This window comes from Spinacia oleracea, chromosome 2 (assembly GCF_020520425.1).
Source record: "Spinacia oleracea cultivar Varoflay chromosome 2, BTI_SOV_V1, whole genome shotgun sequence".
Lineage (NCBI taxonomy): Eukaryota > Viridiplantae > Streptophyta > Magnoliopsida > Caryophyllales > Amaranthaceae > Spinacia > Spinacia oleracea.
This window is the reverse complement of record NC_079488.1, coordinates 74,170,991-74,243,079: the sequence shown is the minus strand read 5'-3', so window position 1 is coordinate 74,243,079 and position 72,089 is coordinate 74,170,991. Positions and strand designations below refer to the sequence as shown.

The 72,089-nt window shown below is 37.2% G+C and overlaps 3 protein-coding genes across 3 annotated transcripts; 2 read left to right on the top strand and 1 right to left on the bottom strand.

The window, feature by feature from the left end:
• Window positions 1–32,694: 32,694 nt before the first annotated feature.
• Window positions 32,695–37,579, top strand: LOC110800540 (heat stress transcription factor C-1). Its single transcript, XM_022005855.2, has 2 exons — window positions 32,695–33,047; window positions 36,542–37,579. Exons 1-2 carry the CDS (start codon window positions 32,829–32,831, stop codon window positions 37,301–37,303), a joined length of 981 nt encoding a protein of 326 aa, XP_021861547.2. The 5' UTR covers window positions 32,695–32,828; the 3' UTR covers window positions 37,304–37,579.
• A 1,026-nt stretch (window positions 37,580–38,605) lies between these two features.
• Window positions 38,606–45,904, bottom strand: LOC110800543 (mechanosensitive ion channel protein 5-like). The gene is made up of 6 exons (XM_056837028.1): window positions 44,797–45,904; window positions 42,928–43,060; window positions 42,432–42,725; window positions 41,971–42,173; window positions 40,735–40,961; window positions 38,606–39,059 (listed from the first exon to the last, which is right to left on the bottom strand). Exons 2-6 carry the CDS (start codon window positions 42,928–42,930, stop codon window positions 39,052–39,054), a joined length of 735 nt encoding a protein of 244 aa, XP_056693006.1. The 5' UTR covers window positions 42,931–43,060; window positions 44,797–45,904; the 3' UTR covers window positions 38,606–39,051.
• Window positions 45,905–45,945: 41 nt separating this feature from the next.
• Window positions 45,946–50,094, top strand: LOC130467532 (uncharacterized). Its single transcript, XM_056836065.1, has 4 exons — window positions 45,946–46,087; window positions 46,154–48,228; window positions 48,369–49,327; window positions 49,423–50,094. Exons 2-4 carry the CDS (start codon window positions 46,875–46,877, stop codon window positions 50,092–50,094), a joined length of 2,985 nt encoding a protein of 994 aa, XP_056692043.1. The 5' UTR covers window positions 45,946–46,087; window positions 46,154–46,874.
• Window positions 50,095–72,089: the final 21,995 nt, after the last annotated feature.

Genomic DNA, 72,089 nt, shown 5'->3' with positions numbered 1-72,089 from the left:
CAAAGTGTTGCAGATGTAGAGTTAAATGCTATTCAAGAGTATAAAGAGAAGCATAAGGCCTATCTGGCTTTTCTAAGTCATAAAGCTCAATTGGCATGGCTTAAAGATGGAGATGAGATTACTGCTCTTTTTCATCAGAGTATTAGGAGCAGAAAGGTGCAAAATCAAGTCGATCTACAGTATCTATGATATGAAAGGGGAGTGGAAAGATACAGCCGATGAGGTTTCAAAAGCTTTTTTAGCTTGTTACAAATTGCTCTTAGGAAGTACTCATGAACATAGAACTCTTGTTCTTAAGCAAGTAGTTCAGCAAGGCCCAGTTTGTCAGGATCATCACAAATCCATTTTAAATGCACCTTATACAGCAAAAGTAAAGAATGCTCTCTTTTCTATTCCAGGTGTTAAAGCTCCTGACCAGATGGTTTTGGCTCCTATTTTTACAAAGATGCATGTCATATTGTTGGGGATGAAGTAATTGAAGCCATCCTTGATGGTGGTTCAGGACTTGGTGAAACACTATGGGAGGAAGGGAGTTAAGCCTAGCTGTCTTATAAAGATTGGTCTTCAAAAAGCTTATGATGTTGTTGACTGGCATTTTCTTCAAGAAATGTTAGAATATCTGGAGTTTCCCAAGCACTTTGTGGATATAGTCATGCAATGTGTTACTACTCATATGTTTTCATTGATGCTGAATGGGTATATGCATGGTTTCTTTAAATCTCATAGAGGTTTGAGGCATGGAGATCCTATCTCTCCTCTCTTGTTTGTCATATGTATGGAATATCTGTCTAGGATTCTGAATAGGATGAGTTTTATGTCTCAATTTAAGTTTTATCCAAGGTGTGAGGGGGTTAGGCTTACTCATCTATGCTTTGCCGATGATCTGATTTTATGCACTAAGGGAGACTAGTATAGTACCCGTGTGATGCACAATTTATAATCTAAATATAAATTTATATGAAATATGGTAGACAATTATCATCAAAATAGAGTTTATGTATATTTTCCAAATTAAAATTAATGATGGGTAAATTTGTTATTGCTTATCTTATTAAAATAACTAAAAGAAATAAGAGTACATAGATAAAATTAATTTCATTCTCATTCACCACTTGTGTCAAGCATAAAGTTATTTTATCCACCATTAACTTTAATAGTAATACTCACTTAATACTCGCACAATCGCCCCATCAATCTCATTACCCGATCACTTAACACATACGTACACCATTTACTTTACTCCCTCCGTTCTTAAATATTGTTCCCCTTTTGACTTTTCAACCCGCTCCAACTCGAAATTTAAACGTAATTATCTCCAAATACGTATGTTAAAAAAAATTGATGTTATTAAACTACACATTGAGAAGAACAAAGCAAGATCTCACATGAATATGTTTTGAAATACGTATTGGAAAGAAATTAGAAGATTCTCTTGAATTGTAAATAGCGTCAACATTTCAAATAAGACCAATATTAAAGAACGGAGGGAGTATTCAGTTAGAGATGACTTTGAGGCAGAGCAGAGCCTCCATACCCATATCTAGGGATGACAATTACATCCGAGTTCGATCCGATCTGAAGAAAAAAGTCCGATCCGAGTCCGAAAAAATAAAGTGCGACTCTGAATCCGAAAAATAAAGTCTGAGTCCGAATAGGAGATGGGTCGGATTCGGATCCTAGGATGCATCCGACCAGAATCCGATAGAGTTCGACACGCATAATATCCAGCCTTATTTCTCCATGATATAAATGATAAACCTACTATTTTCACCCTAAACCTTTCCGCCGCTCCCTTACTCCCTCTTCTTTACTTTCTCTCTCCTCTTGTTCAAGCTGGAAAATCTTATTGTAGCCACTTCCTTCCTCTCTTAAGCAAACTCATCCAATAAACCCACTTCCTTAAACCTCCTCCAATCATCCAAATTTCCCCCGTTAAATCCAATATTCTCCGTCACCGCAAGCGAACTCGTCGGTGGAGGCATCGGTGGGGCATCCAAGAACGCCGCAGTCTTCCCTTTTGCTGAAGGGGTTTTGTGTTGATTTTGGGCTCAGTTCTTGGTGTCGATGAGTCGCTAACATCCTTCATATCTTCGGTCTGTTATAGTTGTCAAATATCTTGTGTTGATCTATTAAAGTTATAAGTCCTTTAAACGTTATAAAGGATAAATGTATCCAATAATTAGATTTTCTTAACTTTCAATCTAATTACTCAAATTATTCAATATTCATATTATAATCATAATCAAAGATCAATAATGCAACATTATTCGTTATTTCTTTAAAGATAATTTTTTTTGATAGTTTAATCAAATATATAACAAACTTATGCTTTTTTTTTTTGCTTAATTCTTCAATCTTTTTTACTTTTATGATTAAATGAGTTTGTAAATTAACGAGGGATTTCTTACACCATTAACGGGATATAAGATAGTAAACTGGATTTTGTCGGAGGTCCGTTGGATCGGATCGGATTCGGACTTCCTATAATAGTAGTCGGATCGGACTCGGGTTTTGAAGGTTCGGAGTCGGATTCGGGTTTGGATTCAATTCTGGGGTCCGATTAGTAAATGGATCGGATTCAGATCTTGCTACATCCGACCCGAGTCCGATCCATTGCCATTCCTACCCATATCCGCCTACAGTTCTCATCCCCATCCTCTCCATCCGCGATAGGGATGATACTCCCCCTTCTTAATCCTTGTCTCGAGAGGTACAAAATACATTTCTTCCCTTTTTCATTACCCCCCGTATCCACACTCGCCTCAATCCACCCCTAGACTCAACTTCTTTTTTGTTAAAGGGTTTTGATTTTAAAACTCTTTTCTAGAGTCTTTGACAATCCGTTTGTCTGATTAGAGTAATTGAGTAAATAAAAAAAAATATTATAGTATGTAATTTAGTAGTAATTGTTTATATATATATATATATATATATATATATATATATATATATATATATATATATATATATATATATATATATATATATATATATATATATATAATCAATTAGATGTAGAATTCGTGACGCGGATCGATCCATCCTTGCCCTGTCACCCACAAAAAATAGATTTTTTAAAGCTATCACCTACAAAACTTTCCTTCATCCCAGTCCACTTAGGGCGGATGTACTGGGGGGGGGGTCTCCCGCAAAACCCTCCCCACTGACAATCAGCCATTCCTATATTCGATAAATAACCCACTTTTTCGTTCAAGTAACTTTTAAATATCTTAACATAAGTTCATTATGAAATATTAAATTTGATTTATTAGCTTAATATTGATAAAAAATAATAATTAAAAGTGACATACATCAGTAGGATTAGGTGAGTATTCTCAAATCCAATCAATTCAAACCCGCCTCATCACCAAAGTGGGTATATGTTAGCATTATACTCGTACACCAGCATCAAATTTCTATTTGTTAGTCAACATTAGTCATTCATCTACGTTTATCCTTGTTGGCAGCCCACTCTAAAATCAAACTAGCCGCATCATCAATAGTGATGCACCATTTACATATATAAATTTAATTTTGTACAAAATTTTGAAGTGGTATTGCTATCATTTACATTAACATACAAAAATAATTTGTTGTTGCAATCATATTAATAATAAATAAATAAAAATTAATCATCTAGATCTTATGATTTTGGAAATAGTTAGTTACGACGATATATTAATCAAAATTTCAATCCACGTGCCTTTAAACTTCAAGAATATGAGAGAATAAATTATTATTCGTGCTCCGTATAAAAATATTACAGTAATAAGAATGTAGGAAAAGCTGTTTTTGATATTTAAGATTAAGTATAGGCTACTGGCTAGGGCCCGTCATAAAAAAAAGCACATGGCTAGGGGTCCCATTTTGTTAGTTAACATTGGGCTTATAGTAATTGTTATTATACACTCTTATTTATAATTGATTTATTTTCTAATTTATTTATATTCTAATTATGTAAGTACAATTCAGTAGACTACTCTTAACTTTTTTTTTGGTCAACATTAGCCATCAACTACGTTTATCTTTGTAGCGCGCTAACCCAATCTAAAATCCAAACTCACTCCGTCAGCAAGTGTTATGCACCATTTACGTATATAAATAAAATTTTGTATGAAATTTTAAAGTGATATTGCAATCATTTACATTAACATGTTAAAAAAAATTGTTACAAACATATTAATAATAAGAAAATTTAATCATCTAGATCTTATGATTTTGAATATAGTAAATTATGATCTCCGCATTATAGCCTACGCCAATGTTGTTAGAATCGCGATCCGGATCGTAGGATCATAAATTTTGCAAAACGATCCAGATCGCAAGCAGAATCGCAGGGATGGTGGGATCGTAGCAGGATCGGTAAGGGTCGTAGCAGTATCGGTAGGATCGTATAGCATTGGTGGGATCGTAATAGGATCGTAAGATCCTACTTTTCACTTAGATTGGTGCAGGATCGGTCAAGATCGGTTAGGATTGGAGCAGGATCGTACAAGATCGTGCAGGATCGTACAGGATCGTGCATGATCGGTCGATACTACTTTTTACTTATTAAAATGATTCCTAAAGCAACCAACTTTCACTTTAAGCCTAAAAGTTGATAAGCCAACTTCATGAACGAAAACATTTCTCTTTTCTAATCTATATAACTATTACAAAGCCATATTGACTTTAAAATATCAATATTATGTGAGAAAAAAATATGTATTTAGCATCCATGTTGTTTGAAAGATATGTATTTATTCATTTAGCAACATTTTTCTTACTCCTTTTTACAATTTTGTAGGATCTTACGATCCTACGATCCGATTCTACCAATTCGATCCTACCCCCCCTCACCGATCCAAGGTGGGATCCCGATCCTAACAACCTTGGCCTACGCTATACTATAACCTGAAATCTACATTTTTATTGCTTTCACCACCCTATAAATCTGTTCACTTAATCTGCTTATTTAATCACGCCTGATAAGATAATCTTTGGACAAACCGGTTTATTGCTAAACACCTTGAATTAACCTAAATCAACGTTTTGACATCTGTTTAGTAATATTTGTGCATTAAAATCAATCCATAGTAGTAATGTAGCATAATGCATGTCCCATCGTCGTCACAATTGAACAATTAAGGACAGCGCCGCGTGGGCTAATGCTGGGCACTCCCCGTTGTAATACCCTATATTTTATAATTTTGTAAAATATATTTTATGGTCAAAACATAATTATTTCCGTTTTTAGTTAGTCTCTTTTAATATTTTCAGAAAGTTTAAAAACGCTATTTTAAAATTAGTAGGACTCTTATTACGAGCACCTATATATATTCCGTTAACCCTAATTATTTTTGAAGAAAAATGGAATTGTCTATATTGTGTAAATTTTCATATTTAAATAGTTTATTTCATAGTTTTGAAAAATATATTAAAACCCTATTTTATTTTAAATAGGACTATTTTATGAGCACTTATAAATAGTCTTTTTACCCAAATTATTTTCAAATAAAAACCTTACTGTTGTTCTATTTGTTTTTCTCCTCCGCCGTTTTGGTTTTCATCCTTTCATGTGCATAGTTTGTGCACCATTATCATCATGTGCTAATTAAATCATCAATAAAAGTCAACCAAGATCATGTTCTTTCATCTCAAATCCTTGGGAATCATCATTCTTTCATCCCAGTACCTTGCGCATCGTACCAGCAAATGAGCAGCAATTTCACGACTTACGCCTTATTGTACTATTGTTATTTGGGAAGGTAATCACACTTAGTCCCTTCTAATTGTTCTTGTATATTATTAGTTGTAATTACGCGCACTAAGCTCTTCAAATAACTCGTGTATAGCCGGTTTGTCTTCCTACTGCTGTTTGATTGTACTAGAGTAGTTATTATATGAAATCATGTTTTACCAATTTGATTTGTTGTGTTTTCTTTATATGTATGCGTGTATAGTAATCCAACATTTTTAGAGTTGTTGGCCTGGTTGTTGCTAATCTCTACGTGCGTCATCAAAAATATTGTTAGAGCTTTTATTTGGCTTATTATTGTTATTATAGTTTACGCGCGTAGATTAGTTAGCTTAGTTCAAGGCATAATGAATTTTTAAGGATTAGTGTATTGTATTAATGTCTATACTTTGGGATTGATTAACAAATTACTACTGGTATTAGTTTTACTGACCTAGTTGAGTTGGAGAGCTAACATGCATATATATACTTATGTATTATATGATTTTGGGATTATGTGCCATAAATGGGGAACATATATACTTTAACCCTAAATGGGTATTGAGCAGATTATGAGATAACGAGAAAAACGTTGAGACATTATATATTCTTGGTTCGAGGCTCGACGTTATAAACCTTAGTCCTTGGCATGTTGGTAAGGAGATAATAACCATTAGTAGAGGAACAAGATACAAAATTTATTCTTTTCTTAATATCTCCAAAAGTGGGATTTGGTCCAAAAGTGGCCTTGACTCAGAGAGTCTTTCTAGTAGCTATTGAGAGTTTCAAGTTTTTATACTTATTGGTTTATTTATTCGAATTACCCATGTCCAAGGCTAGGTATAGAACAAAGGGCGCATATGGCACCTATTGGTTTGAGTATATTTAGTAGAGGAAAAAAATCATATCAATATTTTGAGGTTTATATGAAGAGGAGATTTATAGTTTCCATAGAATATGGAGTTAGTTTTATCTTTGGGATCGTACTTGAAATGTAGTTTCATACTACATTATTTACATGAGACTTTATTATTCTACATTAGTATGTTTCTGTTATTACAGGTGATTACTCAGCTTTTTGCTGACGTGTGTGTTTATTTGCTATGTGTGTTTGCGGCCATGTCTTTTTCTTATGGTGGCCCTGCGACGATCCTTTTGGAATTTGTCCTCTATGGTGAGCAGTCAAGATGACTGGAACAGATTGATCGTGAAGGATTGCATGCAGTTAGAAGTTAAAGGAGCTCAAGTGTTACCGTTTAGTCATTTATAACAGTTGTATGGTTGTAAATAGATCACCTAGAAATTGAGTTGTAATAGTTTGAGTTTCGTAAGCCTTAACACTTGATAATGTGGTCAAGTGTGGCGGTGATACCTCCGATTTAGGTGTAAGCTTCCGCAAAATTTTTATAAAGTCTATATTATTCTTATTTATTTAAAGTTAGTAAATTGGGGGTGTTACACCCGTATTAGTAAACGTACCCCGAATTCACAATCTCTGCACCGCTGGATGTACGTTGAGGGATCTCTGAAGGAAATAATGCCCTTGGTCCAAGTATGCATTTAATATTAAGTCTAATAAATGCGGCTCAGTATTAATTGACAAGTTAATAATTCAGTGAGATCAAGTGAGCTGAATGCCTAGCTAGAGGCCGCTTCAGTTCAAGTGGAATTAATGATATTAATCCACAGCTTACTCTTGACTGAACCCGTAGGGTCACACAAATAGTACGTAAACGGATCAAGTATTTAATGGCATTAAATACTCCATCTATGGATATTCGGAATCGACGGATCTTGGTTTCAGTGGGAGCTGAGATCGTCATAAGCAAGAAATGAATACTCCGGAAACGATGATATTGCCGAAAACGGAAATATGGATCGTATCGGAAATATGAATATTATCCAAGTCGTAGATGTTGCCGGAAACGAAAACATGGTACGTATCGGAAAATATTAATGGAAATGGAAATATTGTCGGAATCGGAAATATTGCCGGAAACGGAAATATTGTCAGAATCGGAAATATTATCGGAATCGGAAAATAATTCCGGAAACGGAAATATTAAATATTTGTTCGAAACGGAAATTAATTCCGGAATCGGAAATATTAAATATTGGTAGTATCGGAAATGAATTCCGGAACAGGGAATTTAATCGGAAGCGCATCGTACGAATTAGCATCGGACGAGGCTTGCCAGACGAAGGCCTAGCACGAAGCCAGGCCCGCGCCCAGCAAGCCAAGGGTCCAACACGAAGGCCACAGCCTCGCCAGGCCCAGCGCAAGGCTAGGCCCATCAAGGTTGTAGGCGCGCGCGCTGGAGCGTATGCTCGTGGGCTGCGAGGCAGCGCCCACTCGTGTGGGCCGCAAGGCCTGCGCGGGTGCGTGCGTCCCTCGTGGTCGTGCGACACTCGTGTTCGTAACGAATCTTAATCCTATCGGAATTCGTGTAATGATTAAAATCCTAATCCTAATATATTAAATTTATTATTTAGAGTTCAAATAGGATTCTAATTAATAAATCCATATCCTAGTAGGATTATAATTCCTTTCCATAAACTCTATAAATATAAGCCTAGGGTCACATATTTAACAGACGATTATTGAAGTATTCAAGGTAAGTTTTTTAAACAAAAATCAGCCAAACACTTTCACCCAAATAGCCGAAAATCCTAGTAACCTTAAGGGCGATTCTAGTTGGTCAAGCTTAAGGCGGATCCGGACGTGCTGTGGACTATCTACGGAGGGACGACACTTGGAGTCCTAAAGACTTGTTCTTGTTCGGTTCGGGCGCAGCTAGGGAGGGCACGCTACAAAGTGTATGCATCCGAATTATGCTAAATGATTATGTGTTAATAATATGTTTCCTGACTTTATGGTTTTTCCGCATGATTTATGTTTATTCATATGTATAATAACCTAACAGTGGTATCACGAGCCTCTTATTATTTTCATAATCTGAATTGCATGAACATGGTTAAATTTTACAAATTTGCAAAGAATTAAAGGGGTGCTTTTTTCGTAATTAATTGCAAATTGCGTTTATTTAATTATATGTACGCAGTTTTTTGGCAATTTCTTCGTTACTCATCCAAATCGAGTGATTTTTGTGTCAATTCCGCATGTAAAAGGCATTCTAAAATTTTGACAAAAATAGTATTGTTTTTCGGCCGAACCCAGAATTCCCAAATTCGAAGTCTAACTATGACTTTTCGGAGGTTTTAGTTTTTCGAACGCAAAAGTTTGTAAATTTAAGATGTTAAATTGAATATTTGCGATTCTTGTTGATAAATCTTGAGTTTTTGATTGACCTACAGTATATGTTTAACAATCATGAATGCCTAGACTTGTTAATTATACAACCTAATTTGTAATTATGACTAATTTTTGAAATTCGAATAATTTAGAATTGATTTGATTTTCATGATTAATTAATAATTTAATTAGGTACCAATGATTAAAATCCACCATAAAAATTGTTAATTTATGTTAAATTTTTAATTTTTATGACCTAGATTTGAATCCATGTTAATCGGAAATTAATTGATTAATAAATTTTCGATTTTTCGCCCTAAAATTATGAAATTAATATGATTTATTAATTTGTCATTAATTTTAACTTAAATTTTTTTAAATTTTTTATGCAATTCGCTCATAAAACTTGCACGCACAAAGCAATGGACGCTACGTGTTACCCTTAAGGATGTTGTATAGTGCGGGCATGCGATGACGAGCAAGGGAGCTCGTCGCCCATGCGGTACAATGCAACGAGCAAGAGCCATGGCACACAAGCACAAGGCAGCACGCTGCCCTGTGTAGAGTGCTGTACGCATATGGGCGAGTGGGCAAGGGCGAAGGGCCAAGGCGCAAGCCATCGGGCAGACGCGTGTGGGCAGCAAGCGTGCTGAGCCACAGCGCGTGCTGCCACGCCCAGAAAGCAAGCAGACGCGAGGCAAGCAGGCGCGACGAGCGAGCGGGCGCGCGCAGCGTGGCCTGCACGGTTGCGTTGCGTGTGGCCTGCTTGCGTGTTGTTATACGAACAGTCGAGGGGCACTAAGCCTCGTGCACTCGATGGGGCTTGGGCGCAAGCCCAAGTGCCTCGTCGTGTTACGATTGAGTCGTTCTTAAATTTAATATTGAATTTTCAGTTCGGAAACTTTTTAATTAATTTTAAAATTAATAATTTAAATTGTTTTCTCGGGTTTTAATTTTGAATATTATAATTATTATAAATTATATTTAAACTAATTATTTTACTAAAATTAAACCTTGAATTGATTTAAATTCATTTAATTCAACTGAAAATAAATTAAATAAAATGGATTCAATTATAAATTTATATGAGCTTTAAATTTTAATTAAATTTTTATGTTTCCAGTTAGACTAGAAATACATTTTTATGTTTAAAATTAGTAAAGCATATGAATTTATTGGTTTAAGTGGGAGCATATTTAGTCATAAACTCTTGCTTAGGTCTACAAATCCTTTAAGGTTAAACAACTTGATTAGAATTAATAAGGATTGAATAATTGGTAGATTATTGGTGCCCTTGGTTAATTGCTGCAAATATTTATGTGATGCATAACGTGTTTTACTAACCAGCTATGTGGGCCATTCATGATAATGAATGGGTGAATGGTATATATTGTATATGTACTGTTTTGCAGGTTATGAAGTGACTAGTATGGCCCAAATAGGATAGAAAATATGGTCTGCGTACTATTAATTTGAATGTAATTCGTCTAAAGCACCAAATTTGTTTTTCAATTCAAATATGGTATGCGTACCATCAAATAGTTGTAATTAGTTTAATTATAGCTTAACCTATTTGAAGAAAATGGCGCCTCCCACGGAGATTTTCAAGACGGGCTTTGAAGTTGAAGCTTCAAGATGAAGTCGGGCCATACTAGATCACATTTATCTTATGCATGTTTTAAGTTATTTATTGCTTTTAAATATGTCTTAAATATGCATGAGATCGAAGCTTGATTATGTTGCATGATTAAGGATTTTAGTTCACTTAAAATCTAACCAACGTAATAAGAGCCTTAAGTTCCAAACTTAAAAATTGAGTTAAAAGGTGCCATGCCAAAATAACACTTACTTGGATATCCTTTTTTCATCGATCTTAGTAATAGTTTTCCGCCATAGCGAGGTGTTACATATCAATACTAAAGGGGTAAGGTACACAAATAATTGTGAGTACATGTTAGTTTTGGTGAAACTCAACGATATAAGTAAGGAGTCCTTTTATGTCGTGGCAAAATCGATAGGTTTACCTAATAAGTTCTTAGACGTACCTATCAACCAAGAGTAGTTTCTAGACTATTAGCAAAAGGCTTTTGATTACCTAAAATGTTTTAGAATTGAGTCAAAATACATAATGTGCTTAATTCTTCAATGGTTTTAGGGTCTTGGAATCATTTTATTCACACCTGCCGGAACACATAACTCGAATAAAATGCTAATGACTTGTTTAAATTGCATGATTGCTTTAATTTTCTAGTTATTACTCATGATAAATGTTTAGACTTTGAATGCTTCAATGTATGTTTTAATTATTGTTTATAATTAAATATCTTGCACTGCAGTAAATCCTTTTAGAAAGATAACAGTAAATTTCCTCGATTGGTAATGAATCCAAGAACGATTCATGGAAATGAGAGAAAATGAGCAATTCAAAATGTACGTTTCTTATAGCGACTTTTATGGTTGTTTTCGAGTATCAAAATCGAATGGAAAACCAATTGGTGCTTGTGAATTCAAAATACACTGTAGTTTTGAGATCATAAAGCATTGAGTTTAAACACTCAGCTTTACCAATGGTTAACAACCTAATATCTTTGTCCATTTAATTCTCGAATGAGGTCTAGTCCCTAGACATTCGAATAGATCGATGCTTAGAGAACTTTAGAAGCTTCTGGTAAGATCATCTAGTTGAAACAAAATATTCAACATAAATTAAATGGTAAGAACCTTGTTGGAGTTACATTGGACATGTCTAACAAAGTATAAAAGTCAACACTAAAGAATTCAATTCTTAAGACTATAAGAAAGGGTACAAGAAATAGGAAAACAAAGGAACAAATGAAAGGAATTTACGATTCCGTTTCTACCTATAAGTTTATGTTTAAAGAGAAGTGACCTAGCAATCAAACTTCCTTGGTATCATATACCGCTTGAGGTTCTTACTTCGGTAATAACTCAAACAATGGAAGCTAGGCTACACTAATGGCCTACAAGTGGGAAATGAAGCATGGCAATGCTACATTAGTTGTAGGGTCATCTAGTTTGTTTTAAGTCCTTTCAAAGGCTGGAACTTAATGGCTATTTTGTTTCATAATCAGCATACCTAAATTTCTGTTTTCAAACATAGAAAGACTCACATTCAAGAAAAACAAAAACAATGTTTGTTTGTTTATTTGAATGAAATGGTCAATTACGGATTGAGTCAATATGCTTGATTAAAACAAACAACTCTTTAACAATAAGATCTTTACTAGGTTCAAATCAGCCCTTTGATTTGAGGTTCACTAATCTTTGGCATTGTTGCTTAGACCATATCAACAAGTTAACATTCATAATCTCTATTTCGATGGACTTTGAAAGTTGATTGATTTCTAGATCAATTCAAGACAAGCTAGTCTTACTTGTTGAAAGTAACAAAAGATATGAACTATTGTTAGAACACCTAGACAATAGAGGTCAAAGCTAAAAAGAGATTTTATGACTTTATTATTTCACCTAAATTTGAGTGAATATTGGTTTATTTACTCAATGTGATATAAGTTTGAATTTGTTTAGCTAGTTCAAAGATTCAGAAGTATAAAATCCACTTGGCAAGAAATAAAAAAGATCTAGGTTAGATCATGTTGATGATTACTTAAGACCAAGAATGATCATCAAAGATTGTGTGTTGTAATTTCACGATCTAGCTCCATAAGATATTGCATATCTAAGTTGGAATGATCGAAGTCAATTAGTACTTGATTCGATCAATGATGAATCATAAAGACTTTTCCTATAATTTCTAAAACAAAATGCTCAACTACCACCAAACTAAACCAAATTCGTCAAATCTGTTGAAAAGTAATTTCAGAATATCTTTTCATAATTATATATCTAAAGAGTTGCTAAACTCAGTGGGAGCTTAGTGTTTGTTATTCAACAAACTAAGGCCCAAGTATAGATATATGTTTCATTGTGATTTATTCAAATGAGACACAAGGGTATTGTTTCTACCACGAATTTTGAGAACATAATGTTTGTTTGCTCGAAATAATGTCCTTTTGGAGATTCGTTTCCAAAATGACAAGTGGGAGAAAATAGACCTCGAAAGTGTTCGAGGCGAACAACAAACATAAACGGACATTCCGGAGGCTTTTCGAAGTTCTTTAGAAAATCCGAACACGTATTCTTTAAGGACTTTAGAAGTGGCTTTTAAAGAATAGACATCTCTTAGAAGACTTTACAAGTGCTTCAAGGAGAACGGAATATTCAAAGGACTTTCAAGTGGCTGTTAATATTCTATTGTTTGATCGATGTTCTATACCCAAGTAGGCATAGAGTTCAAGTCACTGGAACTATGATATTCTTCTATTGGATAGTGAAGAAACATGGAGTTCAGGTCACTAAAGCTATGCGATTCTTCTATTAGATAGTGAAGAAACCTACAACTTGCAGCCAAACTATTATCATGTAGATCAATGAGTTTATAACCTGTGAGAAAGCTATGACGAAACCCAGATTCCCTAAAATGGTTAGAGGCCATATATAGACTCAAATGTTTTAAATGGTTAGAGGCCATAAAACATACTCAATGTTCTGATGGCAAAATTGAAATTTTGTTGATTTGCAAGAATGATTTATATCTATTGGTTGCAAATTGGTTTTAAGGATAAAAACCATCAAATATGGAATTGTGTTCACACACAAAGCTAGATTAGTTGCTAAAGGTTACAAGCAAATTCACGGTGTGGATTGTGTTGAAACCTCATGCAAAATCGTAATGCTCAAGTCTATAATTCAAGCAATAATTACATATTGGTACATATGGCAATTGGATGACAAAACATCTTCCTCAGTCAAATGTTGGAAGAAACTATGTACATGGCATGTTATAGGATTTGTGGATCCAAATAATGCTTGAAATGAATGCTAGATTATAAAATCTAAGTACAGATTTAAGCAAGCAATTGGGAATTGGAATTGTATTTTAGTGAAGCTAATAAGTATTTTAGTTTTATAAAATGAACATGATTCTTATAGATATATAAGAAGTTTAGTGGGAGTACGCAAAACTTAATTGGTCCTATGTGTATCACACACATATCTCTCTATTGTGAAATAACATTCAAATGCTAATGACTAGATTTGAGATTATTCATCAATGATGGACCATGGAGAAACTTAGTACATACTAGGTATTAAGATCTATTTACAAAGATCTTATGATATTGTTTTAGATTAAGTAATGGCATTTACTAAATCAGACACGAAAGACTCCATTGGAGATATTCGACCCATATGAATAAATCTAAGTAAAGAATGTTTGAACTATGTATAAGCATTTACTAAGTTAAACATCAAAGGATCTAGATTAGATTCTTCACCTATATTATATGTCAAAGAATTTAGCTGGATTCAGTATCTACTGAAATTGAATGAGCTAAAGTTACATGAATAGAATTCAATTGAGAATTATTCTACAAAAGAATTTAACATGTATGATATAATATGAGGATCGCCAAAAATGTATCGTATGGCTTTAGGCATAACGAACATATACCAATCTCTATTGATCTAAGTGAAGATCAACTAGATTGAGATCAAGAAAAAATTATGGTACTTGAAAAGGTGCATAGGAATAGTTCTTGATTCAAGGAAATAAAGATATGCTAAATATTTATGCTACACGCATAAACACTGGCAAAGGATCAAGCAAGATTCCCTTGGAGTTAACCATTGGCAAGGACGAGCTATAGAGCATCGTGTTTTGAAAATGGATACATGGATTGGAGACCATGAGTTGTTGCGTGGGAAATTAAATATTAATTTCTATGTTCTAAGATACAGCTAGAAAGTCTTCCACGTATCTGTGAACTGCTTGGATAAGTAAATCCAACCAAAGCATCACTAGCAACCTAAACAATTGAAGTAGAAGTACTTATTGCCTAAGAAGCAATAAAACAGAGTTGTTTGTATTAATGAGTTCTTCATTGAACTTAGGTAGATCACATGTCTGCTGACTTGATGATTCTTCATTGAAAAATGCGTAGAACCACTCTTGTAGCTGGACAGACTAGATCACAAAATAAACATACTCAGAAGATCTTATCATCATATCTCGAGAACATTCGAGAAAAGGAGATTAAGATTGGCAAAGCATGATAACTAAACCTATGCAACAAGTGATAAGCAACACTCACGTTGTAGCACTGGAAATCAAGCATAGCTTTGAATTCCATGAACTGTTTTAAAGATGGGTTTGAGGCCCATGGTTGTAAAACAATGGGGTTGAACATTTATCATATATGAAATGTATTTTCATATTCCATTTAATCTTGGTTTAGTATTAAATGATGAGTCCCTTCAATTTGACAAAATATTCAAGATAGACTGTCAGGACCAGTCCTATGACTAGGAAATGTCTATCAAGTGAACTTGAATGTCAAAAGTTGGAAATGGTCCCTGGTCGGAGTTTTCTATAAAGATGGACGCATAGAAAACGTTAGACGACTAGAATGCAAGATGACTAGTAGTTCTGTTTCTTGAACTATGTGGACATGGCAATGTCGTAATCATTTGCATAGATACTTACTTTGGGAAGACTAGTATCGGACATACCTATGAAACTTTACTGTAAGAGATGAAAATCTGTCATAAGTAAATTTCATTAAAATTATTAGACACTAAATCCTCAATACCTGAGTGATTTGAGATTACTTGTTTGAGAACTGGTTACTTTGACGTTGACCAACCGTCGCACCGTAAAAAGAGGCCATAAAGGCAACGCTCAGGTAATCACCTATCAAACGAAGTGTAATCTCAAGATCGCAAGATTGGGATTGTCCTCCCATAAATCGGGATGAGATGCTTAAAAGTTGTACAAGGCCACTCGGAGAGCTCGGATGAATCATAGGCTATGATTATCTGTTTATTTGATCAGTTGAACTCTGAAACCGAGAAACACCTCTGGACATAATAAGGATGACAACTCTTACCTTATGTTCAAGAGCAAGCATCGAGCGACAAAGGAATTAGGAAATGCACACTTGTCCCTAAGGACAAGTGGGAGACTGAAGGAAATAATGCCCTTGGTCCAAGTATGCATTTAATATTAAATCTAATAAATGCGGTTCAGTATTAATTGACAAGTTAATAATTCAGTGAGATCAAGTGAGCTGAATGCCTAGCTAGAGGTTGCTTCAGTTCAAGTGGAATTAATGATATTAATCCACAGCTTACTCTTGACTGAACCCGTAGGGTCACACAAATAGTACGTAAACGGATCAAGTATTTAATGGCATTAAATACTCCATCTATGGATATTCGGAATCGACGGATCTTGGTTTCAGTGGGAGCTGAGATCGTCATAAGCAAGAAATGAATACTCCGGAAACGATGATATTGCCGGAAACGGAAATATGGATCGTATCGAAATATGAATATTATCCAAGTCGTAGATGTTGCCGGAAACGGAAACATGGTACGTATCGGAAAATATTAATGGAAATGGAAATATTGCCGGAATCGGAAATATTGCCGGAAACGGAAATATTGTCAGAATCGGAAATATTATCGGAATCGGAAAATAATTCCGGAAAAGGAAATATTAAATATTTGTTCGAAACGGAAATTAATTCCGGAATCGGAAATATTAAATGTTGGTCGTATCGGAAATGAATTCCGGAACAGGGAATTTAATCGGAAGCGCATCGTACGAATTAACATCGGACGAGGCTTGCCAGACGAAGGCCCAACACGAAGCCAGGCCCGCGCCCAGCAAGCCAAGCGCCCAACACGAAGGCCACAGCCTCGCCAGGCCCAGCGCAAGGCCAGGCTCATGAAGGTCGTAGGCGCGCGCGCTGGAGCGTATGCACGTGGGCTGTGAGGCAGCGCCCACTCGTGTGGGCCGCAAGGCCTGCGCGGGTGCGTGCGTCCCTCGTGGTCGTGCGACACTCGTGTTCGTAATGAAACCTAATCCTATTGGAATTCGTGCAATGATTAAAATCCTAATCCTAATAGATTAAATTTATTATTTAGAGTTCTAATAGGATTCTAATTAATAAATTCATATCCTAGTAGGATTATAATTCCTTTCCATAAACTCTATAAATATAGGCCTAGGGTCACATATTTAACAGACGATTATTGAAGTATTCAAGGTGTGAGGGGGTCGAAAAAGCGCGAGGCTAATGCGTGACCTTGTCCCTCGTGGGTGTGACATTTCTTTTTGTCAAATCAAGTGTAATTGGATTTCCTGTGAGTTTACACCCAATTGACTAGTAATATAGGAGTCGCCATTCAGTTTTTAACGACAATGAGAAAAACTGACAAAACCCGGTTATCGTGACATAAAGGGAGTGCAATTATGTTTGACCACAACGGCCGTAGGTTCCCTTGTGATCCCTGGTGTGGGGATCTCTCAACATACACCCGCAAGGTAGAGATTGAGGGTTCGGGGGACTGTAACTACCGAGAGGAGTACTCGCTCTTCGATAACTCCAGAGGCAGGATATCCTTACTAGCTCAGCATAAATAATTGAAGGGATATGCGTTAACTATTAAACTAATCTGAGTTGATTTTAACAACATGCAACATATAATACTAGATCGAGCTCGATTATCTGATTTAGATTGTATTAAGGGACCTAGCATGATAATCCAATTTCCCAACATATTATCTTTATTAGGCATGATAGAACAATCAGATTTGATTAGTTTAACAGTTTATAAAAAGGGCGAGGAAAGCAATTAAACCATGGAAAAGGGACACATTACGACGCACCCTTGAGAGGTGCGTCACGGTTCTCAGAAAACTAACCACTTTGACTTTGCTATTTCTCCTTTTATTTAACGAATCTCAAATTACGGGACAGGATACGTTCTGTTCGTTTTTGGATCGATTGCGACAGAACGCGTGATTAACTTCGCAGCGTGAGGCTTAGGCTTAGGGGTTTAGAGTCAATACTCAGAATAATAATTGTGTGTTGTGTCACGTCGAACTTGGGGCTATATTTATAGAAAAGAGTTCGTGGAAAGATAGAATTGTAGAACTCTAATCCACGAGGAATTAGGAAAGAACACGTCCCAGGTATTTTCAGCGCCCAGGGCTGGGCGTCAAAGATTTCGGCGCCCAGATCTGGGCGTTGATAATAGGATCCAGGCAATTTCAGCGCCCAGGGCTGGGCGTTGAAAATGATGTTTGGGCCGAGTTCTTTGTCAGGTTTAGACTCTTAGAATCCGGAGTGTTTGAGACTTATCCGAGTCGTTTAGCGCGTATTAACTTTATGACGGAATGCGTCTGGGCCCGTTACGAACTTTAGGCTCGTTAGGATTTTAATTAATACGTAACTCTTATTTTCGAATCATATTAGGAATAGGATTCCTCTTGTAATTTCTATCTCATTTAGGATTTATGTTGGAGTACAACACCTAATTCTGACAGGTTTCTATCTTTTATGACTTGCCACTTTTAACAACTACCCATTACGGCAGTTACTATTTTTAGCAGGTTTCCATAAATGGCAGGTTTCTATAAATAGCAGGTTTCGGATGAAATGAAAATGGGATTGAGATTCGTTATTTTATAGGAGATGCGTTGTCAAGTGGAGATTTATGTTCTCATCATCGAACCTTCCCTTTCGGGAATGGGGACAAAAGTAGTGCACTATGTGTTGCGATGATTGCTTTCACATAATTTATTTTAGTTTTACACAGTTCGTTTCATAGGCATGTAGAGAAATATGTTAGCAAATAGAATACCTTTAGGACACATGAACTGATAGGCAGTATGTTGGTTGTACATTTTACCAGTTTATAGGCAACTAGAATTCACTGAATGCAAGAGCATCTAATAGAGTGGATCCGTTTACTAATATTCCGTAGTTCATGTGGCTTGCTTATACTACAGGAATACATAATACTTTAGGATTCATAGACTAGTTTATGAAAATATGTAGTTCATAAACTTTCTCTGTAATTTACTCCTTATGAATGTAAATATTTCTCATTTTCAAATGCTGGCGTACCAAATAACAAACAACTTGAAAACCATTTGTTCATTCATAGTCCAATATTCTTTCTTTAGTGTTGGTAAGTTGGGATCACGAGTTCTTCATTCTGAATTATGTGTTCATATTTTTTTTGTTCATGTATGGTTTTAGACATCACCAAGATCTGTTTTTTCGAATTAATCATATTATTTCATTTTAATTACATTCATTTATTTTCCTATTATATTGACTATTATTTTTCTGTTTACAGGATGGTGGATAGAAGAAGAATGGTAGATAAAAGGATGGCAGAAGAGCATATATTGAAGTTATTTTGGACAGATAAATTAAATACTAGATAGGTTCTAGATTGCTTGAACTATTAGTGCTTTTTGGAGATTCATTAGTTTTCTTAATTGGTGTATTTAATGATTTTTGTTATTAGACTGATTGTTATGGATATTTTATTTTAATGAAGTAAAACAAGAATTTGAAATAAATGTTTTCTTTTTGTAGTAGTTAGATATTTTGGTATTATATTTTCATTTTAATAATCTACTAAATAAGCGCGCATGAAACTGTTGCTATATGCTCACATTGAAGTGCCGCAATAGTTATAGCAAGAAAAGTTGCTATATACTCACATTAAAATGTCGCAATAGTGTAGTAAGAAACGTTGCTATAGACTCATGTAAAAGTGTTGCAATAGTGGTATCAAGAAACGTTGCTTTAGACTCATCTAAAAGTGTCGCAATAGCGGTATCAAGAAATGTTGTTGTAGACCACAAAAGTGTTGCAATATTAGAGCAATAAAAGTTGTCATAAACCGGTGATAGTGCTGCTATAGATAATAAAAGTGTTAGCCTAAAGACTAAAATTGTTGCTAGAAATCCAAAATAATTGTTACTAAAACTTAATAATTGTCGCCTTAGATATAATAAAACTGTTGGAAAAAGTTTAAAATTGTTGCCTAAGAAAAGCGTTGCTAATGATAACTATGGCAGCAGTTTTATAAAGTTGTTGCCTAAGGCATCACAACTGTTGCCATAGAGTTATAGCAGCGCCACCTATTGGCAATGCCATATAAACTGTTGCTATAGGTCTATGGCAACATTTAATAGATCTTTGCCAACATATTTAGGCCGTTGCTATAGCCCTGTTTTGTAGTAGTGGATTATGTTCGAAGAAGTCTTTGAAAATTATTTGAAATCCGAGTCCTACTGTTGTACAATCCGAAGTGTCCTAAGTAAGTTGACTTATAGAAGGGTTCGTACAGGATTACATGAGTGAATCAAAATACTGTTACGATTTTTGGAATGTTGTCTAAGGATTTGCTGGAAGCCAGGGTGCAGGCGTCGAGATATACTTGTGCCCGTTTGGCATATGCTTTAGGCTTTTAGGGCCATCTTTTCCAGAATTGCGGGAATATAAACCGTTTTCAAATTGACTTAGATTTACTTGGTGTATGTCGGCACAAAAGGTCAAGGTATACTTAGTTCTTTCCCTAGCTCTTTCATTTCAATTTTTAGCCCCCAGTTGCTGTTATGTCTTCCCATTAATGATGTTTTTAGATTTCGATTTTAGATGCCCGTGTCATATGTCTGAGTAGGGTGAGCCTTGGTTAAGTGCCAAGTCCTATTGACAATGTCTGCTTTTTTTTCAAAGGGGATTCGCAAACATTTGAATTACCATGAACGGGTGCCCTGAGTTCGAAGGAACGATGGGGCGATGCCGTAGAACAATCTTCTTTATTGCAAGCTTACTGCCTTTACTACTTGTTGGCGATTATGACTGTGTCTAATGGTGAAAGAAGGTCTTTAAGTGAGTTACTTTGCTTTTAGGGAGGGTCAAGTCGAGTACTTTTAGAGGTCATGGACGCTCGCGCTAGCCCCCATTCTATTGAGGCAAAGCGATCTTTTGAGTATTGGCTAAGTGCCTAGGAGTGTGAGTGCTCCTTCTGGCAAGGGTACGTGTCCTTATTATTTTTTGATGTGTGCTCATTAATTTTGGCATCTTGACGACTTGGATTCTTCCTTTGACTTAAGTTTTTCTTTCGACTTGGATTGCAAGTAATTAAATTTCAATAAGGGACTCTATTTCTTATTCTTGTTATTCTATAGGCTCTAACATTTTTGCAAATTGGTTGGACCGAATCATGGATTGCCTGCGTATCCGCCTTAAATAGATTTAATTTGGAATCAGGTCTTGCGTAGTTCTTAGCCAAAAAATGGTTTCTTAGAATGCCGATTTTAAACAAGTACGTTCGAGTGGACTCGTAATGTTTGAGATAGGGTGAAATAAGTGAAGTTTATTATTATTTTAATCTGCCGCTTTGCCGTAAGCCAAAATTTGTTTTATATTTTTTGAGTACATGTATTTTTTGGTGGTACGTATATCTGAATACGTGATGTACCCCTCCAAGTGTTCGTTATTTTTCCGTGCATGTGCGGATAAAATGACGAGCACTTCTGGACAAAATTTGGCGAGCAGAGAGATTCAGCGCCAAGGCTGGGGCGTTAAAGATTTCGGCGCCCAGCCTTGGGCGCTGAAAATGATTTCTGGGCGAATCTTTTTTTTGGGCGCAAAATGCTTGTTTTTTTAGACGAACTTTAAAGGTGCTTTGCAAAGTTTTTTTTTATTATTAATTTTTTACGTTAAGCGTAGAATGTACTTTTCATTGGTCTTCTTTTTTATTCGTGACTCAAGACAGCTTGAAAGATGGGTTGAATGAGTTGTATAGGTATTAGTCAAACACGAGGATTACATCAACCAAGACCAATGAATAGCATGGGGACGGCTCAAGGGTATATCACCAGGATGTATTCAAACAAGGTATATGGTCATTATGCTAACGGTGGTGTAATAATGGGTATGACGCACGTGTCAATGGCCGTACGTCGTTTGCAGTTGACAACAAGAACAAGAGTCGAGGTAATGGTTTCTTTGGGTTATGGCAATGAGAACATGGATGGGTTAAATGAGCTGAACAGGGGCCCCAGAGCGAAGGCGTCTAAGAACATAAGGATTGTAAAGGGTAGACATCGCAGAACTTTATGTAATTTTTGTGGCATGATTTGGATTGGTTGACTCAATTCTTTTCCTTCTTTTACTTGGGTAAATTTCGTACTTTGGGAGGTACGGCTAAGTATTTCATGGCTCGTTCTTTTCGCTCTCCCTTTTCTCTTTCTCTTTAAGTATTTCATGGCTCTTTTCGCTCTCTCTTTTCTCTTTCTCTTTTTTTTCTTTTTGCTTGGGATTTCTCCCCAACATAAATTCTTAGTTTTTTTTTATATTTGGGCTAAAAGGTAGATGGTTGTGGTCTTTGAGTCACGAAGCGAGACTGAGTGAGCCTCGCTTGGTAGGCCTATAGTGGACCTTTAACTTTAGTAGACCTAGGGTGGACCTTTAGCTTTAGTAGGCCTAGGGTGGACCTTTAAATTGTCTTACTTTGCAAGCGTATTTAGTCGTTTCTTAAAATGTGCAAATAGCGTAGATTCAAAATGTTGTTTTTACCTTATTGAAGTTTAATGAAAGAATTACATCGAAAATAATTTTTTACAGTTTTCGGGATTTAATTGGAAGTTGTGATTTAGACTCGAACTTTCATTAATCTTTCTGATTATAACCCGTGTATGAATACAAGGAGGTGGCCTAGACTCAAAATAATGACGTGGCCTAAACCTATAATACTTGACAACTCTCAGACTTAGGCTAATTGGACCATAACTTTCGTTGGTTGACACTTTAGATTTTAACCCTTGGGTGTTCATTTGTCATGCGCCATTTTGCTTAATGTTGGCAAGGTAGTTAGTTGGGGAGATCGAATTTTTATTTTTGTAAGACTAGAATAATTAGTGCGGCTTCCCTCTTAGTGTGTATTGCTTTACCCCAATGGTATCCTTATGGTATGCCGATTTGGGTATTTTCATGGTTCGTCATGTTGCATTCATGGAAAATCTTTTAGTCCGTACTTAGTAGTATTTCAAGGAGCGAGTGGCTCGAGAGGACTATGATAGTCGTGACCCAATGTGATCATAAGCCTTGAGGCCATTAATTTTTTGCTAATGGTATTGACACCTTAGGTTCACTTTGGGGGTGGTGCGACTATGGGGGAATGATTTTCAGAATGTGACTGTTTCCATTTTGCAAATACTTGAATTACATAATATATTCTTTTTATTGGTGAGAGAGAGTATTGAGGCCGTAGATTCTTAGCAAGGGATGACAATTACATATGGGTGCTTATTGATTTAAATGTTAGGAAGGGAGACTCAATATGGTTTAACCTTTTAACTTGCAGAACGACACTAAGCATTAGGACCGATTCTATGGATAAGACAACTAAGACTTAGGATTTAGATTGTACTTTGGCATAGCCTAGTCTAGACTCGGATTTATTTTTTATTCGAACATTATTTTTTGAATACTTTGCCCATGTGACATTCAAGGTCATTTGATTAGCACGCTCGGTTTTGGTGCCGAACATTGTCGTCATAGGAGGCCTAACAACGACACAAAGAGTTATTTTATTTTTTACAAGTCGCTTTTAGAATTGAGTGCCTTTTCATACGCCCTCGCAGCAATTTTTACGAAAAGTTTTTTTTTTGCTACGTATATTTTTTATGCGCAGGCACCGAGGCTGCTGCGCCTGACCAAAAGGCCAGGCAGCAACTTCAGCGCCCAGCGAAGGGCGTGAGAAATATTGGCGCCCAGCCAGGGGCGTTGAAAATGCGTCCCTGGCTGGTTCTCGTTTTCAGTTTTCGTCTACCTTTGTTTTTGCGACTTTAATTTTGCGTGCTTGCCTAATAACGTCCTTTACGCGTTGTGCAGCGTGTGTGGGATTCGTTACGGCCATCCCGAGCGTCGCTTATTTTTGTGGCGATCGTTCGGGTTTGCGGAACACGTATTTTGGTATAACTCTTTGGCCAATTGGTTTACGAATGTTTGGGCAATTTTTAAGGTCGTTGGTTTTCTAACATCGTTTGCCACACACAATCATACATTTCGCTACACATAACTAACATTACATCATGAGGCAATAATAATATGTCATGTAGTTTTATGATAGGCTTCTATGGGTAGTATTTGCGCCTGGCTTGGTACCGCTTCTATCGCAGATCCAACACATGCCCCGGTCGAGGTAGTGCCTTCAACAGACGAATTTCGCCCAAGAGGCCAATCACGATGTAAGTCAAGGGGGCATGCACCAATGAGAGGGACCTAATGGGCGAGCGATTGGGTTTGGGACGGGTGTACTACTAGCGAAAGTGCCGAGTGGACAACATTCGAAGCGTATGCACCCCCCGGTTGGCAATGGGTATCCTTAGTCCTAACTCCCTAAGGGAGCCAAGATTCGTTATGCGGTTCTGTCCGTTCACATTAATATGCTGATTTTCAGGTCGTCCCAACTTGATGGGGAAATAAACGCGGGGTAGGATCGTTTCACCCTTCGGCTATTTTGATTACCTACAAGCACGAGTATTTCCTTCACTATCCCCAGCGTAGTCGCCACTGTGAGGGGGTCGAAAAAGCGCGAGGCTAATGCGTGACCTTGTCCCTCGTGGGTGTGACGTTTCTTTTTGTCAAATCAAGTGTAATTGGATTTCCTGTGAGTTTACACCCAATTCACTAGTAATATAGGAGTCGCCATTCAGTTTTTAACGACAATGAGAAAAACTGACAAAACCCGGTTATCGTGACATAAAGGAAGTGCAATTATGTTTGACCACGACGGCCGTAGGTTCCCTTGTGATCTCTGGTGTGGGGATCTCTCAACATACACCCGCAAGGTAGAGATTGAGGGTTCGGGGGACTGTAACTACCGAGAGGAGTACTCGCTCTTCGATAACTCCAGAGGCAGGATATCCTTACTAGTTCAGCATAAATAATTGAAGGGACATGCGTTAACTATTAAACTAATCTGAGTTGATTTTAACAACATGCAACATATAATACTAGATCGAGCGCGATTATCTGATTTAGATTGTATTAAGGGACCTAGCATGATAATCGAATTTCCCAACATATTATCTTTATTAGGCGTGATAGAACAATCAGATTTGATTAGTTTAACAGTTTATAAAAAGGGCGAGGAAAGCAATTAAACCATGGAAAAGGGACACATTACGACGCACCCTTGAGAGGTGCGTCACGGTTCTCAGAAAACTAACCACTTTGACTTTGCTATTTCTCCTTTTATTTAACGAATCTCAAATTACGGGACAGGATACGTTCTGTTCGATTTTCGGATCGATTGCCACAGAACGCGTGATTAACTTCGCAGCGTGAGGCTTAGGCTTAGGGGTTTAGAGTCAATACTGAGAATAATAATTGTGTGTTATGTCACGTCGAACTTGGGGCTATATTTATTGAAATGAGTTCGTGGAAAGATAGAATTGTAGAACTCTAATCCACGAGGAATTAGGAAAGAACACGTCCCAGGTATTTTCAGCGCCCAGGGCTGGGCGTCAAAGATTTCGGCGCCCAGATCTGGGCGTTGAAATTAGGATCCAGGCAATTTCAGCGCCCAGGGCTGGGCGTTGAAAATGATGTTTGGGCCGAGTTCTTTGTCAGATTTGGACTCTTAGAGTCCGGAGTGTTTGAGACTTATCCGAGTCTTTTAGCGCGTATTAACTTTATGACGGAATGCGTCTGGGCCCGTTACGAACTCTAGGCTCGTTAGGATTTTAATTAATACGTAACTCTTATTTTCGAATCATATTAGGAATAGGATTCCTCTTGTAATTTCTATCTCATTTAGGATTTATGTTGGAGTGCAACACCTAATTCTGACAGGTTTCTATCTTTTATGACTTGCCACTTTTAACAACTACCCATTACGGCAGTTACTATTTTTAGCAGGTTTCCATAAAATGGCAGGTTTCTATAAATAGCAGGTTTCGGGTGAAATGAAAAGGGGATTGAGTTTCGTTATTTTATAGGAGATGCGTTGTCAAGTGGAGATTTATGTTCTCATCATCGAACCTTCCCTTTCGGGAATGGGGACAAAAGTAGGTGTCTACACAAGGTAAGATTTTTAAGCAAAATCAGCCAAACACTTGCAGCCAAATAGCCGAAAATCCTAGTAACCTTAAGAGCGATTCTAGTTGGTTAAGCTTAAGGCGGATCCGGACGTGCTGTGGACTATCTACGGAGGGACGACACTTGGAGTCCTAAAGACTTGTTCTTGTTCGGTTCGGGCGCAGCTAGGGAGGGCACGCTACAAAGTGTATGCATCTGAATTATGCTAAATGATTATGTGTTAATAATATGTTTCCTGGCTTTATGGTTTTTCCGCATGATTTATGTTTATCCATATGTATAATAACCTAACAATCTCCACACCAGGGATCACAAGGGAACCTATGAGTCAAAATTTCAATCAATATGCCATAATAATGAGCGAATAAATTATTATCCGTATTTCGTATAAAAATATGGGGATAATGAGAATGTGGATAAATTTAATTTTGATATTTAAGATTAAGTATATGCTAGGGCCGCCCCCGTCATAAAAGGGTATATAGCTAGAGGTCTCATTTTGTTAGTTAACATTGGGCGTATAGAATTTTTTTTATACACTCTTAGCTTATTCATACTTGATTGATTTCTAATTTATTTGTATTCTACAGTAATTATTTAAGTTCAAATCAATATATACTCTTAAATTTTTGATAAAATTCCTACTACGTATTCTGTATAATGGAGTAATTTTTTTATAAAAAAAGATAATCTTATATTGGTTATATTTGTTACCAAAATATAGAAAGGATAATTTACAAAATATTTCTCATGTATAGAACAAAATCCGACCTTTTTTTTAATAAGAAAAATAGAATCAAATATGTTTATGAGGTGAAAGTTAACAAAATAATTATAGAAAGAAGTATTTTATTTTTTATATATTTTTATATCTAAAAGAGAGGCAAATTAGGGAGCGATACTTGTCAGCTCCACATTAATTTTCTCTCTTCTAGTATAATTCTGGATTATATATGGCCCTTGCACGCACGGATATTCAAAAATATTATTTGACCAACCTTTTTTATAAAATATTAACTGAAATATTTATCCATTAAACCTAATGCGTAATTAATAAATTTTTAACGTAGTAATTTAATCATCTAATATGAATGTTTTCCCTAATACGCATTATATATTTTAGATGTTGGATATGATAATTTGAGAAAAATATTTGATATGCTTAATATGTTAATTTGGTCAAAATATTGAGTAAGTATATCTCTATTATATAAGCCAGGAGCTGAGGTCTTTTTGGTAATCACACTTTTGGTGTCCCCCACGTAAAATACCAAAATATCCTTCAGCTCATATATTCTTTTCCAATTCAATTGTAATTAATATTCAGTAACAATAAACATTACGGAGTATTTATTGTTAAAAAGAAAGCATAAGAAATTAATCTTCTCAAAATAAGTCATCAACCTCTCATCTTCTATGCACTCCTTATAAATAAATCTACTAACAACCATTTTCGTTATATCTTGCACAATCAACTCTATAAAAATAATACTTTAGTTCTTCCTGAAAGTTTATGCTTCAATTATATATTAGCCAAGTACATTTCGAGAAAAAAAATATGTGATTGCGTAAGAAACCGTAAATCAATTGAGCATAAAATATGTGATTAGCCAAGTACGTTGCGAGAAGAAAAAAAAAGGCGAAACACACTATTTATATATTAATTTTCTTTACTGTAATACTACAATTTAGATTTTTCGTCATATAATAGGTGTATTACATTGTTTCACTATTAAATGCTTTTATAGCTAGAGATTATATCTAATTTTTCTTCATATGAACTTTTTGAACCATTTTTCTAGCATACTCCTATTATTTATTACGATTATGCGTGCATATAAGACTAGTTTTCTATAATTGATACTTCGTATGCGACTTGACTAAAATATTACTATAATCCTATACAATTTTTTCCTGGACAGAGCAGTTTATACAAAAGAAGATAAAATAAAATAATAAATAAAGTACTTCTATACTGTGTATATATTTTTTAGGAAAGAGTTTTTTAGTGGAAAAATTTTACAACAGAAAATTATACATGTTATTTATGATGTTTGTTTTAGTATAATGTAATACATATAGATTAAAGATTAAAGTTCAACATTAAACTATCAGTAGTTTTTAAATCATTTTAAAATCAAAGTGTCAAGTAATTTTAAATGGATGGAGTACAAAGCTAATAATACTTAATGGGCTAATGGTAATGGGTGGTCCTAAATTAAATACCTTGTGCTTTTCGTGGGGCCATTTGACACCGCGGCAAACCAATAGAATAAGCCAAGGTTAGGACGTGGTTAAATTAGCATCTGACACTTGTGTTTTATGCCTAATCATATTTTACGCGCCAATTAGGAATTAGGAACCTGAAAGGAACAAGAAAAACCAAAATCAGATTTGGATATCCAGCTACCAAATCTGGGTCACTGTTTAGTGTATCCCCCTCTTTGTTCCCTCATCATGCTGATTTTGGTACGCCATTTATTGGTTCTAAATAATATAGTTTAAAAAATTACGTATGTGTTGAACTGATTTCCGATATGCCAAAAATATTTCCTTATTTTCCTAAATGATCTCTTTAAATGTCAAAAGAGAAGAGTTTAGGTTAGTACTATATTCTAATTGGCGAACAAAATACACGAGTTAGAGTTTGTAATTTATATTGATACTTCGTATTGCATCCATATATAGTGACATTACAAATTACAAATAGAGGAGGAGAAATTCAACCTTGTGACCTATCTTACACATGATCTTCGACTTTAGTCTTTACCACTAAGACGATAATATCTTATTGCCGAAGTATTTAATTTGTACGTTGGTTAAAAATTAAAAGTAAATGTCTTGTGATAAGTGAATGTGGTTTTGGAAAAATCCTTACCCTTGATCAAATGTATTACGAGTATATTTCATAAATGAAATTATTTGTTTTATATATGCAAAATACATATTATGAGTCAATATATTTCATTTTAATTGATAAGAATATCTCTAGGGCTATAAACAAGAAACTAGGAATGAAAAAATCGTAATAAATAACAACTAATGTAACTAAGCAAAACTCATCTTTTGACAACTTACGAAGATACTACTCCCTCCGTCCCGGAATACTCGACCCGATTTGACCGGCACAGAGTTTAAGGGACTTGAATTGACTTATTTAATTTAATAGGTAGTACTCCGTAGTTGATAGTGGGGTATTATTTTAATGTAGTTAGTGGGAGGTGGGTTAAGAGGTGGGGTTGGGGGAGAGTAGGAGTTGAATTTTTAATTATTTTTTGTATGGAGTAGGGGGTAGGTGGGTTAATAGGGGTGGAGTGAGAAATAATATAATATTGTTAGAATATTTCCATTTTTAAAAACAGATCAAGTATTAAGGGACGGCCCGATAAGGAAAACAGATCAAGTATTCCGGGACGGAGGGAGTACTATCGATCAATGATCATACGTTGTCATTACATACACTAATCAATTTAACTATGAGCATATGGTACACCAATCTCCCATTCTTTAAATTGAGTAACTTTTTATCGAATTGAACTTTAATTCAATAATAGAGTTAATTAAACTGGATGAAGTTGAACTGGACTAAATTGAATACCTAGACACATTGTGATATACCAAAATGAACGGACGTACCTTTGCCTATTTTGCTAATGAATGACTCTGAATCTCCCTTTGACTCTTTTAGATTGATTGACTCTGAATTGAACTAGATTGAATCGATCATATAGTTAAGTTGCATTGAGCTGAATTGAACTGAACTAAGTTTAAATTATCAGACATAAACTACAAAGAACTTTGCGGCTTCACATGGTTCGAACCCTACCAAGTGCAATTTGCTCGAAATAATTTGACCCTGATCCACACAACCTAGACATATCGTGACATACCAATTCAGAGCCATACCCTTGACTCTTTTCGATTGAATGACGTACTCTAAATCCAATTGAACTAGACCATAGAGTTTAGCTGAATTGAGCTGAACTGAACTTTAACTGAGTTGAACTTATCAGATATAATCTACGGACATAATGATTTATATCTTAACGGTTAAGATGGTTCGATCCCTACCGACTGCTATTTGCGCGAACCAATTTAGCCTCGATTCACACAACCTTAGACATATCGTGACATACCAAAATCGGGGCCATACCCTTGACTCGTTTGGCTCTTGAGCACGATTGAGGATCAACTATATTATTCACATAGGGCATCTAAAAGGACATCTTCTTATCTATTGGCACGCGACAAAGAGGGGAGCGTGTGTTTTAACCCAAAATATCTAAACACTGTGGATCAAATACGTGTCACATAAAACTATAAAAGTGTGCAAAAGCACAAGTTAACCTTTTGTACTTTTATAAAAATAAATCAAATTTATCATGTAACTGGCATTTACGACTGCCACGATATCCCTAGTGTTACTGTTTACACATCGTTTTAGTCCTTTTTCCACTACTTAGGTATGGACCAATTATCTTAACTTATTAAGTATCAAATTATCCATTGACCAGTTATCTTAAGTATCAAATTATCAACGAGATTTTGGTTTAGTCTATGTATGATACTTTCTCAGTTTTTTTTTAAATGACACAATTATTTAGGCACGTTTGCCAATACACGATTTCAAACGTTAGTATCTTCAATTATGGATAAGAAAAAATTATAAAAAGTTGATATTTAAAAAATATTTATTGAGACGAATATAATAAGATCCCACACGACTATGTTTTTTCATAAGTATAACTTACAAAAGGAAGTCAAAAGAGCTTGTGTAAATAGTGTCTAAAACCCAATTATGTCATGTAAATAAGAACGGAGTAATTATGTAACAGATACGTAGTAACAAATTTAATATTTCATTCGCCATTTGCAAAAGTAAATATCGTTTACAGCAAAAGCAAATATTCGAATAACACTCATACACAAAGGGAGATTCAAACACGTGATGTAGATATTAGATATTATTACGGAGAAGTATATAAACTTTGTCTTTTTACTTTGTGAAAAGTGCGTTATATTCACTTAATTTTCACTTATTTTTTAAATTTCATCAAAATTTATTTTAGTTATTAATTATACTAGGATAACCTTTATTTATTAGGAACTTATATGGATTTAATTTTCATGAAAAGATAATGGAAATAAATCTCATTGATAATTTAAATATTTATAAGTACTTGGACTTTCTTTAATTACAATGTTTTGAGTTTTACATTAGCTAGTATGCAAGTACACAATATATTTAATTATTATTTTAAGTTTAATCTTTTCACAAAACCTTTACTCAATATTTAAGGTGAAGCCATAATTAATTGTGTAAGGGGACGAATTGATTTTTTTGAATAACATGAATAATAAAATAATAATAATAATAATAATAACAACAACAAGAAGAATAATAATAAACATTTAAATTAATTTAAATTAATATTAGTAGAATTGAATCCCTCATGGTTATGACTTATGACTTATGAGGGACCATGACATATTTAGGCCATAACATAATTACAGAACCTTCCCCCTGATTTATATGATAGCATAATAAATACGGAGTAAAAAATCGTATAAGAAAATTCATGTGAGTTTATCCCCCATACTCAACTTTGAAGTCCGGACTCTGTCATATTAGGTTGGATCCTATTAGTTTTCATTAACTTTTATCTATTTTATTATTATTCAAATTTACATAAAACTAATTTATACTTTCATACTTTATCCCCAAATTTACTTCAAACTCACCTAAATGCCCAAAAAATAAGTGTGTTATCTTTTTGTTTGACAAATTCAATTCACTTAATTGAATTGATCTATCAAATTAGTTTTGAGCGAATTTAGGATCCGTTCTATTGGATTTGTTTTGACTGAACTTATATTATCTGAACTTATTTTATCCAAAAAAATTTATTTTCTCTGAAATAAATTTATTTGTGTGTGAAAATGTCTGAAAAAAACTTATTTTTACTGAACTTATATTATCTGAAATTAATTGAACTTATCCGAACTTATTTTATCTGAAATAAGTTAAAATAAGTCAAACAGAACAAGGACTTTAGTAATTACAGACCCATCTTTAGATTGCATTGAGTTTCTCCATACTTGTTACAAGAGTTTTGCATGTGACTCAGGTCCAGACTTAAAATAAAGTTACCTTAGAGCAACATCAACGTCAAGTCTTAATACTTGAATTTTGCTGATATGTCATATGACTCAACTAGTCTTAAAATCAGATATATCAATTTGTAGTATTGAAGTGGGATAATCTTAACAGAGTCTTAAATGGAGTTTTGAAAAACCAAGACTCAACTTAAGACTCAATGTGTAAGTTAAATAAAATAAAAAACTAAAGATGTTATATTATTTGAGATGTTTTAAATGAGTTTGAGGGGTGAAGAGCTAAATTTGGATGAGTCTGAAGATATCTTAACAAAATTTAATTAATTAAATATTAATGGAAAGCTAACATGACATATGAAAAAAGTCTTAATATAAAACCCCTTGATATTGCTCTTAAAATTAAAAATATTGCAGTAACGCAGAAATTACTCATACAACTGATTCATATCATATCTGCGTGTCATATCATATTATTATTATTATTATTATTATTATTATTATTATTATTATTATTATTATTATTATTATTATTATTATTATTATTATTATTAAATAAAATAAAATGATGTCCTATATATTTATTTCTATATATATAGTAGATACCCACCATCAGCTCTTAGCTAAGCACCTCATATTTGTCTCCTCCATTTCCACCCCCTTTAATTTCTTCCCCCAAATTAAGAACACACAGAAAAAGAGAGAGTGATCGTATATTCGTATGTGAAAGGGTACATCGTACATGGTAAGTAACATGGAGCAAAGTGGGAACATGATAGCGCCGTTTGTGATGAAAACGTATCAGATGGTGAGTGATCCATCAACAGATGATCTAATCAGTTGGGGAAGAGCTAACAATAGTTTTCTTGTGGTGGAACCTCTTGAGTTTTCGCAGCGGATTCTTCCCTCATTTTTCAAGCACAACAATTTCTCTAGCTTTGTTCGACAGCTTAACACCTATGTAAGTTTGCAAATTTCTTGTTTTTTTTTTGGTATGAACAGTCGCATTACAAATTAAAACGGGAGCCTACAAATTTAAACATGTGACTTGTTTTGTATAGGATAAAATTAGTGTTCATCTCAAATAAACAACATATAGTTGTTCAAACATAGTCTAAGTTAACCTTAATTTTCATAAGGTAGCTAGGAAAAGTTACATATGATTGTTGAAATAGTTGTTCAATTTATTTAGATTGGTAGGAGTACACTCCAAATGTTATATTTGCAAAACCATGTACTCTAATTAGTAGGATTTAGCACCGTTTGAATTTAGTTTTGAGTACGTTTTCTATGAAATTGTCGTACGCATAAGATCACTAATGTCAACATTAAAAAATTGTCTTCTATAAATATATATATATATATATATATATATATATATATATATATATAATACTGTCGTATATAAGTTTTTGGATGGTCGAATGTTAGAAATTAAGCTTCAAAGATGATTACCCTTCTTCGACATGGAGCTTATTAAATATCCCAAGAAAATATTGTATATTTTTTTAATAATGAGTTTGATGGGAAGGGAATGGGACACAAAGGGTTAATCCCTGTCGAAGCATGAGGTCAAATGGGAGTATGGGACCATTACCAACTAGGACATGGTCCCAAACTCTTAACTATTAAATTTTGATGGATATGTTGTTTTTAATAATTCGTATAGAATATTTGTTGTTAAAATATATCTCAAAAATTTATAATTGGTTGCAATATATGTAAATTAAGTAATACTTCGTCTAGTGAAAATGATTTTTTAAACGTCTTGCACGCTAACTTAGGACAATGCCTTCTCGTTATCTACAAAATAAAGTACTCCCTCCGTTTCCAATAAGTGACACTTATTTAGGAACGGCACAGAGCTTAATAAAATTGTAAAGTGTGTAAGATGTAATGATTGAGAATGTTTTTGTTTTGGAAAAGGAGAAAGTAGAGAATTATTTATTGATAAAATACAAATAAAAGTGGATGTGGAGATTGAAAAGTGGAAAAGTGTAGAATGTGTAAGTAAAAGTAATCATGATTTATAGAAAAGTGAAAAAAGTGTATGAAAAAGTGTGAAAAGTGTATGAAAAAGTGGGAAAAGTATATGTTCAAAAATAGAAAAGTGGCACTCACGAAGTACAAGGGAACGCCAAAAATGGAAAAGTGACACTTATTTAGGACCAGAGGGAGTAGTATTTGTGTGTCATATACTTCATCTGTTTTTTTAATGACACAATTATTTAAGCACGTTTGTCAATGTACGATTTCAAACATTAATATATTCCATTATTTAAAATAAAAAATTATAAAAAGTTGATATTTAAAAACTATTTTATTGAGACGAATCTTATAAGATCTCATACGACTAAGTTTTTTCTTATATATAAATCACAAAATGAAGTCAAAGGAACTTGTGTTAATAGTGTCAAAACCCAATGGTATGTCGTGTAAACAAGAACGGAGGAAGTATATATTTACTTATAATTATTTAAAAAATATTTACTCTTGATCTTTTGTGGTACGGAGTAGTAAGTTTTTTCGTTAATTAGCAAGAATATATACGGAGTAGTTTGTGAGTGGTGACGATCCCACCAATGGAAGTGGAGTGCTTAAAGAAGTTGATTCCAATTTAAGAAAAATAACCAAATTTTTTAAGGAGTGGTACAATTTTGGAGGGTTGGAATTAGAGATTGCATGTCCTATTTATGTCTTCCACAATTCTTATGTGGCGCTGTCTATGCTCTTGAAAAGTTCATCTTTTATAACGTAGTAGGTAGTTAGATTAAAGGGATTTTTCATGAAATGCCCTTGAGGTTTGCCTTAATGCATCAAATACCCCTAAACTTTCCAGAATGCACCAAATACCCTTGAGGTTTTAAAAAATAACACAAAATGCCCTTAATGAGCATTTTCCGTCAATTCCGTTAAGTCCCCGTTAGTATGAATTTACTTGTTTGCCCTTACTCACCATTTTCTCTACTAATCCTAATATTAATACTTAATTAAAATAATTAAACCCCTAAAAAACTAATTAACTATTATCTAAAAAAATTAAGCCCCTAAAATAATCTAATTAGCTATTAAAAAAACAAAAAAAATTGACCCCAAAATGTGAATCTGCTATTCTGCTTGCTTGTTTCTTCATTTGTCTTCATCTTCACCTTTGTAATTTTGATACGACATCTTCATCATCATCATCTTCTTTCTCATCTCAAACCACCATGGAAGCAATGACCATCACCATCCTATCCCTAATTAACCGTCTCTCCTCCAATTCGCAAAACCCGCCCCTTTTTCTTTCTCACTCTCGCCCAATTTCCCTCTCCTGTTCTTCACCATCACCATCATCATCACAAAACCCAACCATCAAAACCAAACAAAATTAGCCATTATATATAAGCACCCGGAAAAATTATTCACGAAATCTTCAACAAAACATACCCCATCTCCAACCTACACGGGCGACGACGGTGGTGGAGCCTGCAATGTGATTGGGGGAGACTACCATGGCTGCTCACAATGAACTCTTCCTCTTATTTTCTTCCAAACCCAAAAAATCAACCCAAAATATCGACCCAAAAAATCACCCAAAATTGAGAAATATTATCTACAAAAATCGAAGAGAAACACCCCTTAATTTGCAGATGATTCACAACAAAAAAACACTCATAATTAGCAGAAAATTCGCAACCAAAAAACCCTTAATTCGCAACCATGGAGGAGGAATGAGAAAACCCATTTTTTTTAATTTTTTGTTCGAATTTAAGGATCCATGGAAAGAAGGGGAAGGAAGCAGAATAAAGGAAAAGGAAAAAATAAAGAAAAAAAAAATAAGGAAAAAAAATTTGATTTGCAGACTCCCTGAGATTTTGGGAAGGAGAAGGAGAAAGAACAAAGGAACATGAAAAAGAAAAGAGAAAGAAAAACAGAAAAATTTAAAAAATTTAATGTTAACGGAGACTTAAATGAATTGACGGAAAATGCTCATTAAGGGTACTTTGTGTTATTTTTTAAAACCTCAAGGGTATTTGGTGCATTCTGAAAAGTTTAGGGGTATTTGGTGCATTAACGCAAACCTCAGGGGCATTTCATGAAAAATCCGTAGATTAAATTAAATAAGTGGTGACGCTAATACAATATAATAACTTCATATTTCCTCTGTTCTTATTTAAATGATATAATTATTTAGTCACGTTTGTCAATGCACGATTTTAAACATTAATATGGATAAGAAAAAAAATACTCCCTCCGTCCCATAATTATAGTCCCGTTTGACCCACATGACTATGTTTTTTCTTATGTATAAATCACAAAATCAAGCCAAATGAACTTATGTGAATAGTGTTTAAAATTCAATTGTGTCATGTAAATAAGAACAGAGAAAGTACGTTTTAAGCTTGAATTGAACAAGCTACACATTGTAAAGTGTACGAAAGCTTAACGAAATCATTTCCCTGTATGTTTCAGGGATTTAGAAAGGTAGACACAGATAGGTGGGAATTTGCAAACGAGTGGTTCTTGCGAGGGCAAAAGCACCTTCTAAGGAACATTGCACGCAAGAAGCATACAAATCGGCCCCAATATCCCCACCATCAAGACACCGATGATCACGAGTTATTAGTTGAAATTCAACGGCTGAGGGATGAGCAAAGAACGTTAGATAATGAGCTTATAGGGATGAATCGACGGTTGGAAGCAACCGAGAGGCGCCCCCAACAAATGATGGCCTTCTTATGTAAATTCGTAGAGAATCCTGATATATTGCCACGTGTCATGGCGGAGCGAGACCGCGCCAAACACTTATGCGGTGGTAGTGATGAGGCACCCGCCAGCCCTGAAAAGCGGAGGCGACTCGTGATGAAGTCGTCCTCCACGTCGTCTTCCGGCATGGGCCACTCATATAGCGAGGAGGACGAGGACAACAACACCTTTGGAGCGATTTCACGGTCACATAAAAATTACGAGGTCGATGAATTCCCTCACTCTCCCTCGTCACCTTACACATGTAATAGTCCTATGTTTTTAAATAGGTTACCATCTAGCAATAATGGACAATATAATTGTGTTAGTGTTACTTCTAACCCATTACCTATGGATTTGGGTCCAAATCTTGACCATTTACAAATGGGTATGGACAACAATATATATTTTGGACATCATCCTAATTATATGTCCTTGAAAGAGGAAAATCCACCATATCCATTTTCACTTTTAGATGGGAGCTTTTAGGTCCTTACTAGATTCTATTGTACTAAATTTGGTATCTCATATCACCATTTTTAAATTTTATTTTGTTTTCTCTCTTTTGGTTGGGTAATTGTTTGTGTATTTTGTATAGGTTATGATACGCGGTACGTGTAAGGTTTTTATTAGTCAAAATGTTGACATTAATTTGTTAAAATAGGGTCATTATTATGTATAAGTTGATAAGGTAGAGAGAAATAGTGTTCATAATGATTAGTGATTGATAATGATTTTATTGGCTACAAGCTTTATTATTTTGTACTCCCTCTATTTTTTTTATTATTAGTCCTTTTTGGAATCTTGACACTCTTTACAATTGGAGAAAATTTTCTAATTTCTTTCCAATACGTATTTCAAAATATATTCATGTGAGATCTTATTTTGTTTGTCTCAATATGTAGTTTAACAATATCAAAATTTTATATTTTTTTAACATACGCATTTGAAAATAGCTATGTTTAAATATTGAGTTGAAACAGACTAAAAAGTCATTAAGAACGGAGGGAGTATATTATGAATTACAAATCATCTTTGACGAATTGAAATGAGCCACGTACCACTTACCATAAAGCATATTGTAAAAAGATTCTTAACTTGCAAATTTGCTAGTCCATATACGACAAAGATTTGAATTATTGCCGACCTAAGCATTTTATTTATAGTATTAAAAGATTATGTTTTGGAGGTTAATTGATGATTAGTGCCAGATGTAGAAATTTAAGCCTTATTAATTATAGACAACTTGAACTCACGTGTCTCTTCATGAGAAACACTTGATTGATGTGGTTTGGCAAAGATCAATTCTCAGCACTCGATCCATTTGCCCTTGTTTGTTTAAAACTTATTTTGTATGGAGTAGTGTTTGAGTTTCGTTCATATCAATTCAGTATAAGTCCAATAAATTCATTTTTTCGTTATAGTTAAGTTTATTTTAATAATATAATTTAACTTAGTTAAGATCAAGTCTAATAAACTAAGTTCAATTCAGTTCAATCTAAAAGAACAAAGTCTTTAATTTAGTCCAAAAAAACATTTTTTTTTGACTTGAAGAGCTCATCGGCCATTGGAGTTCTAGAAAGGGAAACTTCAATTTAGAGTTCCTATTCGATCCAAAGTTTTATCTAATGGCTCTTTAAGAGAAGTTGAAACTACTTTACAAAACAGTAAAACACCCATGTCAGGCCAACTTTCAGCTCCAAGTTTCTAGAAATCGGCCCGAAAACTAGCCCAACCTGATCTAAACCTAACACGTATAGGAAAAAAATATCATGTTAAAAAGCGGTGCGAATGAGCGATGAGAGCAATATAAATTACAAATGTGGGAGGGAATATCAAACCTAAGACATATCGTACACGAGTTCTCAGTTTTAACCACTAGGTCAAAACCTCGTTGGTTCCAGAACACCTAGTACAAGACTACAAGTGTACAACAATGTATTCTAATTCCACTCTAGCCATATTACAGTCACACATGTCTTATATCCCTAGGGAATGTAGAAAAAAAACCTACAAATACAAGTTCCTAGTAGTACATTATGTGAAATACGTTAATATTAATTATGTACATGAGACCATGAAAATGTTATAATTCCGCTGAAACGATTTTATAAAACCTAACCTCTTCAACATATTTCAACAAATTAAATGTACATTGCAGGTAGTTTCAGCTTCCATGTGATTTCCGAAACTCTAGTTGCTAGCTTTCTCATCACATAACCTGGGAAGCTCTCATTTCAATTCTCTACATCAGAAGTGAAGAAAATATACAACAATAAGGTTTTGAATTCAAAGCATGTGAGTGCACGAGCGCATTATACCCTCAAATTAACGTACAATTCTTTAATAAATTAACACATCTAAACTAAAAAAAAGGATTAGAACAATTCCAAATTTGTGCGGTTCGCTTATAATAATCTCAACTATGAGTTTTATTTTTTGGTAATCCCAACTTTTGGACTTGTTCGCTTTTAACAGACTCATCAGGTAAAGTGGTAAACTGGGTAAACAACCCAGTGTAAAATGTCCCATCTTTTCATTCCATGTAAATGTGTATCACGCGTCATGCTCCGATATGTAGGATTTAAGCGTTGTGATTTAAGTGATTGTGTACTATGGTGTACTACTAGACCTGTCAAAAATCGACCCGACCCGAAAACCGACCCGAACCCGACCCGAAAATACTGGGTCCTGAACAAGATTTTGTGACCCGTAACCCGATTTTATCCGAACCCGAGCAACCCGAAAAGTAATGGGTCAAAACCCGACCGAACCCGTTTTGGACCCGACCGATTGAAAATCGTTGTATTTATAGTAATAAATGCGATTATGAGAAAATTTAAGCATAATAAACACGCTGTTTTTACTATTATTGTGTGTAATATGATTTTAATTTGAATTATACACCATTTTATGGTTGAATTTGACTAAATATAAACTTGTGTAGGAAAATTTGTTTATTTGTGCCCATATTTTGTATATTTATCACCTAAATTAATGAAAATATAATGCGCGTTTTAAAATCTCTCAACCCGTTGGGTCGACCCGAACCCGAAAGTTCTGGGTCTTAAACAAGCATTTGTAAACCCGAACCCGAAAGTGACCGACCCGATCTAACCCGAACCCGAAAATAATTTTTTACAACCCGACCCGACCGACCCGTTTGACAGGTCTATGTACTACTATTAAGTAATTAACCTACTCCCTCCGTCCCGGAATACTTGACCTGTTTTCCTTATCGGGCCGTCCCATAATACTTGACCTGTTTTTAAAAATGGAAATATTCTAACAATATTATATTATTTCTCACTCCACCCCTATTAACCCACCTACCCCCTACTCCATACAAAAAATAATTAAAAATTCAACCCCTACTCTCCCCCAACCTCACCTCTTAACCCACCTCCCACTAACTACATTAAAATAATACCCCACTATCAATTACTACCTACTCCCTCCGTATTTATTTAAGAGATACACTTGGCCGGGCACGAGTATTAAGAAAAAAGAATTGAATGAAATAAAATAATAAAGCAAGTGGGGTTGGGTAGATATTTCAATAAGTAAACAAGTGGGGACCATGTCATTTTGGGGGTTGGGAGGTGGGGTGGGTTTATGAAATTATTTGTTTAATAGGATGGTGGGTGATAGGGTAAATTAGATGTATTATTTAATTAGATGATGAGGTTGATAAGTTACTAAAAATGGCAAGTGTATCTCTTAAATAAATACGGCCGGAAAAGGCAAGTGTATCCCTTAAATAAATACGGAGGGAGTATTAAATTAAATAAGTCAATTTAAGTCCCTTAAACTCTGTGCCGGTCAAACCGGGTCGAGTATTCCGGGACGGAGGGAGTATTGTATACTTGAATCAATATTCAAAAGTTCCAAGTACTATGACTATGAATAAAGATACAAACCTGTAGAAGCTTTGGATCCAGCATTTTCCTTTTGATCTAGAAGTCTTCTTACTCGAAAAATAAACTCGGACCGTAGCTTTTGCTTCTCCTTAAGACATTCAAAGTAAGTGTTGTTTTTAAGGTTCACATTGTGTCTAAAATTAACTGCTATCTTGAAGTTATCTCCAAATGTTACAGCCACCCAGTTGAAACTTTGTGTAAATTTATCTTTATCACCATCCAGAAGTCTGTTGAAAAAAAAAAAAAAAAGACACACAAAAAACAAATAAAGTGTTAAATAACGAAGTACTCCGTATAGTACTAGGACTACGTACTACGTAAAAAATAACTTGGTGGCTTAAGGTAGCATCATTGAATGAATTCATAAACAAAGACCATCCTGAGTATGAAAAAACTAAATACTTAATGTATATGACTACTTGATAAGCATAATGTAATACGAAAAAAGGCCATGTAGGCTTATAACTCTATAAGACTATCTCTATGATTATGAGGTTGTAATATTGTATCTCAATTATGTTAGTTTGAAATATTAAGTTCAATCTCATTCAAGTTTTTACCAAATCCAATCCGATATAATCCAACATAAGATTTGGTATTTTGATCCAATTCGAAATCCGAATCAAAAAAAAATGTCATTCCTTCTTTTTACAAAAAACTTATATAAGACGGTCTATGTATAAACCTAACTCCTTAACAAATCATTATACAAATAGATACTCAATGTGATCATATTGTTATATTCTACTACTACTAATTTTACTCTCCAATCAAATAGTTATACATGTTAATCAAAATAGTTATAATTTCTAGTCAAACCGTTATACTTATTTAACGCTGACATCAACGGTCTTATGCATACGACAGTCTCTTAGGAGACATACTCAACTGACCCAAAATCTAATATAATCCAATCTGATTGGTTGTGGTTTCAATACAATCCAATCCAACATGTCTTTCCCGTTAATCTTAAAAGAAAAAGAAGAAAAAAAAAGTAGAATATAAAAAACCGATAGGAATAGAATTTCTTAGGGTATTTTATGTATTATTTCTAGTCGCATTAGATTTCCTAATATAATTAGGATTAATGTTGTAACCTACTATATATATATGTTAGATTCAGTGAAAATCAATCATAATTATGTTAGAAACTTAATGCAACTCGAAATTTATTGTACATAAAATATCCTAAGCGATTTTATCTCTATCAAAAACACCAGTGGAACTGAATCTTACTTTCGAATTTCTTCTTTCAAAATATTGATGCTTTCCTCGGCCAAGGAACCTACATCAAGCTCAACGTAGTCATTCCAATCAAAATCGGTCTTGTAGTTAATGATATTTTTAGTGGATAGCTCTGAAATTGGATATATCGCTTCCTCCCGCGTACCAATTATTGAGAAGGTTGTTTTCCATACGCCGATTGTTCTCACCTCCATCTAAAAATTCAGAGCATATAAGTTAGCCTTTAATCTAAGTTTTAACAAGATTATGAAAAGTAGAAAACTAAAACAAACAATTGAATGCTTAAGGCTCATTCGTTATCACGGTCAGTTTCTAGCTTTAGATTACAAAATAGTCATACATATAGTAATCATGTTTGATTTTGAAAACTGACAATAAAAATCTTTTTAGTAGTTTTCATATTTGGTTTTTATACCCAACGAGCCCTTAGAAAAACAAGTTAGGTAACTAACCAGTTTTCCATCAATCGCACATAAATCACCAACATCAAAAGGGTGCACCACATATACAAACATTATCCCCTGAAAAAGAGTCTTACAAGTATCTCCAAATATGAAAGTTGCAGCTAGTAATGGTGATGCGATGAGGACAAATACTTTTGTTGTAGCCAGTCCGGTTAGCAACAACCACAGTATGATGGTGGCAGCAATTAGAAGCCAGCTGATAATTTTGTTCAAACAATCTGCAACCTCCGTCGCACTACTTAATGTGTTTGCTATGTACAGACAGTTGTAACGTGCCCTTTCCTAGTAGACACATATGTTTTGTCAAGTACAACTTTAATTTAATTCGTTTAAACAACTTGAACAGCGGTATAATATATAGGAATTTCCACGTTAAATGTAATACAAATGTTATTAATGCAGTGACCTGAGACATTGCCATGCCTAAAACTTGTTGAACTATTAGAAAATAGTAATCAATAATTAAGCAAGGTATGTAGTTTACCATCCATGTATCAATCGTTTCTAATGATATTTCCACTGAGCAGTCCACATATTCATGCAGCTTCTCTTCAAAATAGCCCCAATCTGAATGGTCCCCGACCTCAACAAGTCGCTTCAAATTTTCTCTGATGTTTCTGCTCATAACAATTTAATGTAAATTGAGTTTAGAATATCCATAAACAACATCATGGATAAGAAATACTTCAGTTAAAATAAGTTGAACTAAATGGGGCCTAAAATTTCCAAACTATGAGCCATTAGACTATCCCTTCCCGGTCCCTTATCCTTACTCTTTAGCTTGTAATTGAAGGCGAGACTGCACCAGTGTTTTAAAAAGCGCACTTAAGCGCTGAAGCGTGAAGCTCAGGGTAAAGCGCTTAACTAGGTCCGTGTAATTAAGCGCGCCGAAGCGTTTGCAAAAAGCGCGCTTTTTGGCGCTTTGTTGAAGTTCTTTTTTATTTTTTATTTTTTATTATTATTACTTCATGTTGAAAGCTTTTTTTTTTATACTATGTTGTTATTGTGTTTTGGGCCACACCCTATTAATCCTTAACAATAGAAAGTGGGGCTAGATTCCAAAAGAAAAGGAAAAAGAAGAAAAGAAGAAGACAATAATTATAGTAGCCGGACCCTAGGGACTAGCTTCTTGATAAACACTATGTTATATGCTTTATTTTGTTAAAACAAAGAGTAAGATATTTATGGAAGCAAATCTGATGTTTATATATTTTTGTGGTTATTTTAGTAATATATATGTGCATAATAGTAAAAAAAAACCCTTTAATTCTTAAAAAGTGCGCTTCACTTCGATGAAGCGCGCGCCTTGCGATTAGGCTCTAGGACTCATATCGCTTTAGTACGTTTTGCTCTCTTTCATACGATGGCACCAATGAGCACCTCCATCAAATACGGTGCATACCTAAAGGATCTTTTGTTCATTTGAACATTTTGAGATGAGCAAAACATTTCAAATGAAGAAAAGAAAAAAAAAACACAGTTTTTCCGTCTGACAGTCAATAAGATGATTTGGACGTACCAGGTACCAGATGAGCAAAACATTTGGGATGAGCAACACATTTGGACGTACCAGTGGCAGTGAATAAGATAATTTTACCGCTATTTTAAAGCTGTCTCATACTTGTTTCAGCTCCTCTCCTGGGGTCGCTGGGCAGTATTTAAATCTGTTTCTAAGTTAGAGATAGCGCTCCTCAGCTTGACCCCCAAGGGGAGGAGCTGAAGCAAGTACAAGACACTTTTTTAGCAGACAAATCTGGAACCAAAGCTAACTTTGGCCGTACCAGGTACAAGTCAGGTTTTGAATGCATGAGTAGGCCAGGCAGTACACACTATGCCTCACCTCACAGCCACGCCACAAGAGAAAGAGAAGTCATATTTAAAAATAGGATTGTAATTAATTAGTCTAGAAAATTAATCAGGATGAAATGTTTCTTACCCGTTTTCATCATCATTTCTATATTTTAATCGTTCATAAACTACCCTAGCCTCCCATGGCCATGACAACAATACAAATGTCTTGATGAGCCACAAAAAGGAGCAGAACAACAAACTAACACAAGTCCAGGTACCAAACTCTAAAATATATCTTGTCTGGGGTGTTTTGTTTAAGTGAGACCTAAAATACAACACCCAAGTAAGTAGAAGCAGCAGTGACCCTAATATAGCATTGATGTTGTGTTTCATTCCATTGGCCCAGTACACCATATACTTCCTACGCAAAATCTTTTCAATTAGTATGTACTTATGAGAGTTTTTATCGGTCCCTGGATCAAGCTTTTCTTCTCGAACTAACTTGTATCAAATGAGTAGACAACGAAATAACATTGTAGGCAATGAAGATGAAAAGTGATACCTCAATCCATTTCTGAGTGTGCAACCCTAGTACTGTGTGATGCTCCAAATCAGGGACACGTTTCATAACCTCATGCTCGGCCATCCAAAAAATGAGACAATCAACTATCTCAGCCACTCCTTCTTTCACATTGATGCCACTATCTGTATGATGCAATGGCACTGACTACTGAGGGTAACAAAGCATATGTGAGTTTTGAAAGGGAAAAGCTGAAAGCATAGATGCCCAGAATTATAAAATAGAAGTATATGATTATCCAATTTGCTATTGGTAATCCGGCAAACAAAGCATGTTTTAAGCCTGTAGCAGTTTTGGCAATCACAAACAAAATAACAAGTGTGGGTGTTAATATCAACATACTTCCCAGGATCCTAGAGCGGGTATAGAGCTTATATTTTGAGACTTTGAAATAGTTTCCACCGTGTACGTGTAACAAATTGAAGTAAACGGGTAGCAAGAAAACACACCACTTGCAGCGGTAAAGATAAAATGGCAGTAATAGTTAGCACTGCCAGAATAAATGTAGTTTTAGTGCACAATATGTAAAAGAGATGTATAAAAAATTTAAACAAGTAGTAAAACATCTTTATAAATGCTCTACACAAAGAAAACAACAGTTCACAGAATGTGAGCTTGATCACAATTCACAAATAGTGATTGTTCCGGGTGTGGAACTGGAGGAGCCCTGCTTGGTGATGCTGCCCTGTCAGACAGAACGAACGTAAGCTAACCTCGGGGGTTTAACCGAGGAAACCCCCTCCGATGCCTAAGTCAGCGAATGAGATAATGTTCTAGAGAGAGAAAGTAGAGAGGGTTAAGAATTGTACTTGTATTGAACGTGTCCGCAAATGAATGGGGACGGCAGTATTTATAGGCGTACTATTCAGTACTTTGGCCTATTCAGATGTTGCCGCGTGTACGCTAGTGATGTACTTGTTGTTTGTCCTTTTGCTTAACGACGTATCTATGTTGTCGTCTAGCAGGTCGTTTCCCCGCAGACCTGAGGGTCTGTGCGGTTCTTGAGGACTTGTGGTACTTTCAATAGGTACTTCCTGCGGTTGCTTTGCTTGATTTGTCTTATCTGATGTCCGATGGTCAGCTGTGACATGGATGATCTGCTAGGTTACTTCTACTCCGTACAACTAGTCCCCAAGAGTAGGGCTGACTACTTGGAGTTAGACCTGCTCTTTCAGTGTTCTTTGGCTGCATCCTGTACAACTAGTCCCCAAGAGTAGGGCTGACTACTTGGAGTTAGACCTGCTCTTTCCGGTCATAACTTGCGCGATTGTCTGTACGTTTTTTTTTTTTTTTTTTTTTTTTTTTTTTTTTTTTTTAAACCGTCGTGGTTTTATTGTAGTTAGCGTTCGAAAGGAGAATAAACCGTCATGGTTTATTGCGCCCCACGTGTCCTTCATCCAGGTAGGTGACTCGAAGGGTCTTCAAATCTTGGCCGTTTATTTCTCCTTTTAAATACGGGTTTCAGTTACTTTCTTCTTCTCTCTCCTCTTTCTTACCTTCTTCATTTTCTTACTCTCCTCTAACTTCACTTTGCTTCGAACTTAATTTCGCCATTTCCCGAGTACTCTAACTCCAAGTTCTTTGCTTTCTTGTGTTTTCGTATTATTCCGGTGATTGCGCATTCGCTGGTGGTGGTGTTTTCTTCTGAAATTGTCGAGGTTTTTTGGGTTCGTGTTTTTCTTCGAGGGTTTCTAGTCCGCCATTGTTGAACTTCTTTCTTCGCCCTTCTCTTTTCCAGGTAATTCTTTTGCTTTTTCTTTGCTGCATTCTTTGGTTTTGCATGTACATTCAACTGTTTTAGTAGTTTTTGTGAGTTTTTTGTGGTATGTGTTTTTTGAATGAAATGTGGGAGTGTTTGTGTTTTTTGGCTTCGCCATTTCTGCGTTTCTTGGAGTTTTTCGTCTTCTTCTTCCTTTTCTCTTCTTCTTTTTATTTTATTTTTACATTACATGTATATTTTTGTGTCGTTTTGCTCTTTTTTCTCTGTCGTTTTGCCTTGACTTTTCTCCTTCTACCCTTTGTTTATTCTTCTTTCTTTCTTCTTTTTTCTTTCAGTCAACATGTCTGATACCTCTGATAGTGCCAACCCTAGTAGCCCTGGGTATATGAGCGATTCCTCCGAGCCATATTCTCCTTCTTCCCCTTCCTCTGTCTCTTTACCCTCTGATGAAGAGGCTAGGACAGTAGCAGAGAATAGAACTAAGTCTATGCATGATGTTATCTCTCGTTCTGAGCCTGCGGTGATATCTATCTCCAGTGGGTCTTCCTCTGGGGGTGTGTCTCCCGTCGCTGGCAGGGCTACGCCTGTTGTGTCAGGGCCTACTCCTGCCTTTCGTCAACGTCTTAGAGAACTGCGCCATGAACATTTGGCCAGTGCGGTTCGATTGAACCCTCCCCCTAATGCCCCTATTGGGTTAGACATCCAACCCCTGGCCGAAGTAGCTTGGTTGGACAGTTTTGATCAACTAGACGGGCCTTTTATTGGGAGTACTGATGGGTCGTTGCATGTTTACCGCAGACGTTCTCCGATGGCAAGTGGTCCTAGCAGTGGTTTCGGCGACGCAGAGCATCATCCTGAGAATCCCATTCTCGAGGAGGTGGGGCTTCTCCGACCGTTTCCGTTGTATGTTGAGGAAGATCTGCCCGTTGGGCCGACTGAGAGTTATTTAACTCCTGAAGTTTCATATGGTCCCTTAAACGCTGCGCCGGATGCGGATTGGCTCAAAGCAGCTCGTCAACATGATTATCCTGGTGTTGGAAGGGAGCTTTATGCTTTTCCCCCTGGATACGAGCTGGTTGTCCCCGCAGATGATGCTCGTATTACTGCTCCTCCCCCAGGTCATATTGGGTTGTATTCATATCATCTGGACTTTGGGCTGCGCTTTCCCTTGGATCCAACCTTGGCCAAATTCTTGAAGGCTTTTAATGTCTGCCTGGCGCAGCTTCATCCGTTTGCTATACGGACTTTGGTCTGCTACTTGTGGGTGGTGCGTTTCAAAGGCTTCCCTGAGACTCTCTCTTTGTGCAAACGACTGCACTGTATTCGAAGCAGTGATAACAAGGAAGGGAGCATTGGTTGGTTTACCACTTACACTGCTCGAGGCAAAATGACCTGCTTGGGCAACCCCACTGGGCAGAGGGATTGGAAGGGTCGATTCTTCTGGCTTCGAGTTCCCGCTGACTTTCCTTTGCCTCGTAGCTTTGTTTCTCCAAATGGCAAGATGGAGGGTGTGGAGGTTTTGGTTGGTCATAACTTGGAGGATGCTGCTTATGAGTGGTTTGACTCAGTAGTTAAGCGCGACGCGAACGGAAAGGACGTCGGCCGTGCCCCTAAGAATTGGCTGCCTCAGTCGATGTATATTCTGCGGAATGATGTTCTTTCCGCTATGCACTTGTGCAACACTCATCCTCATGGTACATTTTTCTTTCTTTTTTGTTTTTTTTTTTTTTTTTTTTTTTTGTTTGTTTTGTACTTAGCTTTTTTTTTATAGAACCCCTTGATATGAGCTCCCTGGGTTTAAATAACATTTTCTTATGTTTCCTTGTCCTGCTAGGTCGTCAACACCTTGATATGAGCTCCCTGGGTTTAACTGCTGATGGAACCCCCCAGACTAACGAGCCAGCTGAAGACCCCGCCAATGCTTACCGTACCATAGCTGATGTTGTTGGCGGACGCAGAGCAAGCTCTCGACGAACTGTTCGAGGGGGGAGTTCTGCTGCTAGTCGTACTGCTAGAGGTGGGGGTTCTGTGGCTAGCCGCACTAGCAGAGGGGGAGGCTCTGCAGGAGTAACCGCTGGGGCGAGCACCTCAACGCCACGTTCTGCCCCTGTTTCTCGGGCTACCCCTTCTATATCTGCCTCTGCTCGGCTTGGTCAGACCACACGGGGAGGGGGTAATATTGCGGGCCAACGTCGGCCTCGCCCTGAGACGGAAAGCGTTTCTGTTGACGTTACGCGAACTGCTGCAGACCAATTGCAATCTGCTCATCCTGACCAAGTCGTGAATTCCTCTATCTCCGAGCAGGTGGAGATCGTGACCGAGGAGCAGGACGTCCCTTTTGTGCAGCGCCCAGGTAAGCGCATTTGCACTGGGGAGGGTTCTCGCTCGCAGGAGCAGGCCCAAGCTTCTGCCCCTGCTAACCAAAGCACCGCTTCTCTTCCTACTTCATCTGCTGCTCTTGCTGCTTATTTGGAGGAGCAACTGAGGTTGCCTGAGTCTTCTGTTCCTGCTTTTGTGAATATTAGGAACGGGGAATTTCTGGAGAAGGAGGCCATTGATGTTCGCCCTGCGGTGAACCCTGAGTTGGCTGCCTGTTTCTCCCCTGCGCCGATTAGCGATGACATCTTCGTTCCTCACTGGGATGTTAGAGCTAACGAGTCTTTGTATGCCAGCTTCCCAGAGAAAGGCGGAACGTTGGCATACCGGATGTTGAAGGGGTTAACACTGCCAGCTGACCGCCCTCTTGAGCGTGTTTACACCCCTGGGGCTAACGCCTACCAAAAGGTGTTAGAGGTAAGAAGCTTTTGAATCTATGCTGTTTTTATACTTAGCCATTTTTTGCATGTTTTTGTACTTAGCCATTTTTTTTTTATTTTTATTATTTGCAGGCTGGGGTTGCTGTGAAGGAGCTCTGTGACTTCTTTTTCTTCTATCAGAGGAAGCATGATGAACATCTTGCTCTTCTTGAAGAAAAGGACAGGCAGATCCGAGACCTGACCCTGGAAAACGAAAGAGCATCCTCCTCCCTCACTATTGCCAATGCCAATGTTCAAACGATATCCGTCGAAAGAGACAACTTGGCTAGTGAGGTTGTAGCTCTGCGCCTAACTGGGGAGAATTTAGCTAAAGCTCAGGCGGAGGTGGAGGCGGAGAGGAAACGTACTGAGGATTTGGCGGAGCAGCTAAGCTTTGTTGAGCAGAGGCATGCTGATGAGCTGGCAGAACTTCGCCTTTCTGTGCAGAAGGAGGTGGCTGCTGCTGTGCGAGAATTTTGTCGCTCTGACGCTCAGTATGCCCTTCTAACGCAGAGGTATGATGGCGGGTGGAAAGCAGCCTCTCTCATAATCAAGCACAAATATCCGCAGTTTGATTGGAGCTTGATCGAAGAGGACTGGCTTGCTGGCCTGCACCTTACCATTCTTAAGGAACTGCGGGAGGCTGAAGCTGCTGAGGGTCATGCCGTAGAGCCTAGTGATGTGCCCGACTTCTGCGTCGAGAACACTCACCCTGGAGATTTGCCTTTCTCAGATGAAGATGATGTTGCAGGCAATGACGAATAATGGGTGTGGCGGCTATCCCCCTGTTCTTCTTGTGTGACTGGGCCTGTTATGTAATAGTTTAGTTTTTAAACAATATTATTTAGGGTTTGCCCTGTTGGGTGGTGGCGTTTGTGCCATTCTGTTTTTGGAACAATTTACAGTTAGTTTATTTCTGCCTTTCTTCTCAGATATTCTTGAGCTGGGCTGGTGTATTTACTGCCCAGAGCCATTTTGTAGGGCTGTACTTTGTTTATTTCCTTGGTTTTTAATGAAGGTATAGCCGCCGGCATTTGATATGCGTATTTTTGCTAGGTACTTAGCCAATTTTTGATATCTTGTTTGTCTTTTGGAAGTTCTAGCCTTGATCAGAGTCAAGCTTTATAGCATGTTTTATTACTACCTCCCCTTCTGGATTGTCTTGGCTTTTGCCAAGGCAAACTTAGGGACTGCTCTGTGACATTTGTGCGGTATTCTAGCTAGCCTTTTGAGCTACCTTCAACCTTGAATTGCTTTGGCTTTGGTCAAGGCCAAAACTCGGAAATTGTTTTGCGTATTTTAAATAGGCTTTCTTGGGCTGCTTCCAATTTTGAATTGCCTTGGTTTTAGCCAAGGCAAAACTCAGAAATTGCTCTGCGATATTCTAACTAGCCTTTTGGGCTGTTTCCAATTTTGAATTGTCTTGGTTTTAGCCAAGGCAAAACTCAGAAATTGCTCTGCGATATTCTAACTAGCCTTTTGGGCTGTTTCCAATTTTGAATTGTCTTGGTTTTAGCCAAGGCAAAAATCAGAAATTGCTCTGCGATATTCTAACTTAGAAATTCATCATGACACTGTTCTTCAGCTGACTTGAGTGATCAAGTCAAGTCATCTGTTGGATGTGTGTGTCATGACGTATTTCTAAGTTACGCCGTGCTTTGCTTATCACTTTATCTTTTCTTGGAACCGCCAAGCTCATTTTATTATATGTATTCTGTAAGAAGGAGTACAAAGAGGGATAATTTTGGCTTATCCTGCCTTATCATTGTATAGGTCATCTGTACTAAACATAGTATTTTTTGAGCATGTTGGCGTTCCAACTATTCTTTAGCTCTTTTCCATCCATTGTCAGAAGATGATATGAGCCAGGGGCTATCTCCCTTGTGATCTGGTATGGTCCTTCCCAATTTGCAGTGAATTTCCCCTCTGCCTTGCCCTTTCCTGTAGCTGCTGTTCGTCTAAGTACCAGGTCTCCCACATGCATAGGCCTGTGCTTGACTCTTTTGTTGTAAGCTCTGCTCATTCTCTCTTTGTTTTCTGTGAGCCTCAGCTCTGCTAGCAACCTTACCTCTGGCAGAAGGTCTAATGATTCCCTCATGAGTTGTTCATTGGTGCTTTCATCATAGTACTGCACTCTGAAACTGGGCAGGCCAACCTCCACCGGTAATACTGCTTCTGCTCCAAAGGCTAACTTGTAGGGACTTTCTCCTGTCGCCTCCTTCTCAGTTGTTCTATTGGACCACAAAATTTCTGGTATGAGGTCTGCCCATGCACCCTTAAAATCCTCTATTTTCTTTCGCAGAGCTCCAAGGATCTGTTTGTTCGCCGCCTCGGCCTGTCCATTGCTCTGTGGGTGGCATACTGATGCGTAAGCAAATTTGATTCTTAGCTCTGCGCAATAATCTTTTACCGGTGTGCAATCGAATTGTGTCCCGTGATCAAAGACCAAACTTTCTGGGATGCCAAATCTTGTGATGATGTTTCTCCAGATGAAGTCTTTCATTCGTTTCGCTGTTATGCTTTTTGTGGGCTCTGCTTCTATCCATTTGGTGAAATAATCCACTGCCACGATCAGGTATCTTCTTCCTCCACTCGCGGCTGTAAACGGACCCAGGATGTCCATTCCCCACTGAGCGAATGGTATGGGATTGACGATTGGTTGCAGATCATTTGAGGGCTGATTGATTACTGGAGCGAACTTTTGGCATTTGTCGCATTTCTTCACGTATGATTGCGAGTCACTCACCATAGTTGGCCAATAGTACCCTGCCCTGAGGGCTTTCAAAGCTAGTGTTCTACCCCCAATATGATTACCGCATATGCCCTCATGAATTTCTTCAATGATTCTCTGTGATTCCTCCGTTGAGACGCATCTCAGCAGGGGTAGGGAGAAGGATTTTTTGTACAATCTGCCCTGGTAGATCACAAACCAGTGTTCATTTCGCTTTATCTTCTTCTGTTCTGGCTCTGCTGTAGGGAGACCCCTGCCAAGCTTGTATGATACTATACTGTCGTACCACTGAGGCTCCGTGCTGATGGCATTTGCCATGGGCCTCTTATCGATACTCTTCTCTTCCTGTACTTCCACCATCACTGTTCTTTCCAGGTCTTGCAGCGAAGAGCTTGCTAATTTTGAGAGAGCATCTGCTTGGCTATTCTCTGCCCTGGGGACCAATTGGATCTCGAAGCTTTCCAACTGGGCTACTGCTTCTTTCATCAGTGCCAGATACCTCTGCATGGACGGTTCTCGAGCTTCATACTCGCTTTTATACTGACTGGCCACTAACTGGGAATCTGTTTTCAACACGATTTTCTTAGCATCCGCTGCCTTGCACATTTGAATGCCTGCGATCGCTGCTTCGTACTCTGCTTCATTATTTGAGGCTTTGAATTTGAACTTTATGGCATATTCAAAGACATTACCTTCTCGTGAAGTCATTATAATGCCTGCTCCTGACCCTGTTACTGCGGCTGAGCCATCTACATATATCTGCCAGGTCCCCAGAGGTTCTTCTTCTTCTTCGTACGATGCCTCAGCTATGAAGTCTGCTAATGCCTGTGCCTTTATGGCCGTTCTTGGCCTGTATTCAATATCGTACTCTGAGAGTTCTACCGCCCATTTCAGCAATCTGCCTGAGGTATCCAGCCTTCGCAATGATTTCTCCAAAGGCTGATTTGTTAATACTTGTACCTTGTGAGCGTCGAAGTATGGTTTCAGCTTCCTGGCAGCTATCATAATTGCGAAGGCCATTTTTTCGATCAGTGGGTACCTCTGCTCTGCGGGGTTGAGAATGTGACTGACGAAATATACTGGTTGTTGGGCTTTGTCCTTTTCCACTATTAAGGCTGCTGCTACAGTCTTTTTGGAGGCCGAGATGTACAACTGCAAAACATCTCCTACTTCTGGTCTGGCTATTGTTGGGAGGCTCTTTAGGTGATTCTTTACCTCTGCGAATGCCTTTTTTTTGCTCTGCTTCCCACTTGAATGTTTTGTTGCCTTTCAGTACCTGAAAAAATGGGAGGGATCTATCTGCGGATTTACTGATAAAACGAGTGAGTGCTGCCATCTTTCCCGTTAATCTCTGCACATCTCGTATGTTCTTTGGCTCTGGCAAGTTGAGTATGGCCTCCACCTTCTCTGGGTTGGCATCTATTCCCCTTTCACTGACCAGAAATCCCAGGAACTTTCCTGACTTAACACCGAACACACATTTCTTTGGGTTTAGTTTCATGCCGTACTGTCTCAACGTAGCAAATGTTTCTCGCAGGTCTGCGATGTGATTGGCCTCTTTTTTGCTCTTGACTATGGAATCATCCACATATACTTCCACATTCCGTCCCTTTTGCTGTGCGAATATCTTATCTACAAGCTTTTGGTAGGTTGCACCCGCATTTTTCAGGCCGAATGGCATAGCTTTGTAGTTATAAACTCCAGCGTCTGTGATGAAAGCAGCTTTCTTACGATCTGATTCGAGTAAACTGATCTGATGGTAGCCGGAAAATGCATCCATGAAACTCAAGAGAGCGTGTCCACTGGTGGAATCAACCAGCTGGTCTATTCTGGGCAATGGGTAACAGTCCTTCGGACAGGCCTTGTTTAGGTCCGTGAAGTCTACACACATCCTCCATTGACCGTTTGCTTTCTTTACCATCACAACGTTAGCCAGCCATTCTGGGTAATCGCACTCTTCTATGAACTTGGCTGCTAGAAATTTGTTGATTTCTTCTTGGATGGCCACATTCTTCTCTGTCGAAAAATTTCTTTTCTTCTGTTTCACTGGCCTAACTTCTCTGCTGACATTCAGTCTATGGACCATGACACTGGGGTCAATCCCTGGCATTTCGTCCGCTGAGAAAGCAAATATGTCTGCGTGCTCTCTCAGCAGACCGATGAGGTTCACTCTGAGGGATAGGTCTACGTCTGTGCCAATTCGAACCGTCCGGTCTGTCAACCCTTCCTCTAATTCTATCTCCTCAGTTTCGTCAGTTGGCGTGGGTTCCAACAGACCTTCCTCCCGATGCTCGAAGTTTTCCATGCTTAACAACTTGTCTTTTTTGCGCTCTGCTCTCTTTCTTTTTCGAGATTGGGGAAGTTCTTCTTCTGCCAGTGGTGGGGGTCTGGGTGGTTGTTTTAGCGCAGTGTGGTAGCACTTCTTGGCCTGCTCCTGACTGCCTTTTACCTTGGCTGAGCGGCCATCATTTGTCGTATACATCATGGTAAGGTGATAAGTGGAGACTACAGCCCCTGCGTCATGGATGAATGGTCTGCCAAGAATGACGTTGTAGGCTGCGGGGACTTTCACAATCATGAAGTCTACCATGATATCCTTGATATCCTTCCCTTGGCCAATCTGCACCGGCAAACTGACTATCCCCTCTGGTATCACTGTGGCTCCTGTGAATCCGATTACTGGGTAATTGACTGGTTTTACATATTTCTCATCAATTTGCAACTCTTGGAAAGCAGGCCAGAATAAGATGTTCGCAGAGCTACCTCCGTCTATCAGAATACGGTGGATTTTTCTGTTTGCTACATTCAGGGCTAGTACCATGGGGTCGTCATGGGGGTATATTATGCCTTTACAGTCCTCCTCTGTGAAAGTGCACTGCGGGATTTTTGGAGGGGCGGGCCACCTGCCAGAATTATGGTAATTAACCTGGTGTTTGAATTCGCTCACACTGGCCTTGGCCCCGCTAACAGTGGTTCCCGCGTAAACTGGCCCTCCTGTTATGACCAAAATGTCGCCCATTCTCTTTTGGTCTGCTGGGTAGCTCTGCTTGGGTTCCGCCTTCTTATTGTCGGACCTATTATCATTATCTCTGTTCTCATAGGTCCTGCTATACGAGCTTTTTGCTTTGAATTGAGTCAAGTATCCCCTCCGGATCAGATCTTCGATATTATCCTTCAAATGAGTGCACTCTTCTGTGAGGTGGCCATGGTCTCTGTGAAAGTCACAGTACTTTTTTGAGTCCCTGTACTTGTTGTACATTTTGGGAGGTCTCTGCCACTTCTCGTCTTCTTTGCTGATGGCAAAAATTTGAGTTCTGGATGCCACTAAGGGGGTATACTCATTAAACTTCCCCCTTTTCTCAGTTTTAAACTCGTTACCTTTGCCTCTGCCTGGTCCCTGCCAGTCTCTTCTTGGCTGTGGGTTTTCTCTTCTGTCTGAGTACTCTTTTTTGTATGGCTCTTTTTTGCTCTGACTACCGTAATTGTTCTCACTTGCCACATATCGACGTGAGGTTGCTCTGCCAATTTCTTCACTCTTTATAAATTCATTTGCCTTTCCCAGTACCTCTGCCAGGGTTGTGAATGATTTTCTGCCCAGATAACTCTTGAACTCTCCATCCCGCAGACCAGTCATCATGGCCAGGACTGCTACCTCTTGCTGCAACTTGGGTATATTCGACGCCTCCATATTGAATCTGGATATGTATTCCCTCAGAGATTCCTGAGGCCCCTGGATGACTGACATCAGCTCCCCTGTCATCCTTTCTCTGGCAATGTTTGCCACGTATTGGGTGCGAAACAAGATAGCTAGCTGCCGGAAAGATGTTATGGTGCCTTTGGGTATTTTACCAAACCAGCTCTTTGCCATCCCCTCTAGAGTGGAAGGAAAGACCTTACACCACATAGAGTCTGTGTTGGTATATAGCATCATGTGTCCCCCAAAGGCAGAGAGGTGATTCGTTGGGTCTGTCTTTCCGGAGTATTTGCAGGTGGGCATTTTTATCTTTTCCATTCTTTCAGAGAGTATTTCATCGCAGAAGGGAGAATTATCAGGTTTAACTACTGCTCGGATGGGATTGGGCATACCTGACATGGAGTGGTGTCTTTGACTGGGTGCTTGTTCAGTCCTTGCCCGGGGTTGAGCTCTGCTTGGTGTGATACTCTCTGCTTCATACTCTTGATTATCAGCCCCTTCCATGTCCTGCTGCAGATTCCTCCTCCAAACATTCGGACTATGCTGGGGTCTGGGACGTTTTCTCCTCTGCTCAACCTCAACCTCTGGGGCTGTTCTCATGACCTGGGCTTGTGGGGTTGTTTGAGTAAGGAATGTTAGGACTTCTATTGCTGTGCGCATCTGGTCGGGTGAGAACTGTGCCCCCAATCGTGCTAGTGAAGCACTGGTTGGAATTGGGATACCCTGGCCCTGGCTAGGGGTTGCCATAGCTCTGGGTTGTGGTGTCTCTCTTGGCGGACCAAGACTCTGAGGCATGCCGAACAAGGGTACATTTGTGGTTCTCTGGTTGTTTTTTGAGGTGGGTGGTTCTATCTGCTGGATTATCGGTTCGCTTGACTCAGTCATTGCGTGAGAGGGTAGGTCTTTTAGAAGCAAGGTCTGGGAAACCCCTCCTTCTAGCGCCACTTGTTCCGGGTGTGGAACTGGAGGAGCCCTGCTTGGTGATGCTGCCCTGTCAGACAGAACGAACGTAAGCTAACCTCGGGGGTTTAACCGAGGAAACCCCCTCCGATGCCTAAGTCAGCGAATGAGATAATGTTCTAGAGAGAGAAAGTAGAGAGGGTTAAGAATTGTACTTGTATTGAACGTGTCCGTAAATGAATGGGGACGGCAGTATTTATAGGCGTACTATTCAGTACTTTGGCCTATTCAGATGTTGCCGCGTGTACGCTAGTGATGTACTTGTTGTTTGTCCTTTTGCTTAACGACGTATCTATGTTGTCGTCTAGCAGGTCGTTTCCCCGCAGACCTGAGGGTCTGTGCGGTTCTTGAGGACTTGTGGTACTTTCAATAGGTACTTCCTGCGGTTGCTTTGCTTGATCTGTCTTATCTGATGTCCGATGGTCTGCTGTGACATGGATGATCTGCTAGGTTACTTCTACTCCGTACAGTGATGTTGCTGAATCATACTGTTCTGAAATATTGACAAGCACATGACAAGTTTGGAGAATCTGGGTAGAGGTTGGACTAGGCAGTTCAATCTCGTGACTACTATATTGAGCAGCTAAAGCTGAATCTTCCTCTACCTCTACCTCTATCTCTACTGGCTTTCTTTCAGGAGCTTGTTGGCTATCAATCATCATTACTAAATCGGAATGGGTTATGGAACTGTTTGAGAGTATAGAACGACAGAACAAAACAAAGAGCTGCAATTATAATCAGGGTAGCTTATGATCATCTGGTTTGTGAGTTGACTATCTAGTATAGAATTGAATAAAGCCAGTTGTGTACGTGCATGCATCAACCAGATCGATTCAACCAAGTGGATTAAGGTATACCCTAAAGAAAGCTTTGACTTAGAAACTAATTATATAATTAACATCATCTTATTCTCTATCAGCTACTATTCATCTGGATGGACCAAGTCCATCATTTACAATTTTTGGTTATTTTGCTTCATGTACCACTAGTTTTTATTATCGATTCTCTCTTTTTCTATGATAGTATAATGACACTTGAAATAGTGAATAAAACAACTTCCAAAACCTCATATTTTCCCTTTCATGCATTCATGACCACTGATTTTGAAAACGATGAACCATCCATTTCTTATAGGAAATGGAAAGGATCCCCGCCAGTACCACTGGGATTATTATAAAGCCATTGTTGTGCATGACCTCTTTCTCAGCTCCTCTAACTAACTTAGATTACTCTAACCAATATATTATTGCATAACTTACGCTAACATATAATTTCTTCTTTTTTTTCATTATTTTAAATTGCCAACAGGTTGTTGAATTTGTAAGAGGAATATGGACATAAAGGATAAAAGAAAGGGTTGTCCACAGACCAGTCAATTGAGTTTACCAGGTGTGGTTCTAGTTGGGTCACGGTTTTTAACGGGTCAGGGAAAATAACACACATCACTAACCCATAGTTTCAATTTCAAGTCAACCCACCTATTGAAAGGAGCTCAGAGGCCCATTTCTAATGTCAAACCCTATACAGTCTTCCTACAGCATTTGCTGATTTCATGTTATGATTTTTTACAAATTTTCTAGTATATGTTGCAGTTCTCTTTTTGTTGTTTTATGCAAAAGACTAACACTCTAACAGTGTATAAGACTATTGTCCATGTCTTAGTGGTCCTAGAGAATGACCTAGGGATCAAATAATCAATACACTTTCATGCCTAAATTCGAACAAAAATGATTGAGCACAGGAAGAGAGAGAAGGGAATGAGATGAGAGAGGAAAGGTAGATGGTCTGATGGTTGGCAGCAGAGGAGGCGATCGCATGCAAGGTTGGCGGCGCCAGGCATAGGTAAGGGTGGCGGCAACAGGCACGGCGCCATGCACAGGTAAGGGTGGCGGCAACAAGCACAGCGGTGGGAGGCTGCAGTTGTGGGCCTGGTGGTAATGTGGGAAATAGCATGACAATGCCAAAGTTGGGGTTTCAGAGATGTTATGTGTAGATAAAACCCAACTGTGGCATAAACCAGTATAGGTAGCATGATAATACCAGTATAGCTTTCACATGACAATGCTATCTACGCTGGTTTATGTTTATCTACACATAAACATCTCTGAAGGGAAAACAAAGTTCACAGAGAGCAGTTGGTTAAACCTTATATGACAACTCCAAATGAGGTTCAGTGTTGCACTTAAACAAACATTCAAAATTATACATCATTGAAGACTACTTGTTCCTCCCCCCCTGTAGACTGCAGTGTTCTTTTCCTGTAGGTGTTTGTCAGGAACTTCATTCAATTTGCAAGGCATTACCTCAGGATACAGATTTCATTGCCATAATCAGCATCCCCATGGGAGAAAAGATTCCGAACCCTTCAATTGCCCGAACCCGAAAAGGAATCAGGAGATTTGCAAGCCTTAGAACAAGTAAAGTGCATGCATTTACAAACGAACGAATCATGCAAGGCAGAAAAACAACTCTATAAAGCTACCAGAAGTGAAGATTCTGAACTGCCCAAACCCGTTTGACTTTACTATTTTTTCTCTAGCATTAGTAATTTAGAATCTCTCTAATCTAACATTATTTTTAATAATTCGACCAAATTAACTTAATTTGAGTTAATCATGGTTAACTCATTTCATTCCCCCAAAAAATTATAGAATGTAAAACTAACAACCCTACTTTCCCGCTCAATTTTCTTCGTGTATCCTCTCACCCCCTTTCATGATTTTTTTTCCTGGTTATTTTATTTAATCTCATTTAATTCTAATTCACTTTTATCGTTTTGCAGAAACTTGTTGAGCGATTCATTTTTCAAATTATCATCTTGCTTATTTTAGCCCAAATTTTGTTGACCTAAGTTCCGCAATTTTGTTGCCTAGGAGTTCATAGGAATTTTTGGAATTCCCATGGTGACTACACTGGATCATCATCTTGGCTCTCCAATTGATTTGCAGGGGAGAAAGTATTCGAATATTGTTTTTTTGGTAGATCAGATTTCTAAGAAGATACGATTCCACTCTCCCAAAGCCAAAAGGTTATTCTTATTAACTCGGTTTTAATATCTATGGCGGCCCATGTGATGAGTTGTTTTCACCTATCGTTGGCAATCTCGTCAAAAATTGACTCCATGATAGCTTGGTTTTTTTAGGCTAACAAAGATAGGAAGGGTTTACATTGGGTCGGTCGTTCGATAATTCAACTACCTAAAGGAATGGGGGGCTAGGGATTAGGTCAATGGGGGTGGTGAATAAAGCTTTGCTTATGAAAAATGTTTGGCATACTCACAATAATCCACAGTCTTTACTGGCCAGGGTCTACACCAACAGATTCCCCTCTCCTCTCTTAACGGGGAAGTCAACTAAAATCAATAATTGTGCCTTCTCTTGAGGGATGAGAGGGTTAGCCAAGGTTGGGAATATTCTGCTCGAAAGCTGTAATTGGAAAGCCGGGGATGGATGTTCTATTGTGGCTGGCAGGGATCGTTGGGTTAATTGTAGAATACCTGAATTCAAATCTTCTGTCACCCTGAACGAGCAAGGTCATGGAAAGTGAGTCACTTTATTATGCCAACTGGGAGAGAATGGGATCATGGGAAAGTTAACAGGTGTTTCGAGTTCAACGACGCTAAGAAAATTGTTGGGATGGAGTTGTCGCATAATAATGTCAAGGATTATCTATACAGGAAGTATCATAAGGGAGGTAAATTAACGGTAAAGACGGATTGTGCTACGATTCTTGGGGAAGAGTCGGATAACACTAATGGGATCGATTTTGAAGGTTTTTTCTCTTCTTTATGGTCTCTACGTATGGCCCAGAAGTGGAAATTACTTGTTTGGAAAATTCTTAGAAATGGCATTGCGATAAAGATTTGAGAGTACTTTTTCTTTGACCCGATTGCGACCTAAGCTGCATAAATGTAGAAATTTTCTTTAATTTAAATACGCACATTAGGGCTGAAACTTGTTAAGGTACTAATTTTAATTATATCAGTAGCCAAACAACTTAATTTATGTGAGCAAGATCATGCACTATTACCACTTTTATCAAACATGATAAGTCCAATCAATAACCTATAAAAAAAAACTCTACAACTACACATATTATTTTACCAACAACAAAATTTCAAATTTATCTAAATATGGCAATAATATATCTCAAAATAAAACATACAAAAAAAAATATTACGAAAATAACCCACCATTTTTTAATTAGGACGTCTTGAACATCAAATATAAAAACGGTTTTTTCATGAAATGCCCCTGAGGTTTAACGAAATGCAACAAATTCACTCGCGTGTTTCAAATTACATAATATACCCCTATTTAAACTTATTTGAACCAAATGCCCTTAGACTTAACGGAAGTCTAACACCGTTAGTCATTAGTTTGAATTATCCCTTAATCAACCTAATTGATTAATAATTAACCCCTAATTAATAATTTACTCCATTATGCATTTTCTTTAATTTAATTTTTTTCTCTTTTTTCTTTATTTTCACTCACCCCCTTCCTTCTCTTCTGGTTCAACAAGTTCAACAACAATCCATCCCCTTCCCTCCTGGTTCCACCACCATCGACCACCGACTTCCGTCCCACCGACCACCGACTTCCGCCCCACCGACCTCCGCCCACACCACCACCGAGCTCCGCTTCAATCTAACTCCCGTACAAAAAATCTTCAATCTAAATTCTCATTTTTTTCCCCAAATTGTCTCAATTCGATTTCTAGAAATGCGAATTATATGTTGGTGGAAGTATAGGACAGCAGCACATAGAATTAGAGAAGAGAAGAGGAAAAAGTTAATTTTGTAGCTAGAATTTCAGTTTTTTGTTCTTCAGTTTTCTTCTTCTTCTTCGTTTTTCCTTGCCTTCTTTCTGGGTTTTTTTTTGTTTTGATTCTGTTCGTACATAGCAGCAGCAACATCGTAATTATGAGATATAGCAGCAGCGATTAGTAGAGATTAGAGAACCTAGTAATTCTATTTTGGTTTTTAGATTTTCGATTATAGGATTAGAATTCAGAAATTTCGAATTCATTTTCTATTGTTCTTGAGTCTGTTCTTCAATTTCCATAAATTGTGTTACGAATGGGATTTTAGCCACGGCTTTACCATCGAACTATGAATTGAGCAATCCAAAAACCATGAAGAGAACGAGCACAACGACGACACTGGATTTGAACTTGAAGAGTGAGAGATCTTGGCTTGCGTCTTTAAGGTTGGTTTCGACTTCTTCTTGGTTTTTGTTCTTGAAGATTGAATCTGGGTTTTCAAGGTTTCAATTTTTTGAGGATTTGTCAATGGATGAGGATTTAAGGGATTTTCAAATTCAGTTTCTAATGGTGTTGAGATTCTCGAACCAGAAGAGAAGGAATAGGTGATTGAAAAGAGGAAAAAAAAATTTAAAGAAAATGAAAAATGGAGTTAATTAGTTAATTATTAATTAATTAAGTTAATTAAGGGCTAATTCGAACTAATGACTAACGGTGTTAGACTTCCGTTAAGTCTAGGGGCATTTGGTGCAAATAAGTTTAAATAGGGGTATATTATATAATTTGAAACACGCGGGTGTATTTGGTGCATTTCGTTAAACCTCGTGGGCATTTCATGAAAAAACCGATATAAAAAATAAAAATCACACAAATTGAATAATAATGATTAATTTCTTAAAATTAAACCTATTTTCCGAAAATAAAGAGAATTTGTGATTAATTATTTGTGGAGACCACCATTAACCGAATCAAAAAAATGTCTTCATCCATTGCATAAACTCCAGATTATCCAAGGACCTCCCTTTTATAAGTTTGTTAACTTCTATAAGCTGAATTCAACATCCCAAACAAATAAATTAACCAAAGAAAATCAGTAAATGAGCAATTCTGGATCATACGTACTCGTTCTTCACCTAGAAATTGACATTGCGCATCAGCACCGTACTCAGGTGGGCGGCGTCCATCAATTGAACTTGTGGTGTAAGTGGTAAGGGTGAACTTGTGGTCACTTTGATAATCCTTGTACAGAAGATCTACAATAACAACAAACAAAAACCCATCAAAAACACAAAATCAACTCATTAATTATACCCAAAAAAATCAAGAACAATGACTCTGAAATTCGATCAACAGAAAACATGGTAAAAAATAAATGAACCTCTAGCTCTTTGCCGATGTCGGAGTAAAGTCCGGGACCCTTCACCATAGGATAAACTTGTTGAAGATGTAATCAACTACTACGATGGTCTTAACAATTCACGAATTTGTTGAAGAATTTTAGAAAAGTTAGTAAAAAAATTGCTAGAAATAGGTTAGAAATCAGGGAAATTGAAGGAAAAATATAGGAATCACCATGTTTATGAAAAGAGAAAATGAAATGGTTGAATGAATGCATCGCCTATTTTCTTTGTTAGAATATATTTTGTATATTATGTAAATTGGACGATTATGTCAATGCATATTATGACCTTGTATATTAGGCAATGTGTATAATTATGCACTTAGATTACGTCGTATATTATGCTAATTAAGGCCTAAAGATCATCAACATATCATGCTTGCAATTTGTATATATAACCGTTTGTGATTAATGGAATAATCAAGGAAAATATATCCAACATTCTTGAATTGCTGCAGTTTCCCTATTTACTGATTCCACTTTTACCTTTTTAACTTTTTATTATATTTTAAAGTTAGTCTTAATATAGATTAGTAGGAGTAGTTTAGTCTATTCATAGAGGAATACGAAAAACGTAATTACCAAATTAACCTCAGTTTCTGGCTTATATAATAGAGATTAGGACAATCATTTGTGAATTAGGACAATCATTTGTGAATTATGATCACATGGATGACATAAGTAACTACTCCGTACAATCCTTTGTGAATTATGATCACATGGATGACATAATTAAACACACTCAAAATGTAGAAATTAACAATTAGAAAAGAAAAAAAAAATATAAGTGGAATAAAGTAGATCCCTCCAACTTTTTCACTTCCTACTTCTATTTGTTAAATATATACGAAGTATATTTGTCAAATTTTCTGTCCTACCTCTCCTTCAAATCTTCTTATCCAAACAGAGTAAAGTACAACATTTACTTCGTGGTACACTTGGTTGAATAATTTTGTGAACGAAAATGATAAAGGTCGCAACATGCGACCTTTAAGGCGTGTCACAATGATGACATGGCATGCTTATGTGTCATGATTTAAATTGGAAACTAAAATATTTAACTTATATAATCTATTATACATGTTACAAAAAAGGTAGAAAAATCTTAATATTCTGATTTGTTTCCTTCTTTATATCGATAATCTCATTTACATATTTTCATAGTAAAAATATTGAATTGGTAGTAAAAATATTCTGATGACGTATAGCCTACGTGGCGCCTAAATGTGCCAATTAAACTGTGACACATAAGATTGCGACAACTAAAAGTTGTCGCAACTTGTGACCTTTATCATCACCCTTTTGTGAATAAGTCCAAATGAAGTTGTGGTACCATGGACTAAGCCGACGAGGGTGGATTTAAAATTAATACTCCCTCCGTCTCTTTTTGTTCTTTACGTTTTTCTTTTTGGGTGTTTCAAAATATTTTTTACATTTCTTTTTATATTATCACATAAATGTTTTGATATTCTATTAAAATTTGTGTCAAATTATTATTTTAACCAATTAAATTCATTGTGTCATTTTAATCTCTTACACTTTTCCATTGGAACATTAAATTTTTCTCCTTTTTTCAATATTAGAATTTTGATAAAAGTGAAAACATTATAAATAAACGTAATTTGTCTTGTTTAAATAAAAAAATAGAGAATCTCAATGCACATTAATTATTCATTAAAACGCATGTAAAATATCAAACGTAAAGAACAAAAAGAGACGTAGGTAGTATTAAGTGGGAACAAAATACTTTAGATAAAGTTTTAGTGGGGTCCAATAATAAATTTAAGGAAAAATTGATACTGACAGTCTCAACTATGACCACTTCACTTTAAAAGGTCCCAACTTTTAATTATTCTAGAGTGGTCTCAACTTTGAGGTGTGTTTTCCCATAAAGGTCATTTAGCTTAATTAAACTGTTAATTAGGGCACATTTCTAAAAAAAGGAAATGACTATATTGGCCATGAATATTAAGTGCTTGATAGTTGATACTAGGGGTGTCAATTCTCAATGCGATCCAGTGAACCTGATGGGTTTGTCCGACCGTTTAGAATCCGAACCGTTTAGAACCCGCGAGTTAAAATCCGAAATCCGATCCGATCCGATTATATTCAACCCAAATCCGACCCAACCCGTTAGTATTGATCCGATTAAGATCCGAATCCGTTAACAGACCGATCCGTGACAATCCGGATCCATTTAATCCGATCCGAAGCGATCCGAAACCCGTTTATGATCCGATCCGTTTAAATCCGAATCCGTTCCAACCCGAGGAATATCCGTTTAATCCGATCCGTTTTTAATCTGTGACCCGTTTAATCCGACCCGTTTCAACCCATGACCCGTTTAATCCGATCCGTTTTTAATCCGTGACCTGTTTAATCCGAACTAATTCCAACTCTTCGATATAATAATATATTCAATAACTTATATTACTAATCTTAAATTCTTATTACTTTTAAAAGTTAGTTATTATTTTCGTCCCCTAATTAAGTCATCGATATGAATATATAATTTGGAACCGAATTGACCCAAATTCCAACCCGCTACCAAATAACCCGATCCGATAATTACCCGAACCAATATAAAACTGAATCCAATGTAACCAGGCTAAATTAGTTTCAATCCAACCCGTTTTAGTCTATTACCGATTAATCCGATCCGATATGAATCCGATCCGAAATGAATCCGATCCGATATGAATCCGACCCGAAATGAATCCGATCCGATATGAATCCGACCGACATGAACCCGAACCCGTTATAGTCCGACTAAACCCGTTAACAATCCGTCGTATTCCAATCCGATCCGATCCGACCCAAACCGACTACAATCCGACCCGTTTACAACCCGATCCGATATGAATCCGTGAATAAAAAATTCGACCCGATCCGGTCCGTTAAGTTTTCAATCCGATCCGATCCGACCCGTTAGCCAAATTAATCCGTTCCAATCCGATCCGTTTCAACCCGAATCCGATGAGTCCGACCCAAACCCGATCCGTTGATCCGATTTGACACCCCTAGTTGATACTGATTGAATTTGGTATTGTTCAAAAAGTTAAAGTGAATATCCAATTTCAACGAAGTTAGAGATGGTGTTTTGTTTCATTGTTTTTGACATTTTCTCCTGTATTCGTGCGGGTTGCGTATGGCACGTTTTATTTGAATGATTTGTATTTGGGGCCCAAAAAAAAATTAATTATATAGGATGGTGTTATATTTAACTAGTTTAGCACCCATGTCACGCATAGTAATCCGAAATAATATAGAACGTACATTTAAAAATATAATTTGTAACCATTGATTTTTCCATACCACTAAGCTTTTTAAATACAACTAGAGTTGAAGAAGTGGAAGAAAGTAGCTATGTATTAAATAGATCATTAAAAAGTAAATACGGGATTACTATTTTGAAATACGTGAACATGTTTGGTCGTATCTTGTAGTTATATGTAATAAGCTTGGAAGGCACCAAGTTAGCCCATAATCTCGCAAATTATGAGGGAATTGGTGAAGCTTAGTTAGTTCTCCGCATCAAGATGTAAGAAGATTATAACATTAGACATTTTTTTATACGAGCATTGTGCCCGTGGTTTTTTAATCTCTAACGTTCATGGTTTTATACTGCATCAAGATATTCTCAAAGATTTTTTCTTTACTCTAACAATGTCAAATATATATTTTTTTTTTTTTTTGTGATAGCGTTGATTTGAAAAATGAAAGTGATGTACGTGTAGCAAAACTTTTGGATAAATGGTCAAATATCTCCTTTTATTTCTTATGTTTATAATTTATGTAATAGGTAATTTTCATAACGTGCTGAAGGAAATAATGCCCTTGGTCCAAGTATGCATTCTATGTTAAGTCTAATAAATGCGGTTCAGTATTAATTAACAAGTTAATAATTCAGTGAGATCAAGTGAGCTGAATGCCTAGCTAGAGGCCGCTTCAGTTCAAGTGGAATTAATGATATTAATCCACAGCTTACTCTTGACTGAACCCGTAGGGTCACACAAATAGTACGTAAACGGATCAAGTATTTAATGGCATTAAATACTCCATCTATGAATATTCGGAACCGACGGATCTTGGTTTCAGTGGGAGCTAAGATCGTCACAGGCAAGAAATGAATACTCCGGAAACGATGATATTGCCGGAAACGGAAATATGGATCGTATCGGAAATATGAATATTATCCAAGTCGTAGATGTTGCCGGAAACGGAAACATGGTACGTGTCGGAAAATATTATTGGAAATGGAAATATTACCAGAATCGGAAATATTACCGGAAACGGAAATATTGTCAGAATCGGAAATATTGCCGGAATCCGAAAATAATTCCGGAAACGGAAATATTAAATATTTGTTCGAAACGGAAATTAATTCCGGAATCGGAAATATTAAATATTGTTCGTATCGGAAATAGATTCCGGAAATGGAAATTTAATCGGAAGCGTATCGTACGAATTAGCATCGGACGAGGCTTGCCGGACGAAGGCCCAGCACGAAGCCGGGGCCATCGCCCAGCAAGCATGCGCGCCACAAGCCCAGCCAAGGCAGCGCCCAGGCCTACCGCAAGGCAGGCCCAGCGCGCGCCAAGAGGCCACGGCTGCGTGGGCCGTGCTGCGCGGGCTGCTGCTCGCACGCGCATGGGCAGCCCTTGTGGCTGCCGTGTGTGTGTGAGTTTGTGCTCATGCGTGATTCCTGAATCTACAAGAGTCAGTGTATGATTAAATTTCTATTCCTAATTGGATAAATTAATTAAATAGAATTCATGTAGGATTCTAATTCCAATTAATTCGCATCCTACTAGGATTACGATTCCTTTTCCATAACTCTATAAATAAAGGCCTAGGGGTCATAATTTATACACAAGTTTCAAAGTATTCAAAAGTGAGTTTTTGAGAGAAAATCAAACACACATCTTGCTCAAAAGTGCCGAAATTTTCTAGTACCTTAAGGGCGATTCTAGTTGGTCAATCTTAAGGCGGATCCGGACGTGCTGTGGACTATCTACGGAGGGACGACACTTGGAGTCCTAAAAGACTTGTTCTTGTTCGGTTCGGGCGCAGCTAGGGAGGGCACGCAACAAAGAGTATGCATCTAAATTATGCTATATGATTATGTGTAAATAATATGTTGTCCTGGGTTAATGGTTGTTTCCGCATGATCTATGTAGTGTCATATGTATCATAACCTAACAGTGGTATCACGAGCCCCTTATTATTTTCATAATCTAAATTGCATGAACATGGTTAAATATTACAAATTTGCAAGAATTAAAAGGGGTGATTAATTTTCGTAATTGTTAATTAATTGCAAATTGCGTTTATTTAATTATATGTACGCAGTTTCTCGGCAGTTTCTTCATTACTCATCCGAATTGAGTGATTTTTGTGTCAATTCCGCATGTAAAAGGCATTCTAAAATTTTGACAAAAATAGTACTTTTCTGCCGAACCCAGAATTCTCAAATTCGAAGCCTAACTATGACTTTTCGAAGGTTTTAGTTTTTCGAATGCAAAATTTCGTAAATTTAAGATGTTAAATTAAATATTTGCTATTCCTGTTGATAAATCTTGAATTTTTGATTGACCTACTGCATATGTTTAACAAGTTTGAATGCCTAGTCTTGTTAATTATGCAATCTAATTTGTAATTATGATTAATTTGTTGAAAATTAGAATAATTTAGAATTAATTTGATTTTCATAATTAATTGTAATTTAATTAGAAACCTATGATTAAAAACCACCATAAAAAATTGTAAATTTACGATAAATTTTAAATTTTTATGACCTAGACTTGAATCCATATCAATCGGAAATCAATTGGATAATAAATTTTCGATTTTTTCGCCCTAAAATTATGAAATTAATAATATTTATTAATTTGTCATTAATTTTAAATATAAATTTTAAAATTTTATGCGATTCGTTCAAATAACTTGCACGCACGAAGCAATGGACGCTTCGTGTTACCCTTAAGGGGTGTTGTATAATGCGGGCATGCGACGACGAGCAAGGGAGCTCGTCGCCCGTGCGGCACGAATGCAATGAGCAAGGGCGTAGTGCACGAGCACAAGGCAGAAGCCCTGCCTTGTGTCGTGTGCCACGAGCAATGAACGAATGGGCATGGGCGAAGGGCGAGCCAAGGCAGTCGCGTGTGGGCAGCAAGCGAGCTGCGCCACAACGCGCGCTGCCTCGCACAAGTGCGCGCAGCCTCGCGCGCAGCGAGCGCAAGCTCGCGTGCCACGAGCGCTGCGCCCAGCACTGCTCGCGCGCGCAGCGCGCGATGTCGCTCGCCCAGCGAGCGATGTCGCGCCCCAGCGAGCGATGGCTCGCGCGCGCAGCGCGCGATGTCGCTCGCCCAGCGAGCGATGTCGCGCCCCAGCGAGCGATGGCTCGCGCGCACAGCGAGCGAGCCAGCGCGCCCAGCGAGCGATCTCGCGCGCGCACTGCGAGCGATAGCTCGCGTGCGATGGGGCGCTGTGCGGAGGCTTGCGATAGGACAGCAGCAGCTATGCGACGAGCGCATGGGCTGCGCGCACATGGCCAGCAATGGCTGTGTGCGTACGGCCCATGGGCGTGCAACGCGTAGGGTGTTTGCGTTACGATTAGATCGTTTTGAATGTTTAATTTGAAAATTTCAGTTCACGTAATTTTAATTAATTTTAAAATTAATAATTTGAATTAATTTCTTGGATTTTAATTTTGAATATTATAATTATAATAAACGGAATTTATTCTAATTATTTTACTAAAATTAAAATCATGAATTAATTTAAATGCGACTGAAATTAAATTAAACTTTTGGATTCAATTATAAATTTATATGAGCTTTAAATTTTAATTAAATTTGTATGTTTCCGGTTAGACTAGAAATACAATTTTATGTTTAAAATTAGTAAAGCATATGAATTTATTGGTTTGAGTGGGAGCGCTTTTTAGTCATAAACTCTTGATTAGGTCTACAAATCCTTAAGGTTAAAACAACTCGATTAGAATTAATAAGGACTGAATAATTGGTAGATTATTGGTGCCCTTGATTAATTGCTGCAAATGTTTACGTGATGCATAATGTGTTTTACTAACCAGCTATGTGGGCCATTCATGATAATGAATGGGTGAATGGTATATATTGTATATGTACTGTTTTGCAGGTTATGAAGTGACTAGTATGGCCCAAATAGGATAGAAAATATGGTCTGCGTACCATTAATTTGAATGTAATTGGTCTAAAGCACCAAAGTTATTTTTCAATTCAAAATGGTCTGCGTACCATCAAATAGTTGTAATTAGTTATAGCTTATCCTATTTGAAGAAAATGGTGCCTCCCACGGAGATTTTCAAGACGGACTTTGAAGTCAAAGCTTCAAGATGAAGTCGGGCCATACTAGATCACAAATATCTTATGCATGTTTTAAGTTATTTATTGCTTTAAATATGTCTTAAAATGCATGAGATCAAAAGCTTGATTATGTTGCATGATTAAGGATTTTAGTTCACTTAAAATCTAACCAACATAGTAAGAGCCTTAAGTTCCAAACTTAAAAATTGAGTTAAAAGGTGCCATGCCAAAATATACACTTGCTTGGATATCCTTTACATCAATCTAGTAATAGTTTTCGCTCAGCGAGGTGTTACTTATTGGTCCTAAAGGGGCAAGGTACACAAATAATTGTGAGTACATGTTAGTTTTGGTGAAACTCAACGATATAAGTAAGGAGTCCTTTTATGTCGTGGCAAATTCGATAGGTTTACCTAATAAGTTCTTAGACGTACCTATCAACCAAGAATAGTTTCTAGACTATTAGCAAAAGGCTTTTGCTTACCTAAGATGTTCTAGGATTAAGTCGACAAACTGTGCTTAGTTCTTCAATGATTTTAGGATCTTGGAATCATTTTATTCACACCTGCCGGAACACATAACTTGAATAAAATGCTTAATAAACATTGAATTATGCATGTATGCTAGAATTTAAGTTTATTAAGAGAAACTGTGAATGGTTATTTATTTGTTTATTCTTTTCAATTGTAGTTTTTAATATGGCAAACAACAATTCATTCAACATTCGATCAATTCTCGAAAAGGAGAAGTTGAACGGGAAAAACTTCCTTGACTGGCAAAGGAACTTGCAAATAGTTCTTATGCAGGAAGAAAAGGAGTATGTCCTAGATGAGGCGATGCCCGAAGCTCCTGGCGACGGGGTCACTCAGGCTGCCCTCAATCGTTGGATTGATGCCAACAAGGATGTGAAATGTCTGATGCTCGCCACCATGAGTGTGGATCTGCAGAAAACGTTCATCAACTCAGATGCTTTCACAATCATCAGTGAGTTGAAGAACATGTTCCAAGATCTGGCTCGAGTCGAAAGATTCGAGACTCATAGGCAAATTCTTGAGACCAAGCTTAAGAAAGGCGAGCCCGTAAGTCCACATGTTCTCAAAATGATTGGACTCATTGAGAATATGAGTCGGCTGGATCAACAATTTTCTCAGGAAATGGCTATAGACACCATCCTCCATTCTCTTCATAGCGGGTATGATCAGTTCAAACTGAACTACAGTATGAATAGTCTGGACAAAACGCTCACTGAGCTTCACGGTATGCTGAAGACCGCTGAAAAGACGCTCAAAAGTGATAAGCAGGATGTGCTTATGGTGCGTGGGGGCAAGTTCAAGAAATCTGGAAAGAAGAGGAATGCTAAGAAAGGTGGCAACAAGGCCAGCCCAACTAAGCAAACTGGCGCCAAATCTGCAAAGAGGAAGGTCAGTCAACCCACTTCTGAATCCGAATGCTTCTACTGCAAGAAGAAGGGGCATTGGAAGAGAGATTGCTTGAAGCTAAAGGAAGATCAGAAGAACGGAACAGTCGTTCCATCTTCAGGTATTTTCGTTATAGACTGTATACTTGCTAATTCAACTTCTTGGGTATTAGATACAGGTTGTGGCTCACACTTATGTTCCAATCCACAGGGACTAAGAAGAAGTAGAAAGTTAAGCAAGGGAGAAGTCGACCTACGAGTGGGAAATGGAGCACGGATTGCTGCATTAGCCGTAGGAACTTACTATTTGTCGTTGCCCTCCGGGCTAGTTTTGGAACTGGAAGAATGTTTCCATGTTCCAAGTCTTACTAAAAACATCATTTCAGTTTCTTGCTTAGATGCTAAGGGATTTTCCTTTATAATAAAAGACAATAGTTGTTCGTTTT

What these genes read in the sequence shown, in the direction of transcription:
- LOC130467532 (XM_056836065.1), top strand. Translation starts at nt 46,875, where the DNA reads ATGTCTGATACCTCTGATAGTGCCAACCCTAGTAGCCCTGGGTATATG. An exon ending in GTGCAACACTCATCCTCATG is followed by an intron (nt 48,229 to 48,368) that starts GTACATTTTTCT and finishes TTGTCCTGCTAG; the next exon opens with GTCGTCAACACCTTGATATG. An exon ending in CCTACCAAAAGGTGTTAGAG is followed by an intron (nt 49,328 to 49,422) that starts GTAAGAAGCTTT and finishes TATTATTTGCAG; the next exon opens with GCTGGGGTTGCTGTGAAGGA.
- LOC110800540 (XM_022005855.2), top strand. Translation starts at nt 32,829, where the DNA reads ATGGTAAGTAACATGGAGCAAAGTGGGAACATGATAGCGCCGTTTGTG. An exon ending in TTCGACAGCTTAACACCTAT is followed by an intron (nt 33,048 to 36,541) that starts GTAAGTTTGCAA and finishes TGTATGTTTCAG; the next exon opens with GGATTTAGAAAGGTAGACAC.
- LOC110800543 (XM_056837028.1), bottom strand. An exon ending in GTGCGATTGATGGAAAACTG is followed by an intron (nt 42,174 to 42,431) that starts GTTAGTTACCTA and finishes CTGAATTTTTAG; the next exon opens with ATGGAGGTGAGAACAATCGG. An exon ending in TTGAAAGAAGAAATTCGAAA is followed by an intron (nt 40,962 to 41,970) that starts GTAAGATTCAGT and finishes TTTTTTCAACAG; the next exon opens with ACTTCTGGATGGTGATAAAG.